This window comes from Amblyraja radiata, chromosome 32, assembly GCF_010909765.2.
Source record: "Amblyraja radiata isolate CabotCenter1 chromosome 32, sAmbRad1.1.pri, whole genome shotgun sequence".
NCBI classification, from domain to species: domain Eukaryota; kingdom Metazoa; phylum Chordata; class Chondrichthyes; order Rajiformes; family Rajidae; genus Amblyraja; species Amblyraja radiata.
The window spans coordinates 8,945,955-9,005,637 of NC_045987.1; the positions used below are offsets into that span (position 1 = coordinate 8,945,955).

The 59,683-nt window shown below is 41.8% G+C and overlaps 1 protein-coding gene across 1 annotated transcript; it reads right to left on the reverse strand.

The window, feature by feature from the left end:
* Nucleotides 1-3,251: 3,251 nt before the first annotated feature.
* fibcd1 (fibrinogen C domain containing 1) lies at nucleotides 3,252-37,791 on the reverse strand. The gene is made up of 7 exons (XM_033048877.1): nucleotides 37,580-37,791; nucleotides 26,654-27,118; nucleotides 24,458-24,614; nucleotides 17,466-17,602; nucleotides 10,337-10,433; nucleotides 4,657-4,836; nucleotides 3,252-3,940 (listed from the first exon to the last, which is right to left on the reverse strand). The coding sequence occupies exons 1-7, from the start codon at nucleotides 37,643-37,645 to the stop codon at nucleotides 3,681-3,683; spliced, it is 1,362 nt and encodes a 453-aa protein (XP_032904768.1). The 5' UTR covers nucleotides 37,646-37,791; the 3' UTR covers nucleotides 3,252-3,680.
* Nucleotides 37,792-59,683: the final 21,892 nt, after the last annotated feature.

A 59,683-nucleotide genomic window follows, 5' to 3' on the forward strand; every position in this document is an offset into this window, starting at 1 on the left:
ATGATGCGGCTTTTAGCGGCAGAGAGAGCAAATCTACATTGGAAAATGCAGCTTGAAGGCTTTCAGAATGGCTCTGAGATATCAAGGATCAATCGAATGTTAACTGCCAAGTACTTTGATTCTAAGTAGCATTCTATTTTGTTTACAAAACAAATCTGAAAATAATCCATAAGCACTGAAGTAACTATTGGCAGCTGATATTTATTCTCACACTTAAATACATAGGGATTCTGAACCATTAAAAAGCATTAGCTTTATCATAAATTCTCCCCATGCAATTCCATGGATGAGAAGGATCCAGTTGTAAGAAACCCAGAGGAGATTTCTCATTTTTTTGAAAGAAATTTCCCCTTTGGCATCTGTTCCCCCAAAAACTATTTGTATGAATAACTTTATAAGTTTAATCCTAAATGACTTTGGCCAGTTCACGTGGAAATCTTGTGGCTCCTTCATTGATTGACTAATTTAATGTAATGCAGCCATTCCTTTGAATTACTCAACCTTGCTGACATCACTCGCACTGTTCATGGAGAATTAAAGGCTATTAAACCATCTTAAAGGAACAGATATATATTTCAAAGAGATGGTATGTGACCTCAGGAACTGGAAGGTGAGGACATCCTCATGCATTTGGATCCCTCATCCTCTGGATGCGATGGGTCATGGGTTTTAAAGGTTCTATTGAAAAAGGCTTGTGTTATCAACTGTTGTGGAAAGGTAGTTGGCAATTTGCAAAATACAAAGAGGTCATAAGCAGATTCCTTCGATCAACCTTCACTTAAAAGCAAATATTACCTGTCGATCATTGTTAGCGTTACTCTGAAACTTCATATTGATATTGAACTTCAATGGGTCTTTTAAAAAACCACAATGCAATAATCAATAAATACAAAATGTCAGAATAAAAGTGCTCAAAATCATATAAATATTGAGCTGAATGCTTTAATGGAAACTGTGCAATTGTCCCATTTTTTAATGATTTGTAATTGCGAGCTGAGTAAATAGTCTCTGCTTGAAGTCAATATGAAAACCTGTGTGTTTTCTGTTGTATTCAAGCCCAGTTAGAATTATACTCTAGAAAAATACTCTATTTCATCAGCATCTCCTGAAGAATGCCATAGAGTGTGGCCCTTTTTGTGGTTTAGATGGATATGAAGGCTTGGGGCTCTTCTAGTTTGCTCAATTGATAATGTTATCTGTGCATCTGGTAACTGATTACATCTCACTCCTTTTATATGCACCAGTTACTGCCATTTTCTTTTTGTTGTTGTTGCATTACATTCAGGAGCATTTGAGATAGTAGCAGATCATTTGACCTATCAAACCTTCTGTGTATTTGATTAGTTTACAGTGCTCAGTGCCTCGACAATTTATCTACCTTTAATTCATGTCTCTCTTTTCTCTCACCCATTAATACTGATGGTTTCACTTGACCTCTGTCATCCTATGGCTTCATAATTTAGATATCTTTAAGCCTTCTGTGAGAGTTGCTTCATGGTTTCTTCCCAAATGTCCTTGCTGTGTCTCCTCATACTTGACTTGACTTTGAATTGACTTACATAAAATAATTTCCCTGTATCCAGCCCATCAATTCTTACAGCATTGATCAGACCAACCCTCTTTTTTTGCACTATGCCTAACACGATAAAATAAATGTAATGGAAGAAATGGAAGAACGCCAAGCTATTTTGTCCATTGAACTTGCTGCACTAAATGATTATGGTTTATCTCCTACTTCAGTTGCACTTTCTTTCCCTGATTCCCATCTCCTGATGTTTTTTGTTGTTGTTGCATTGAATAATCTATCTATCACAGTTTTACACATTATCTGACTTAGTATCCACCATCTACTGGGATAAATAATTACAAAAAATCATAACCATCTGAGTAGAGTAATTTTAATCAAGAATACTGACCCTTTATCATGAGACCATATCAGGTTCCTCATTAACCACATATGATTCTTAAACATTTTCATGGAATCAGAGCATTCAACATGGAAGTAGGCCCTTCAGCCTATCAAGTCCATACTGACCATCAAGCACCCATTTACACTAATCTCACACTAGCCATTTAATTGTTCCCACATTTCCATGAACTCTCCCTGCAGGAGATACAATTTACAGTGCCCAAAATAAGGGGGTGTGGAAGGAAAACAATTAATTCACAGAAAGAACATGCAAATTCCTTTAAGGGAGCATCAGAGGTCAGTGTTGAACCCAGAGCAATGCGCATTTCTACCAGCTTCCAAACTTTATAGAATGGTCAGTCTCACATTGTGATGCAACATTACAAAACTTACCCTCAATTTAACTTTCAAAGCCCCAGTGTCATCCTGATTTACTTTGTCGCACATGAGACGATATATTTCACAAAATACTTTGCAATGACCTAACAGTAAATGCAATTCAGATTCCATATGATTCATGAAAAGGCGGGATGTGAAGGTGAGGCAGTTCAATCATTTTAAAGAGCAAAATAAAAAGGATGAAAACTAATTGATCCTTTTCAGTGACCAATTTAACATTGGAGAAAACTTGAATGCAAATCTCCGGACCCAGTGAAAAAGATTCACCAAATGAAACCTGGGATGTCATAGAGCAAGTCATAGATACATTGCCTAAAAAACCCTCAGAGTTTTTCTCTACTTTCCAAGATCTCTGTTTACCTGTTGGTCCACTTGGTCTTCTCCATCCCTTTCAGTTCTCCATTCTAGGTCAAACCGAGAGCTTCTGTTACTAAACTTCAATTTTGGATAAGTTACTTTAAAAGGAACCAGGCCATTTTGAAGGATGAATCTGAAGTTCAACACCCCCACCATAGCACGTTATTTTACAAAATTGTATATCAAAGGAATGAAACAGAAAGTGGTGGAAATAATCAGTAGGTCAGCTACCATCCGTAGAGAAAAACAAAGAATAAATATGAAATGTCAGATTGGGAGTCAGCCATTCAGCCCCCTGATCGTATTATATCATTGGCAGATCATGACTAACATATATCCTAACTCCATTTCAGTTTCAAATCTTTTATACCCACTGCTATTAATCTTAACTATGAAATCATTATTAAGTCAGCATTTCTTTACTGTGAAAGAAATGTCTCTGTTTAAAACTCTTTGAGTGATGTATTTTTAACTTCTCTTGTAATGATCTTGTTCAAACTTAACCAATAATTTGCAACAAGCAGAAAAAAAAATTCTCCTCCATCGACCTGAATAAGTTATTTCAAAATTCGAAATATTTGTCAAATCATCCTTAACCTTTTTTTAATTCAAGGAAATACAAGCCTAGTTTACGCAGTCTGCTCTCAAAATACAATTCTTTGAGCCTGATACATTGTGTGAATGTCTATTCCAGGTGCCGTCCCCAAACTTTTACACAATCCTCCAGATGTAGTGTAACCAGGGCATTCATTACACATTAGCTTCATAATAACATATACATGTACATACATATAGAAACACATCCACATTTAATGTACACATGTATGTATTCTTTGCAAATGTATATGGCATTTAATAATGCATATGCATATTTGTACTGGACATGTGATTGTATGACATATATAGGGTCCATATGTGCATAATGCTTTACTAAAATTATGCATGAAGCTGTTTCATGAACTCAATGCTTGTTAGCAATCAAGGATTGAGTCACATTGCTAAACCTCTTTTTTTTTTATTGTCCTCCATTTTTTGGCCTGATCTTCAACTCTACAAATTTGAGTGAATATTGCCAGCCGGTCCAGGATGACCACTCGATTCCATTTGCATAAGAGGTGTGGTGGCCCTTCAGATATCGGCCATTGAGGTTAGAAGTATGGCAATTATGGTACCACCAGGCGCCATGGTAGAACATAGCGCAATTATTCATGGAGAGATCATTGTCCCGATCCTTGGTTGTGAATCTCATGCCGCTGTGCTTCAGGAGGGAGTCCCCTGTAGGAAGAAGCTAATGGTTACTGCACTGCTTTTGAACAGCCCTGCCTTGAGCTTATCACGCACGCCACCCCTGCCTTCATGACAGATCATGCTCATTACCATCTCCTGTTTGAAACTGTGGTTCAGTGCTTTTGTCCTTTCCAATGGGTCAGTAGATTGTGGCTTTAAATTCCACTGTAGAGAGTACATAATCCAAGCCGACACTCAGTGTACCACACTGGAAGTGTTGCATTGATGGAAGTGACATATTTTGGTTAAGATATTAATATGAGCGCTCTTCTGCCCTTTGAGGTATATACAAAAATATACCATTGTTGTTGTTTTAAAGAAGAGCAATGGATTAACTATTTACTATTATATTACTGTTAAATGGGATACTCCTTTGTTCAATTTGGCAGCCTTATGCCCTATCTTTTATTGGAGCCTTTATTTCAAAAGCAGTTCATTGGCTGAAAGCATTATTGGATGGCCTCTTCATTATATCTCCAGATAATCTCCTCTTTCCATTTCCCCCCATTTGTAAATTCTCTCCTGTACGATTTGTTAATCTGATTGCGCTGCCCAATAATTGCTTTTTTTCCTCTTTTGCTGAAAATCTTTTACTGCGAGCCTGTTAACTTCTTCCTGACATCTTGTTAAATTTCCCTGCTTACCTCAGCATAACCCTGCAAGCTATTCCCTTGGTTAGTTAAAAAAAAAAATGAAATTGAGACCTGCAGTTCCGGTGTACTCTGCCACAGTCAGTGGATAGCTGTCCCTTTCTGGATCAACAGAGAACAGTCCAATCCCAAATGTCCCATACTGAGCATAGGCTGTGCTGTTCTCAAAGTCTTCCATCTCCACACGGAGTTCGTAGTGTGATTGAATGGTGAGAGCGTGAATCCTCTTCAAACCTAAAAAATTGAAAAAAGTTTCACATAGAGTCATCAGGACAGGGTACAAAGTTGACAGCATTAACTATCCATACAAATAGGCATCAAATTGACTGTTTACCATAATAGGTCAATAAGATTCAAGTTTAATCTACTGGAGCAGAATACCAGACTGGTAATAAATGTTGAGATGCAATATGAACCATTTTGATAATATGGCATTATTGCTGGACTATAACAGCATGATACTAATGTATATTTCTGACATTACAATAGTGACAACATTTCAAAAGTATTTACTTGGCAGAGTTTTAGCTGCAAATCACATTAAATTGTTTTGTCTGTAAGGATTTTTGGAACGAGCAGACTGAAAGAAATATGAAGTGGCTCCATATACAGTATGACTGTAAAATAGGTGGTCTCATAGACAGTGAAGATGGTTATAAAAAATTACAGCAGGATCTTGATCAACTGGGCAAGTGGGCCAAAGAATAACGAATGGCATTAATACAAATAAGTGTGAGGTGTTGCATTTTGGAAAGTCAAACCAGGCAGGACCTTCACAGTGAATGGTGGAGCCCTGGGGTGTGTTGTAGAGTAGAGGGATCGAGGAGTACAGTACACATTTCTCTGAATGTGACATCGAAGGTAGAAAGGGTGGTGAAGGTGGCTTTTAGTTTTGGTCCTCATCAGTCAGGGAACTTGGGATGTTACATTATGTTGTACAGGATGTTGGTGAGACCACACGGAGTATTGTGTTCAGTTTTGGTCACCCTTCTCTGGGAGATATGCCATTAAGAGGGAATGAGTGCAGAGAAGATCAACAAGGATGTTGCCAGGACAGGAGGGTCTAAAGGGCATGTCCCACTTACTCGACTTTTCAGCAACTGCCTTTGAGCTTCAAGCTCGAGGGCGCTCGCCTGAAACAACTCGAGCTGGATCGACCGTCAGCGATGAAACCGCGAGCTGGATCGACCGTCAACACACACACACACAAACACATCGCAAAGGCGGGGGCCAGGGAAAGCAGGGGAGCACTGTCTGAAATTCACACCCGCGATGGACAGGAAGGTAAAAGACGGCTGGCACAGTGTACGGTAAGTCCTTTAGAGAGCCGGGGGGGGGGGGGGGGGAGACCCCACTACCACTGCACTACGAGTTCAAAAGAACCATGACGACCAATTTTTACTCACGGAATTTTTACTCATGTCTAGCATGCTGAAAAATTTTCCTCGACCAAATTGAGGCCGCAAGTATGCGGGAACTTCTCTCGAGCATGAAGGAGAGTTCCAGTGACCTCCTAGGACCACATGACGATCATGCTGCGAGTTTGTGGCGAGCGCAAACTCTTCTAAACTCGCAAATTAGGTCGCCATAGCGGGACAGGCCCTTAAGTTATAGTCAGAGGTTGGACTAACTAGGACTTTATTCCTTAGAATGCAAAAGGCTGAAGGGGAAAATCCATAATGGATCAGCGAGGCCTAACGTAAACTGGGCAATCGTTTCGCTAAACACATTCACTCAGTCCGCCTAGACCTACCTGATCTCCCGGTTGCTAAAGACTTTAATTCTACTTCCCATTCCCACACTGACCTTTCTGTCCTCGGTCTCCTCCATTGTCAGCGTGAGGCTAAACACAAATTGGAGGAACAGCATCTCATATTTTGCTTGGGCAGCTTACAGCCCAGTGGTACGAATTTTGATTTCTCTAACTTCAAGTAACTCCGTCATTCGCTCTCTCTCCATCCCTCCCCCAGCCAAATCGCACCAACTTCTCGTTTTCACCCAACAAACAGCTAACAATGGCCTATTTCCTTTATCATCTTTATTTTTTTGCATATCTTTAATTTGTTGTTCTTTATCTCTCTACATATACATCTATATCTCTCATTTCCCTTTCCCCTGACTAGTCTGGTCTCAACCCAAAACGTCACCCATTCCTTCTCTCCTGTTCCGTTGAGTTACTACAGGTTTTTGTGTCTATCTTCGGTTTTAACCAGTATCTGAAGTTCCTTCCTACACAGTCCTTAAGGGAGCAATTCACTTGCACTTCTTCCAATTTAGTGTATTGCATTTTGTGCTCACGATGTGGTGTCCTCTGCAATGGAGAAACTAAAGATTAGGTGACTGCATTGTTGAGCACCTCTGTGCAGTCCATAGGGTAAACTCTGGCTTCCAATTGCTGATGCCTTTAATTCTCCATCCCACTCCCACTCTCACATATCTGTCTAGCTTCTGGCATTGTTCAATAAGCTCTTCTGTCACTATTAAATTGTGGAGTCACAGGTACTAGCCCAACTAGCTATGTCAGATGGAAAATATAGACTTTGATTCTCAATATTAAATTCAAAAATTTCAGATTATTTGCATTCTCAGTTGGGATCAAAACTAGCCATTTTTTTGCCAGGTTATCTATTTGTCACATGAAGTCATTTTTTCTCTCTCCATTGACACTGATCTGCTGGACACCTCCAACATTCTCCTTTTACAATACAATACAATACAATTTATTTGTTATCATTTGAACCTCTTGAGGTTCAAACAAAATTTGGTTACTGCAGTCATACACACAAGAAAAAAGAACCAAGACACAACACAATTTACACAAACATCCATCACAGTGAATCTCCTCCTCACTGTGATGGAAGGCAAAGTCTTATCTCTCCCCTGCACTCCTCCCGATGTCAGAGTCAAAGCCCCCGGCGGGCGATGGTAAGTGTCCCGTGGCCATTAAAGCCGCGCCGGGCGATGCAAGGCCGCGCTCCGGGTCTTGGTGTTGGAGCCCCCGGCGGGCGATGGTAAGTGTCCCACAGCCGTTAAAGCCGCGCAGGGCGATGCAAGGCCGCGCTCCGGGTCTTGGTGTTGGAGCCCCCGGCGGGCGATGGTAAGTGTCCCACGGCCGTTAAAGCCGCGCAGGGCGATGTAAGGCCCTGCTCCAGGTACTCCTCAACCCCGGAACTCGGGCGGGAAAAGTCGCCGTTGCGGAAGCCCCGAAAAGCGGTCTACCACCAGGGACCCGCGAGCTCCCGGTGTCACTGTCCACCAGACCTGCAGTTGGAGCCTCCAAATCTCCAGGGTCGGGCCGCGGCAGCGCGCCACCACCGCTCCGAACTCGGCCAGCTCCACGATGGTAATTAGGTCCGCAGCTCCGCGACTGGAGCCCCAGGTCGTTCCGGTTGGAGGCCACTCCACGGTGCTAGGTCCCAACGACAACGGAGACCCGACAGAGAAAAGGTCGGGTTCTCCGTGCAAGGGAAAGATTTAAAAGTTTCCCCCACCCCCCGCCCCCCACACACATACTCAGTTTAAAAAAAACCACTATAACTACATTTAAACAAGACAAAAAAAAAATAAGACAGACGGACTGCAGATTTGCTTTCATGATCAGCCCCTTGTACGTAATGCAGCGAGTGCAGCTGCTACTTTGCATCTACAGTGACCTGGCTTTAATACAGAGAGGATAGGTTCTATCCGTTCTCCCCCACCCTCTCTACATCTTGAAACTTGCTTGTTTTCTCACTTTCCAATTCTGTTGATGGGTCTTGGACCTGAACATTAACTCTATTTTCCTTTGCTGATGGTCCCTGATTTGCTGCATACTTTCTACTTTGATTACAGATTTACAGCACCTGTAGTTTAAAAAAAAAATTTGTTTGCTGTGCACAACAAGATCCAAGATAAATCCATGATCCAAGCCTATACCCACTATGACAACTGATGTACTTTTGTATTGTTGTCGGCGCTGTATTTCAGGCGAGATGTTGAATGAAGACTTTTATAGACTTCTATTTGAAGAAGAAAATTGCATTCTATCCAGTGTCTTGTGCCAATATTTGCTGATTGAGTTTGAATAGAACAAGAAAATTGTTTAGTTAGATGCTGCATGGGGAAGGTTGCTTATCACAATTTAGCCGGCATGTAAATGCCGATACTTAAAATAACTACCTTAATTGGATGTAAAATACTTGCATTGCCCTGTTATTATGAAAAGCTTCAAGCCTTTCTTCACATGAAAGATCAATACAAAATTAACTTCTGAATTAATTTTCGTTGTTCATTTTCTTGGGCAAGATTTGAGAGCCAAAGAAAAACTATGCAGATGCTGAAAATCTAAATGTATTTCATGTAGTTATGAAAATTGACATGCTATTAATTGATCTTACTCCAAGTTGTATTAACTGCTTTATTTTAAGCAAAAAGGAAGGAATATTTTGTCAGGATAAATTATTTGGTAAGTAATTCAGGCCAGCTGGCCAGCATGGGAAGCATTAATTATCAATGTCTACTCTAACAGAATATAGTACTCTGAATCAGCTGAGCCATGTAAGGTGATCTTAAGTCTGATGGCCAGAAGAAGCCCCTGTGGTGTAGGCCATGTGCTTTTTGCATAATGATTACCCACCTGCTCTGTGCTTTCCTTGTAGCATCATGACCCTATGAATCTGATCAATTGGAACTTGTTCATCTAAGCTGATAGGAACATTTCATGCCTTCCATTTAAAAAACATCTGAAATCTCCCACCAGTAACATCACCCCCAGCTTTCCATATCAGTATTTTTTAATGACCAGTGCCCAAGTCTCGAATCTCTTCCCGAACACCTTTCTCGAGGTCACTATTCTTTCTCCAAATCCAAATATCATTGCTGCCCCCAATCCACCATTCATTCCCCACCCAACTCGCCAAATCTCAATGATGTCTTTAATCATGGCTTCTGTCTTGATCTTGCCTCCTAAGTTTCTCTGATCTCCCACTTCCCCTCTCCAGAAATCCCTTCTGGACACTTTCTTGACGATCTCAATTATCTTTAATGGTGTGGCCTTATGTTCAGTCGGCTTTGCCAAGAGTTGTCAAAGGCCAACTTTTGGTGTACCCAATCTCAGTTTATATTCCTGTACGGTTCTGAAGGAATCCTGCATTGCTGGAGGCACATCATAAAACTCAGACATAAAACTGAGGCTCCAATGGACATTAGAGCCCTTGGGATCTTTCACCTGAGAGAGCAGACACAAGATAGAAGAACAACTTCTCATTTTATGGCAAATAATCTTCAATCTGAGCCAGACTACAGGTCGCCTCTCACCATATCATATGTTTAATGTCGGCAAAGATTCAAAAGCAGGAAGATGTTCCATGCCGAATACTTCTAATGAGTTACAGTATTATCGTCTTTAAAAAAGAGCACCACGGGTGCAATCATACAGGGGAACACTTCCTAAAATAAAACAAGAAATCAATGGCGGATCTCTCCCCTTTATATTGGAAAGAAAAGAAGTCATCACATGCAGAGTCTATTTCACACTCTCCTCAACCAAGACAACAGTGCCCAACAAAAATCTCTGGATACCAGTGAAGCTTTCAAGACTTGAGACCAATTAGTTTTTGTTGGCTATCAAAAAAAATGAACAAGGGCTGAGAAATTGAATGGCAATGGCGGTCAGCCATGTTATTACAGAATGACTAAGCAGGCTTAAGAGATTGTGCATCGTCCCCTGTCACAAATAAGATATTTGTCTCTTTACCTAACCAGTGCTCTCCTGTTATCCTCCCAAATCCATCTTTGTAGGCATCCCATCCTTTGAAAAAATCCACTGATCCATCTTTCCGCCGCTGAAATACCTGCAAAAGCGCAAAAAGATGCAAGGAGACTTGTGAAAATTGAACAGTCTAGGAGTGACGGAAGAGATAAATATGATGCATCTCCTTCCCCATCCCAGCAAAAATTGTGGACATATGGTTATGACCAGCATAATAAACGGGCAAGAGGAAGGAAGAATGGGAGAACAAAGTGGTACTTTGGTTTAATGTCTTATCTAAAAGGTAGCATCTCTGACAGTGCAGCAGTCCCTCTGGCCCACTGGGAGTGTCAGTCTGGATTACGTCTTGAAGTGAAATGAATACTTAGAACTGAGTCCTTTAGACTTGGTACATGAGAGTGTGAGCCATGGTAAAATTATTCTGGATATTAAGGGTTGGGGATTACAAAGAGTATGGTTTATTCTAAGTCTTAATTTCAGTTCAAAAACATAAACTGGAAGGGGAACATTCAGTTCAGGACTGATATCAACAAAGAAGGGTCTCGACCCGAAACTTCACCCATTCCTTCACTCCAGAGATGCTGTCTGTCCTTCTGAGTTACTCCAGCATTTTGTGTCTATCCCCACTGCTTAATACTGTGACAAGGTTTGGATCAGGATACAGAGGCAAAAATCTATCCATTGTTTCAAAAACTACTGAGACTGCAGTTAGATGGGAGGGAATTGCTGGTTTCCAAAGACTGAGCTGAAGAATCATGCATCTATCCGTAACTTCAAATGCAGCAAAGATATCAAACCCTCTTACAGCTAAGAACAAATGTACAGAAGTCACTGTGTGTAAAAGAAGATAATTCCCCATGGATTTTCCTTCACACTTCCACCACAAATTTGATAAACTAATCTTTTAGTCTGCCTTAAACCAGCTGTTGCTTTGAAGTGGAAGGAAAGTGTGGAAGTGCTGGATTTGCTCAGTCAATGAATGATGTCCTGTAAAGCCATGGCTACAACTTGAGGCTTAGGCTTGATCCTGCAATGTGATAATTATAAAATGTTAAAGGCTGTGGGCTGAACTACATGTGATGAAAGCAAAAGCAAAATAAATGGATTTCACCAAAATTGCTTTCCATTTTGCGTCCTATGAAGCAGGGAAGTGTTGGAGAATGGAAAATCCTTTTATTCCCTTGTATGATTTATTTGAGGGGAGAATCAAACCTATTGGTGCCAATACCCTTTAAGCTATCCTTTGAGCCTACTACCCTGAAAATGTAGGAGGCATTCAGTTCCCTGAGCATATTACACAGCTCATAATTCTACACAAGGGAAAGAAATTGTTATTCCGCACCCTTATGTGTTACCACAGTACCCATGAACTCCCAACATTGGTTGCCAGACTTATCACTCCATTAACGACACTAACTGGCCCTATTAATGAAGAGTGAATGACTTAATTTATTCAGATATTTATATATTTTTTTCTATTCTATAATTAAAAAAGCCATTGCATTAAAGTGGTTAGTAAACACATATTGGTTTTAATGGCAGTGGAGCTGGAAATTTGATTTTTTTTTCTCTCTACGTATGGTTTTCTAATTTCAAACTAGCAGGATATTTCCCAAATTGACTGCAATATAACCTTTTAGGGAAGACCAGGAGCTAGTGGGATCATATATTTATAAATGGGAACACTGGAGGATCGCCGTCGGCAACTGTTGAACTGTAATTTTACTTTGTGCAGCAATTTAGCTACCAAAGTTGATATTTGGCGGTATTGTGAGCTTTCGTCGGTGAGAGTTATAGAAAGTTATATTAGTTGAATACTAATATATTAAATCATATACTCAAAATCATATCGTTTTTTTGAACTAGTTTTCCAGGAAAAAAACTGCATTAATCAAAGTCCGAAAGGGTAGGAAGGGGCTGAAGCCCAGTGTTTAGACGTTGGAATGTTTTTTTATCATTCTAATGGAATGATTTTCCAACTCCAGTGGTAATTAAACTTTTTTTTTTTCACTCCTAGTTTTCTTTACATATATATTTTTAGGATGTTCAAAAAGTTAAATAAAACAAACGCTTAAGAAATGAGTTCATGTTTTTTGCTCATGTGACAAAATAAATGATGTATAAAATGATACACAAGGGAGAATAAGACGAAAATAACCAAAAAACATAAGAAAATTTAGTCGAGGGTGAATGAAATTTTGTGACAAAGACGCAAGGGTGAATGACACTGAAATAGTTTAAGAAGCTCTGCTCCAGAGTATAGGATCTGGACATCAATTGGAGGACAATGAAATTCAGATAATGCACAAAACAAATGCAGTGGTGTAGAGTTTCACTGTGGCTCACACTTGTGTGTGTGTGTGTGTATGTGTGTGTTTTAAGGGATTGCTGGATAAACCAAGAACAGGCTCACAGGAGAATCTGTACATGAATGACTGCTTTCAACTGAACGCTGCAAATAGCATTTTTAATGAAGCAGCCTGAGCTCATGTAATGTGATGGGTAAACCTGGGGAATTCAAACTACTTTAGAACTTTAAGTGCTTTACTCAAAAAAATCTATCAAAATAAAAATAGTCTGCTCAGAACAATTTGGGTTCATATGGTGAAGCGAGGGTTGATTAACAAAATTGTACCTTTGATTCATGACAACAATTGAAAATATCCCTAGTGCATACACAGGAATTTAAATATGATTGTTTTTGAAAGAACATATTACAATGGTAATCATTATACACACACATGCACGCACGCACACACCCACCCATCCTCTCCTGCACACTCGCACCCACTCTCTCTTGATTTTATAGGGCTTTTCCCCTTGACAATCTGTGCATATTGCTGCTCCCAAAAATATATACCTGTAAGTCATAGAAATCAAAAGAAGGCAAGTTTTCCCGGAAGCATTGGCTGCATGTGAAAGTTGGATTTTAGAGAACAGGTAAAGGAAAGGAATCCACTGGGTTACATTTTGGTGCTGAGGAAGATTGCTCAAAGTCCCACTGATAACAAATAAAACCACTCTTCCACCAATAAAACTGACTTCCTTTGAAATTCAAGCAAATAATAGAACAAAGAAGTCTTTCATATCTAATAAAGTGAAAGAGAAAAGCCACAAATGAGATGGAAGAATGGGATCAAAGTCACAACAGACATATCACTAGAGCCTAAGATAGACACAAAATGCTGAAGTAACCCAGCGGGACCGGCAGCATTTCTGGGGAGAAGGAAAGTGCAACGTTTCGGGTCGAGACCCTTCTTCAGACTCTACAGCCTCTTCAGTTACTACAATCGCTTCAGTATTTTGATAGCAATAGGTTAGAGAATGTTAATCCATGAAGTCAAAAGAAATGACACCAACTCAACGCTGTCTGATAGTTGCAACAGGTAATATAGCTCTACATCATGACACCCCAAGCATTATGTATGGAGCAGACAGTGAGATGTTTCGGAACATGGAAGATCTGGCAGGCCTAATTGCATTTACTTTAATGCAAGAAGCCTTACAGATAAATCAGATGGGCTTATAGTAAGGATTATAGCTACAATCACAGCTGGCTCCTTTGCACAGTACTTGGAATGATACAAAAAGTGGTAGTGATGCAAGTAGCGAGGAATGCTGTCTCAGGCTGCAACAAATTATAGATCAGGTGGAAAGTTGGGTATTGTGTTGGCAGATGGAATTTAATCCTGACAAATGTGCGGTGATTGATTTTGATTTTGACGTTAAATAGGGGTATGCCATGTGCAGTAAATGTTAGGACACAAAGAATGCTGACAAACAGAGGGGTTCAAATCCCTGAAAGTGGCAACACAAGTAGATAGGATGAAGAAGTCACTTGACATACTTGTCTTCATAGTTGGGGCATAGAATATGAAAGTTGGGAGGTTATGTTGCAACTTTACAAAACATTGATGAGACAGGGTAATGTGTGCAGTACTGGTTGGCGTATTATAGTAAGAATATGGTTGTATTGGGCAGTGCCGATGATATACACTGGGATGTTGCTTGAAACATAGGACTTTATTTATAGAGAGAGATTGGATAGGCTGGGCTTTTTCTCTCTCTCTCTCTCTCTCTCTCTCTCTCTCTTGTGAACAAGGGTGAGGAGTGATCTGATGAAGATAGATAAAATTATAAGAGACATAGATAAGGTAGACAATCGGCATCCTTTTCCCACAAGGGATTTGAGGGGAAAGTTTATTTTACACAGAGAATGGTTGATACCTGGAACTCACTCCAAAGTAGGTGGTGGAGTCAGACACAATCATGTTTAAGAGACATTTGGACAGGGTAAGGCATGGAAAGATACGGATCTAATGCAGGCTAGTGGGATAGTGTAAGGAAAAAGATTGGCATGGACATGGTGGGCTGAAAGGCACATCAATAGTCAATGGTCAATTTTATGTGCTGTATGACTCTACAACTCAAATTTTAAATCATGTGTCTATTACTATGCAGGCATCAAATAATATTAAAACAAGCAGGAAGGGATTTTCAAGGGATGGTCTTTAAAGTTAGGAAACTTTTAGATTGGTAAGGCCAACATTAATTGGACACCTGAAAGAAATGACTTAGAGCAGTGAAGAATCACATAACTTAGAGTTTTAAGTTACATCCAGGCCAGATTGTGTAAAGGTATACATTTCCAAGTCGGTAGATTTGCTTCCTGAAAGGAATCAGAAGAATTCAAAACAATATTCTGGTGGCATTAGGCTACAGGCACAAGCTTTTTTATTCCAAATTCATCAAATTAAAATGTGGTATGATTTGAACATCAGCAGTCCATGCTTCTTGATTATTGGTATAATAACAACCAATATTGTGATTTATTCCTTTTGATGAGTAGAAGTAACGAAGATGTTCTTTGGCGGAGGCCAAAGATAAAGGCCACCAAAATTAATTTATCAATACTATATATTTATTTGAAGGTCAGGATGGAAACTGTCTATCAGAAGCAGTGGCTAAAGGGAACACTATGAATCTATTTAATAATAGACTTCACAAGTGCATGAAGGAGAAAGTTATGGAGGACATTTTGAGAAGTATGATGCTTGAAAGAGGATCATTTGAAGAATTAGCACCAGCAAAGACCATTTGACCTGTTTATTGGTTGCGAATCCTCTATGATACTAGACTAAGTGGGACCCGTTGGGTCCCATGTTCACATAGGAGGGCTGGTCCCCCAACGCATTATTCCACCTCTCCACCGATTCCAATGTTGGTGGCCATGGGAAGGGGGGGGGGGGCCTTCTGGAGAGCTGGTATGGGTGTTGTTGGCTGCAGGGACTACTGGTCTCCAGAGGGCTAGTATGGACATTGTGGGCCAAATGGATTCTTGGGGTGGCAACTCAGTCCCTCAAGCCTGATGTGCTGGCAGCTCACACACAGCTGGTGGGATGGCAGTTGACTCACGGCTATTCCTTCAAATTCCATTTCAAGCAGAGTGCAAGGCCACCAAATTCAATTCCATTTTCCTACCATTTCAAGCAGGGTGCAAGACTACCAAATTCAAGTGCAGTTTCATACCACTTCAAGCAGGGTGCAAGACTACCAAATTCAAGTGCAGTTTCATACCACTTCAAGCAGGGTGCAGTTTCATACCATTCAAGGAGGGTGCAAGGCCACCAAATTCAAATGCAGTTTCATACCATTTCATGCAGGGTGCAAGGCCACCATATTCAAATGCAGTTTCACACCATTTCAAGCAAGGTGAAACCATCATAAAACCACACAAAACACCACACACAGTTCAGTAGACATTCAGTGTGTTCAGTTGATTCACAGCTCAGAGTTGTGACCTCTCCCTCCCCGATCAGACAGAGACTGAGCCACACCCACACTTCTGGGTTTTATAATCCCTCCCCCTTCCACCAGAAAAGGTGTGGCCTTCATGGTGTGATTGACAGGAGAGAGATTCTCAACATTTTTTAAACACTAACAACCATTAGCAGTGCGTTTTTACTTCATTAGCAGTGCGTTTTTACTTAATTAGCAGTGCGTTTCACTTCATTAGCAGTGCATTTTTACTTCATTAGCAGTGCATTTTTACTTCAAACCAACCATATTTTCATTTTCAAACCACATTAAGGGCACTCACAGTTGAGTAGACATGTGTTCAGTGTTATTCAGAGCTCAGAGAGACGTGACGGCTTCGTCCATCTTGCAGAGACTGAGTGAGGCACACCACTTCCTGGTTTTATAGTCCCTCCCCCTCCCTCCAGCAGGGGCAGCAGAGAGAATGGCAAGTTATTTAAAAACATTAATATCTCTCTAATTTTTCATCGATGGGAAAAATCCTCCAGTCCTGGAAGGCGGAGGGGGGGGGGCTCTGAGCGAGGTGGCCAAAAATGATGGCCGTAGGTGGCGGCGTTCTCTCGGAAATCGCAGCACAGTTAGCCAAAAGCGGTCAAGATCAGACTTTTAGTAATATAGATTTCAAGCAGCTGTTTCCAACAGATTTCATTGCTCTCAATCAAACCAGATCCAGGCCAACAAAGACGGGACAAAACTAGAGAATAACAATCAGTATAACAATCAAAATAGAACCAAGTTGTTTGGACTTTGTGAATCAGTTGCTGAAATTCAATGGATAGATTTAGATGACAGGATCATAGAGCCTAAAATAATGTGGAAAATAACCTGCACAAGGATGAGAACATTTTAAAAAGTGATTATCTAATTTTGTTCTGTGAGCATATAATCAGATTTAGAATGGGAAAATAAAATGGAAGGCAATGAAGATGGAGAACTGAATAAAATATAGCGAATGAATGGAGTGAGAAGTAGAGAACGGAATGCAATTTTGGAGACAGAATGAAATAGATCAGGAAATATAATTGAGTGGATTGATAGTTAGTATGGACGAGATTAGGATTTAAAATGGAATGGATTATCGGTACGATTAAATGGATAGGGAGTCAGACACAATCATATTTAAGAGGCATTTGGACAGGGTAAGGCATGGAAAGATACGGATCTAAAGCAGGCAAGTGGGATGATGTAAGGCAAATGAAATAAGATTACAACATAAAATTGAGTTGGATTTGGGCTTTGGGAGATAAAATGGAATTTCACGAAGAAAGCATTTTTCAGGTGGAGATTGACTACTTACTGTCCAGCCTCCTCCAGCCACAGTCATGTCACATGAGACCTGAAATCCTCCAGGATAATGGGTAGGAAAAACAGAATAGATTCCATCCTCTTTGTAACCCCTCAAGAAGATGTCATAGCAGTCTTTGGGGCGAGAGTCTGCAAGGGATTTCCAAAAGAGAAAGAGAGTGTATTACTGTTAATCTACTTAACAACTGCAGTCATACAGCACAGAACCAGATCCTTCTGCCCGTAGTGTTCGTGCCCACTATTAAGTACCAACCTGCGCTAATCCCATTTACCAACACTTGATTTGTAACTTTCCATCCTTGCCAATTCAAGTGGTCATCGAGATACTTAATGAATATTGTGAGAGTCCTTCCCTACTTGACCCATTACGCAGAGTGGTCTAATTACAGTCACCTCAGATCCCTTCCAAACTCTTACTCCTTACCCTAAACGTATGCCTTCTATTTTTAGATATCTCTGAAATGGGGAATATTTCCTATTATCTATCTACCCTGTCTGCTTCCCTCATAATTCTGTATACATCTGACAGGTCCCACATCAGCCTTCTTTATTCCAAGGAAAATAAACCTAGCCAATCTAGTTTCTTCTCTTATCTGAAATGCCCCATACCCGCAACATCCTGGTAAATCTCCTCTGCATCCTCATGTCCTTCCTATAACATGGCCACCAGATCTGTACACGGAACTCCATTTGTGGCCTAACCAGTGATGTATAAACCAGCACCATAACCTCCCTGCAGTTAGATTCTATGGTCCAGCCAATGAAGACAAGTATCCCTTATGCTTTCTTCACCCTCTTATCTATGCATGCTGCACCTTCAGGGATCCTTGGAATTACACACTGAGGTCCCTCCATTTCTCAATGATCCCTAGGGACCTACTATTTATAAAATGTATAAAAGTGAAGAACTGAAAGAAGGAACATTGATTTATGAAGCATTTTTCACAACATTAGGATATCCAGAAGATATTACTATTATAATGTAAGAAACATGGCAGACATTCTGCAGCACAAACAGCAATCGGAATAATCCATTTCAATAATGGAGTTTATAGAATATTACAAAATATTAAAAGCATAGAAACTGCCATTGTAAGCATTTATGCTTCACTCAAGCTTCCTCCTACCCCTCTTTATCTAATCCCGTCAATATAATCTATATTTTCTCCTTGTGCTTATTTAGCTTCCCTTTAATTGAATCTGCAGTACTTACATAAAGTAGTCCTTATGTTACAGGTACCAAGTTCTACATTCACCCCATTCGGTAGAGAAAATTCCTTGTGAATTCCCCATTGTATTATTTAGCATCTTATGGACTCTAGTCAGGTACACCTTGCAACTAAACATTCTCTTTATATCTATCTTGTTAAACCTGTTCATAATCTTAAATTCCCAACAGTCTTTTATCCAGAGAAAAGTGAACCAGCTATATTTTTTAATAAGCGCGTTATTTCAGTTCTGATATAATTCTCCTATTTTTAATCTGTCTCCAGTGCCCTCTTATTATTTTTATAATATGGATACCAGAACTGTTCACCATATACCAAGTATAGCCTCATCAAGGTTCTAAATAACTTCTCTAATTTTCAAATATGTTTCTCTTGAAGTAAATTGCAATTTGTTTTTTTTAAGTGGCCACATTAACCAACTTTTAGTGATCACTATGTATCCCCATGTCATTCTGTACTTTAATCCATGTCAATGTTAATTTTCAAACAAGACATGGCTTCCAGAATGCTTCACTACACCTTGAGTTATATTAAAGTTATTTTCTCAATTAAACTTCTGTTCTGCACATTTATCATCTTCATGTGTTTGTCTCTGTTCTCCTCTGTATTAACTACACCTCTCTAAATTTCTGGAAATTGGCAACATCCTGAATCATAATTAATTTTAAATAGTGACCAACAAAGATCCCAGCAACAAATCTCTCAATAGACCACTTTCACCATCTGAGTTACTACCTAATTCTACATGCCTGAACTTACTCAGGTTAAGGTATAAGTGTTTTGCAGCATATATATTCTACTGCAATTTTTTGAAAAAAGGAGGAAGGGCTTTTTAGATCCCTTCAACACAACAGAAGGGTTTTTCTATCAGTGCTCACAGGAACCTTGACACTGCAACATTCCTCCTGTAATGTTTTGGGAGTTTCAGCCTAGATTTGTGCATTCGGGTCTCTGAATGGGACTCAACCCATTACTCACTGACAGACGAAATCAACTTTACACCCTACCAGCCACCTCCTCACCCCTCTTAAGCCATCCAGAAGTCGTCGATTTAAGCAGCATGGAAACAGTCCCTTTGGCCCAACCCAGAATGTCTAAGCAGGTCCCATTTGGTTGAAATTGGTCCATATCCCCATAATCCTATACAAAGTGTGATAGCCTTTTAAACACTGTATTTGTACACACCATTACCACTTCCTCTGGCAGCTTGTTTATTGTCCTCTGTGTGAAAAACTTGCCCTTCAAAGCCTCTTTACCTTTTTTTCCATCTCATCTTAAATATATGATCTCTAATTTTTGACTCCCCTACTCTGGGGAAAAAACTGTGACCATTCACCTTATCTATGCCCTTCATGATTTTATGTGTGTCTTTCAGCTCAATCCCTCAAATTCCATTGCTCCAGGGAAAAAAGGCCCACCCTATCCATTGATAGGATTGAGGTACAGAGGGATCTTGGGGTCCAAGTCCACAACTCTCTGAAAGTGGCAACACAAGAAGATAAAGCAGAAAAGAAGGCATATGGTTGTGAATCTTTCCAGCTTAATGACATCTTTCCTGTACCTCAGCGACTACAACGGCACACAATACTCCAAGTGCGACAACATTTACCAATTTCTACGAAATGCACCATGAAAAGCATCCTATCCAGATGCATCAGAACTTGGTATGACAATTGTTCTGCCCAAGACAGCAAGAAATTGCAGAGTTCTGAATGCAGCTCAGTCCATCATGCAAACCAGCCTCCCTCCTGATCGACTGCATCCACATTCCATCTGCCTGGGGACAACAGCCAACATAATCAAGGACCACTTACACTCAGATCATTCTCTCTTTTCTTCTCTCCCATCAGGCTGAAGATACGGAAGATTGAAAGCGCATATCACCTTCCTGAGGCAGGAAGAAGGATGAATTCCCAATCTTCCAATCTACCTGGTTGTGGCCCTTTTTTATCTGCACTTTATCTGTAGCTTTAACATTGTGCATTCTGTTAATTTTCTCTTTTGCGCCACCTGATATATTCATGAATGGTATGATTTGCCTGGATAGCACACAAAACAGTTTCACATGGTATCTTGATGTCCTTGATGCATACAATAAACCTATGCCAATACCAGTGATGTGTTCAGTTGTAGTATAACTTCTCAACTCTTGTACTCAATGCCCTGACCAAAGAAGACAAGCATGCCAAAGCCCTCATCACCTGTCTACCTGTGTGCATTAAATAACTTTGAGTGGATTGAATCTGTCTCGATTAATATCAAAGCAGTTCATAATCTTAATGAACTGCTTTGTAATAGATGGAGACAGATGGTAAGATGGCACCAGATTTTGGCTTTATATCCAGATTCATAGACACTTTTTGCTTAAAATATATTTCTGCAATTATCACCTTTAAATGGGGAATACACCTGCTTCTCACAAATCAAACACCCACGTTGCACTGCATAAATATATAATGTCTATACTGTAAATGCTTTATGGTGATTTAAAATCCTGTGGGCCATCAAAGAACTAACGAAAATATTCCTAATCCGACTTTTTTTTACCTCATGCTTAACTACTTTGCCTTGTGTATAACATAAAGGGACTATACAGTTCTTCAAGTCTATACTGGCTCCCAGGGGAGCAATCCCATTAGTCCCATTCTCCCTCTCCTTATTTCTCTTTATTCATGAAATTGAAATTCTCTCACACATGCTCATCATCAGATTTTTTTTTCACATAGATCAAACGAGAGTTACTGGAGCTGTGAAGCAGCATTGACTACTACGCTGTCATGTCCTCTATTGTAATGCTTTCTTGATCAGCTTCTTATTTATAATCCTCTCCAGACTTAAACTCATCCAAATCTCTGCTTTCCTAACTCACACCATTTCATCTTCTCTCATCAACTCTGAGTATGTTGACTTATATTGGCTCCTTGTCGAGAAATGCTGTGAATTTAAATTTGTCCTCAAACCACTTCTTAGATTCATCTCTGTCTATCTCTGTAACCTCTTCTTCCCACCCTACAATTTGCTGAGATCTCTGTGGTCCTGCAATCCTGACCATTCTGGCTCTTCATTCTTACCTTCGTTTTCAGATGGCCAGATCCTAAGCTCTGAAATGTCCTCCCTGAGTCTATGTCTTCCTGAATAACTACCTTTTTAACCCAAAAATTGGATCATGTGTCTTAAATGACTCATGAGTCACCGTGTCAACTTTGTTTCATTTTGTTCATTTGAGACATTTTTACCATACTCAGTGTGGTCAATATATATTCAAATATTGTTATTACTTATCTCGGGTTGATGGACATAGAGTGAGTTTGACATGGATGGACATTATGTGAGTATGAGATCAAAAAATTCCAGTGAATTTGTCACACAATTTCTCTTTTGTGCATCCACACAGTCTCTGTCAGTCCACTTATCATTTTCCAAGCACTCTGTTACCACTTCCTTAATAATAGATTACAACATATTCCCTGCTTTTGATGTTAGATTAACAAATCAAAAGATCATTTTTCTCTCACTGTTCTTAAATTTTATATATTCCTGTTTGTTTGGAAAGATTCCACATGTTTATTAAACAATATTGGAGTTTGTGGCATTTGGATGTTTTATGCTGGCAAGGATTGAGGATTGGTTAATCGAGAGAAATCAAAACATATAAATAAACAGGTCATTTTTTGTTTGTGAAGCTGTATCCAACAGAGTGCTGCAGGGATCAGTGTTGGAGCACCGTCGGTTCACAATCTTTATCATTGATATGGATAAGAGTATCAAGTTTACTGAACCCAAGTTTGGTGATGATATAAAACTAGTTAACAGTATGCTCTGTGAGGATGCAAAGAGACTTCAGTGAATATCAACAGACTAAGTGAATGGGCAAGAACACAGCAGGTGGAAAATAACATGAAACGTAACGTTACCCACTTTGGTAGAAAAGGTTATTTTTTAAATGTTGAGGGAATGACAGGTTCAGAGGGCAGGTGATCTTGTGCGTGAATCTCTGGGTCAGATTGATTGCTTGAATGATGGGTTTGTTATACGAGGAGATAAAAATCTAACTGAGCCAATGCTCTTTGGAGTTCAAACGAATGAGCGATGAACTCGCTGAAATGTTCAGAATTCTTTAATGGTTTGTTGAAGGAGTGTGGAATTGATGCTTCTCCTTCCCGAGGTGCCTAGATACAGGGCCCACAGTTTCAAAATAAGAAATTAACTGTTCGGGAACGATGAAAATAATTTTTATTCATTAAAAGGAGTTAAATTTTTGGAATTCGCAAACCATACGGAATGTGGAAACTCATCACTAACTATATTCAAGATGTAGATCAAATGTTTTTGGACATTAAGGGAATCAAGGAATGTTGGGATCATCTAGGAATGATGTAAAAGATCTTGTATAATTTTATTGAATGGTGAAGCAAGAATGCGGGGGCGGAATGGCCCACTACTTTTTTCATGTCATAGGCTGATACTTGTTGTGACACTATTGATACTGGGGAAAAGATGTACTCTCTTGTATACACAAATATTCAACAGATAACATGTCACTTTTCAGTTGGATTTAAAAGACCCTATGGCAGTATTTTAATGACTAGCTCTTCTCAAACTCATTATTGATATTTTTTGCTCAATCAATTTTATTAAAATACTTCACAAACACCTGCACTCTGTCAATCAAGGCCAACTAGCGTTCCTGGTTGCTAACTACTTTAATTCCCCCTCTCTTTCCCATACTGACCTATCTGTCCCTGGCCTCCTTCAATACAAGAGTGAGTCTACATGCAAACTGGAAGAACCATGCCTCATATACTAATTGCATGAACATTCTTCCCCCTCCCCCCCTCCCCCCCCCACACACACACACGTGCACTCTCCTCATCTACCCAGCTTCCCAACCAACATTGCACATCATTTTCTTTCCACTTCCCCCACCTCCATCACCCAGATCCTTTTCCCTCCTCCATCCACTCATCACCCACCCCTCATACTCCAGTGTCCCACTCGCTCCCATTCCCCTCCCTCTCGCTGATACTAAATTTTACTGCCCCACCTTCCATACCAGATTCCACCATTTGCACCATTTTGTCCTCCACTGGAGGAAATTAATGGGTCAGGCACCATCCGAGGAAATGGACAGATGATGTTTCAAGTTGGGACCCTTCTTCAGACTGATGGAGTATGGTGGAGGCACCTGTGAGGGGAAGGGGTTGTCCCAGCGCCTTGATTATCATCTCTACCCTTCTCTGACTCATTTGTCAATCACCTCTCCTTACTTGGATCCACCTATTGCCACCTCCTTTCTCCTCACCTGTTTATGGCAACTATCTCCCCACTATTCCATCACTGAAGAAGAAAGAGTCCCGACCTGAAAGATCATCGGTCCATTTCCCTCTACTGATGCCGCCTGGCCAGGTAATTTCCATCCGCAGTTTGTCTTTTATCTCATTAAAACAGTTATTTGGTTATCAGCACATCGTTGTTTGGGATTCCCTGCTGGGTATAATTTGCATGCTACAAAGTTTCTACACGCAATAATGACGACAATGGTTCAGGAGTAAAGTGCTTTGGGATATCTTTAGGTTAATAAAGACTCAATGTAAACACAATTATTATCTTCATTTCTTAATCCCTTTCTCTCCTTCAGAATTGGAGAAACATGGGTAGGATGAGTTGCACGAAAGTGCGGCAGAATGATTGCCAGACGGGGCTGGATGAGCAAGGTGTTAGGGAAAGCAATGATGTGAGTGCCAGTCACACTTACCATTTGGGCAATGCTTGGGGCGATGTCTAGTTGGTCCTTTCACCAGATTTGCCTTCACATGGGGCTTTAAGGCTCCTTGTTCTCTCTGGAGAGAATCCAGTGCATCTGTCATCGAACCGATGACGTTAACCAAGTTTATTTGACTCTCTGAGAGCAGCTATGGGGAAGAGAAACGGTATAAATAGGAAGATTTAGGTGTTGTCAACTCTTGTTGGCCTTATTCCTAGAGGAGTCATATACCTTGCCTGTAATATCACACCTCACTCTCTGAACATAAAATGTCCAACATGCCCTATTTTCTAACACTAATCAGAGAACCCAGCAGACCTTTCATTACTCTCTCCATCCTCCCTGATCTGTATTTTTTTGTTTAATTAATAGCTTTTGCAATGCAGGATCTGGTAGAAATTGTTTAAAATCCATAAGTACTCATAGCTACCTGAGGTCCCAGGATATTAGTACCGTTATTCCCCTAAAGCCGACTGCCCATTGCTGCATTGTTAATGATAATGTTAAATTATATTTTACCTCCTTAGAAGATAAATAAGCCCACTATGGATAGCCCAAGGGGACCACTAAAGGGAAGTGTAGCTGGAACAATCATAGAAATCATAAGGTTATAAGAGCAGGTTGGGTGCTAGGTATCCTGCTTTATGTCACTCATGAATTGCCAATGCATTTCTATCAGCTAAAGACAGGTATCAAGAATGTGATGTACCAATGTCTACTTGCCAGGGTGACTGCAGCAGCCATAACACTCATGAAGCTCTAAGCTATTCAGGACAGAGCAGCCCTCTTGATCAGTCCCTAAAGATTAGCTCTTGTCACTATCAGCATACCATGTGTATGCACCACACTCCAGCCAAAAATGCAATCTGGAAAATCACCACTTTTCTTTACAATAAATCTTACGTACCTATGAACTTCATCACTCGGAAGCACGAGGGTAGCAATCAGATGGAAGTGCCATCCTCTCCAAGTGTCCCTTCAAGTCTCACCATTATAATGTGGAATTTTAGTGCCATTTATTTACAATAATTGGATCAAAATCTTGCATATCCAAATCAAACAGCTCTGAAGGACCTACATCATAAGGACTGCTGAAGCTCACCATCACCTACTCGAAGGCAGTCATTATAATTGCTGGCCTTGCATGATGATCCCCATCATTTGAGAGTGAATTTAAGAAGTAACAATTTTGAACAATTCATTTCCATTAAGATTTCAAAGTATATTTGAAAAAATAGTCAGGTTGTTTGCTATATTTCAGGTTGTCTGTTATATAGATTAATATTTTTTAAATAATGTGCAGAATTGCAGGGAAACATGCTCTACTTGTCCAAACAATGTTGGTGAGTTTACTGAGGGCAGGTGTGGCCTTGGTTTACCTTCTCATCCAAAAGATAGAATCTCCAAAAGTGTAAAGCTCTTTCGGTACTGCAGAGGGAATGACAGCCGGAATTTATGCTCAAGTCTCTGCAGTGTGCCTTCTGAGTCAAAGGTAAGAGAGCTAATCCACTGGGACATACTGTAATTGGCTTCAACAGACCGTAAAATAGGCCACTAATTCTCCTATGCCAAAACCACGATTCAAGTACGATCCTTCAACTCATGAGCCAATATTCCAGCAATGAAACTGCTTGCTATCATCACCAATTATTTGGTCACGTTAATCTGATCCTGCTTTGTGAATTTGGCCCCCTGTTACTGTGGCAATATGACATTACGTCAATACAGAAGCCACAGTGGAGAATAATATAAATTACTGGAGAGCTATATGAGACAGAAAGTAGTTGATCAGACTGGCAGCCTGCATTCCTCTCTCCCTTATCCATTTCCACTGCATCCCCACATTTCATTTCCCTTCAGAGAGAGCTTTCCGGGTCTGTGTTGGCTCCAACTATTGCGACAGTGAGAAAAGTTTCCATTTTACTCTGTCAAACCCTTCTTGATTTTAAGTCACCCTTACAACTTCTCAGTTGAAATGATCACAACCCCAGATTTTCAAGCCTCTTCACATTTAAGTTATACAAACGACTTAAGGGATATCCTATACTCTGATGTTGCAAAGAACAGCTGCCAATGGACATTGTCAGTGAGTTAAAACCTTGCCTGACCTGACAGGCTTTAGAAGAACTGTGAATTGAGCTTCCGAGTGCTTCAATCCAGGAATGGGGTTTGATTTCATTGCCTTACCTCAATTAACCTGCCTTGCTCTGACTGGAGTGAATTCAGTTCCTGTCTCAAGCTGCCTTGGCCCTGTTTCAAGGCCTCATAATCCTGCCTCAGTTGGGCCGAAAGCTTGGACACTTTATCTGTCCCTGTGACCTGCATCGCCATATCCTGCCCTTCAGTTGCCCCCATCTCCTCCCCATGGCTGGACACGGCAGTGAGAACCGATGAGTGGAGTCCTTCCAAGCGGTCCAAGTCTGTCTTGTAATCCGGGCAGTTGGGGTCCACAAAGATGCTAATCCTTGAGCTGTCAGCCTGGTCTATGGTAACCAGAGCCTGTGTCTTGTCCTGGTTGGTGCTGATGAGAGGTGGTGCTTCCGTGCCATGGTGATAGTGGTTGAGGAAGAGGAGGGTTCCTGTTACTGCCACAGCCAGTAACACTGCCAGGAAGAGCAGGACCATACATAGCACGTAGCCACAGCTCAGCTTCTGCAACAAGGAAAGGTTTTGGTTAATTAGGATTCTCGTGTTGCTGGGTCTTTTATAGAAATCAGAAGCAACATTGAGCCTGAGGGAAGAGACCATTCACTCCTCAAACATGTTCCACCGTTCATTTAGACCATGGTTGATCTGTGTCTCCATTCCATCATCTGCTTCACTTTCATAAACCCTTTATGTCTGCATCCAATAAAAGTTTTGGAGACTGACGGAACCGTAGATCCAGGAATCTTAAGCAAAACATAAAGTGTAGGAGTAACTCAGTGGGTCAGGCAGCATCTATGGAGGAAATAGATAGGTGACGTTTCGGGTCAGGACCCTTCTAGAGTCTGAAGATATGTCCCGACCCGAAACGTCGTCTGTCCATTCCCTCCACAGATGGATGCCTGACCTGCTGAGTTACTCCTACACTTTATGTTTTGCTTAAGATTCCTGGATCTACGGTTCCGTCAGTCTTATGTACTAATAAAAGTCTTGTTATTTAGTCATTTACAATTGACTGCCCAGCCTCAACAACTTCACATGGAGATATTTCTCATATTTCTAATACTCTTTGTGTGAAATGCTTTTTGATATTACCCCTGCATACTCCAGCTCTAATTTTACATTTACACGCGCTTGTTCTGAATTTACTCATCTGAGCTAAGGCTTCACTCTACCCCATTGTTAATCCTCTCAATCTCCTTAATTAGAACATCTTCTGTACTTGAGAGCATGCAGACTGTTTTCCTAATTCTATTTTGGCATATCCTTAAGTATTGCAAGGCACGAAGCAAATATGACTTTTTCCCTTTTCTTTATGCTCTCAAGAGCGTGTGGATGCAGCTCCTATGCTAATAACGAGTATGACTGTCTACTCCATAACATGACACATATTTTGCAACAGCAAGAACCCAATGTGATAATTACCAGAAGGTCTGATACAAATTGCTTTGGCCCAGCAGGTGCAACTCTATGAAATTGTGTCTGTTGACCAACAAAAACTAGAATCTAGAAAGGAACGACCAGACATAGAATTAACATACCATCTAAAAAAATATCTTCAGCAGTGCAACATTGCCTCAACACTGCAAAGGAAGTGTAAGCCTGGATTATGTGCTGAGAATGTGTTGAGTGGAACATGAAATCATGTTTCTTTGGCTCAGAAAACCATATAATTAACCCAATAAGATTGATGCGGTAAGGAGTAAAGTGGCACAGGAGAGGTCGTGGCAGGAATGACAGGAAGTGAGAGAAGATAAATAAGCAGGTTTAGAATTATGTAAGAGGGGAGTGAGATGAAAAGCCAAGGAATTCAGATATGAATTGATGATGTTGAAACTAAGAAGCTCAAATTGAAGAATCAAAGCCTGTTCTTAAAAACCAAAGTGGATTGAATGAAATAATCCATATTTAATATAAACTTCACGACTTGATTGAAGGCACTTAGAAGCACTTAAAGACTTTAAAATTTACACCGTGCTGCTTTATAAAAATGTATTCTGTTGATTTTATTCTGTTTTGATCTTGGTTTACAGCTGAATTTAATGAGACAGGACCCTGGCAGATTATTCAGAAACATGTCCAAAGGACCTGTGCCTTGTTGCAAACATCTGTTCTTTAGAAATAAAGTGGTGTTCCTTCCTAGAACTAATGCATATCACACATAGTTAATGAACAGCTTGAGTTCATACGCTACATTTCACACCTTCAGCATGTCCCACTGTACTTTACAGCTAATGGTGTACATTTAAAGCGGAGTTACTATTGTAAACGCAGCAAACAATTTAGGGACAGCAAGTTTCCACAAAGGGTAATGTGAGAATGAAAAGATAGCAATTTCTGATGATGCTAGTCGAAAGAGTTACCTTATCCAGGAAATCATGCAGAATTCCCCTCGACTTCGACGTGATCACAACTGAGTTACTCCAGCATTTTGTAACAATCTTTGGTATAAACCAGCATCTGCAGTTCCTTTTTATTACATTCTATACGTTTTAAGATTGTTTTGAAACTGGGCCTTGCGGAAAGGTGCTAATTGGAGTAAAGCAAACTGCAATGTTATTTGGCAGGAGCGTGGGGGTGGGGGGGGGGGGAACCATTTCAATTATGGGAGCCTTGACGACACTTGATCTGCCACTGTGACCTGCTTCGCCATATAGGTTAGCAACAGAAATGGGTGATGGAAAGGCAGATGGAGTTTATTCCAAGCAAGTGTAAGGTGTTGCACTTTGTGGGGGTTAAATGTAAGCGAAAAATATACAATTAACGGCATGACCCTGAACAGCATTAATGTATTGAGGAATCTTGCGGTCCAAGTCCATAACTCCCTAAAAGTAGCAACACAAGTAGATAGAGTGGTAAAAAAAAGGCATATGGCATGCTTGCATTCATAGGTCTGGGCATTGAATATGTCAGGAAGTCACGATGCACCTTTATAAGAATTTGATTGGGTTGCATTTGAAGTGTTGTGTGCAGTTCCGGTTGTCCCATTAAGGAAGGATATGAAGGCTTTGGAAAAGGTACAGAGGGGGGTTACCTGAATTTGGGGGATATACAGTGTATCACAAAAAGCAGTGTGCCACAACACAGATCCTTACAGAACACTGGTGCCTGGATAAGGGAGTATCAGCTACAGGGAGGTTAAACAGACGGATTGTTTTCTCTGGAATGCCGTAGGTTGCGGAAAGACCTGGTAGAAGTATATAAAATTATGAGAAGCACGGATAGGATAGGCGATAAGAATTTTTTTTCCCAAGATAAGAAATTCAAATACTAGAGGGCAGAGCTTTAATGTGAGAAGTAAGTTTAAAGTTTAAAGGAAATGTGCGGAGCAGGTTTTTTACAGAAAGGGTGATTAGTGTCTGCAATGTGCTGCCGGGGCAGTGGTTGAAGCAGGCATGTGGTGGTTAAAAGACTTTTGGACAGGCATATGGTATGCAGAGGATGCAGGGATATGGGCCATGTGCAGGTGGATGTGATGGTCTTGGCATCACGTTCAGCGCAGACACTGTGGATCTAAGGGCCAGTTCTGTTCTATTTTCTGTACTGCTCTATATTTGTTCTATGTTCTTTGAAAGTTTAGTTACGGGATACTCTATGAGAGGCGGGATGTGACCTGGGTTAAGTGTTTTACCTGAAAGATTGCAATTCTGGTTGTGTTGCATCTCTTCGTACTTGTTTGGAAGTGTCAACCAGGCATTATGGAAAGGGTTGAAGTTTGAATCCACAACCTCTTGATTCAGATGACATCATGTTCATAGATAGATCACAGAAATATCTGAATTCTCCCAATTTTGTTAGCCCTTGCTGTCTCCTCCCCTTCCTATTTCTCCCTCAGCCCTCGGGCTCCTCCTCCTCCTTTTTCCTTTCTTCTCCCCGCCCCCCCCCCCCCCCCCCCCCCACCACCCCCATCAGTCTGAAGAAGGGTTTCGGCCCGAAACGTTGCCCATTTCCTTCGCTCCATAGATGCTGCTGCACCCGCTGAGTTTCTCCAGCATTTTTGTGTACCTTCAATTTTCCAGCATCCGCAGTTCCTTCTTAAACAAATATCTTTAAAATAACGCTGGGTAAGTATATTAGAAAGAAAAGACGAGAGGATATTCTTCCGATCCTGTAATGAGATGGGATGGGAGAAAGCCTGTGTGTAATTTCCATCAAAAATGCAAATTCTGGGAAGTTTACTGAAGATTGCACAATGTTCAGTTTCTTTTGCAACACCTCCACAAATAAAGCAGTCCGTGTCTACATATGGCAGGACCCAGGCAACATTCAGACAGGCTGACATGTGGCAAATAACATTTGTGCCACCAATGTTCCAAGGCAATGAACATTCCCAATTAGAGAGAATTTAACCACCCACCTGACATTCAATACCATTACTATCATCAAGCCCCTCAATATCCACATCCTTTACCATTGATCAAACACTTATCTGGACCTGTCACATAAATACCATGACTACAAGAGCATATCAGAGACTGTGTACCCTACAATGAATTACTCACCTCCAGACACCTAAAGCCTTTCCACTTTCCACAAGACACAGTCAGGAGTGTCATTGAATACTCTTCACTTGAATGGATGAATGTAGCTCCAAGCTCCAAGAAGCTCGGCAGGATAGAACAGCCTCCTTAAATGGCATCCCATTAACCACTTAAAATATAATTTCTTCTATCACTGGTACAACACCGGCTGCAAAGTGTACCTTCTACAAAATTCATTGTATTTACTCATCTGGGCTACTCTGACAACACCTCGAAATCTCATAACATCTACCGCCAAGAAGGACCAGGGTAGCAGACACATGGGAACACCACCACCTACAGATTATCTTCCAGGTACCATCCCTACCTATCATCCTGATTTGGAAAAAGCTTGCTGTTCTTTCATTGTCACTGGGTCCAAATCCTGGAATCCACGAACCAACAGCACAGAGGGAGTATCTCCTTTAGAAGGAGTTTTCCCTTTTTCCCTTTTTCCTTCCGCCCACAATATTTAATGTGTAAAAGAGTATGTGATTCTGTTCCATTCTGTTTGTAGTTTGTTTGTTTGTTTGTTTGTCTTTTTGCACAAAGTCCGCGAGCATCGCCACTTTTCATTTCACTGCACATCTCGTATGTGTATGTGACGAATAAACTTGACTTGACTTGACTTGAGTATGGTAGTTCAAGAAGAAATTTCACCATTACCGGCCGTACAGTTAGGAATGGACTTGAAACTGATATTAAAAAATATATAGAACCAGCGCAGGAAATATACGCGCAGAAAAGCCTCTTTTAAATTGAGATGTGTTGTGAGGATTAAGTCTTCCTGGTACAGTAAAATCATTGGGCTAGAAATTTGTTCTCGAATCTCCAACAAAATAAATGTCCTGGAGTTGAAAATTGATTAAAGGGAGCAGGACAACTTAGCTGAGTAACTTTCAACTTTCTGAGTGTATCAGCATACCTTGAGATACTCACCTGATTTTTCAAGGGAATTTTCATTCTCTCTGGCAATTAGTTTCTAATATAAAACAACACCAATGATATCAACTGCAGAGCAACACACAAAATGTTACCACAGTGAAATTTTTATGCTCACTAATCTGAAGTGGCAATTTTTATTTATGCTATGAACGTCAGGTTTTACATATCCCATTTTGCATGAAAATGTGCTCATCACACTTTGCTCTTCGACTTCACTGACCGATAATCTCCAACACACTCACATTTATCTTGTCTGCTCGGCCTACAGAGCACAGAAGCATGATCACTCAAGGCTCTGCTGCTTCAAGTCCGTTCAAGACCATTACCGCTGGTCCCTATCACAGTGGGATGCCCACGGTTGGATGAGATGGGTCACTGAAACTGCATGCTCAAAGAGAGAGACTTCATCTACTTTTTCTTCAGGATCAACATTTTCAACAAAATGTTATTTTTACAGCTCGATTATAGCTAAATATTTTCTAGCTTTGTCAACTGCAGCTGGATATTCATGGAGGTCCCATCACCTCATTTTCAGAGTGCCAACCAACCCACCTGTTGTCTTTTCTCTTTATTTCTAATCGTTTTATAACTAATGCTTTAAAAAAAACCAGACAAAAACATACTTTTAAGTTCCTCTTACATTTTTGTTCGGTGCGGTGACTTGTAGTTTATTCTTTAATTCCTGGGGGCTTCAGAACAACTCTGTTCGACTCTGCTGCAGCATCTGTCTGTTGCAGATTATACATATCATTTAAAAAAGCGGGAATAACCTATGCAATGCTGCGTCAGCTTGGGCCTTATTTTCTTTGCTGTTATATGGCATGCATTACAAGTAAATCGCTGTGTTCTTGCCACAATATTAATTCCATGCTGGCCTGATCCTGAAGTTCTGTTTGTGTGTTTAAGGGTTTGACTGGTGGAACTTCACATCCATACATTCTGTTGTTAAAATCCCGACTGAATTCAAAGATGGAAAATGTTATTGATTGATTTTGTAGGCAGCGAGAACAAAGCATTTAAAAATTGCAGGCGAGGCGAATATTTTTGGCTGTTGAAGCAGGATAGTTGTTGTGAACAAGCAACAAACATAGAACGATCCTAGTCCTCCTGTATCACTCGAACCAACTGTAAATCACAGGGGAAATGATGAAAAAGGGGAGTTGTGACGAATGTAGAGTTGAAATAAGAGGACCTGTTACTTCGGCAAATCTTAAAATGCCAGTTTGAGAGATTAAGTGTTGATTTAATTATGGTGTTTATGGTGATTAAAGGGATTTGATGGGTTAGATAGGAAACCTCTTGTGAGTGAGGTTTAGAATAGAAGGGCATAACCTTAAAATTAGAACAAAGCCTTTCATTCATTGAGGTTGTGAGCAGATTTTCACACAATATGTGCTGGGGTCAATTGATAGAACTTTGTTAGGCCAGGATTTTATAGGTAAATAAACGAAATCAGGCAGAGCTGTTAAGGACAGACCATTGAATGGTGGAATAGATTCAGGGACCAGAATGGAATATAAAGATTTGGGTAATCTTGTGAATAGAGGGAAATATATTGTTGAACAGTATGCATAGGTAGGTGAGGAATGACTTTGTGAGTCCAGCATTAACAAATGTAACAAATTGCGGACAGCTAAAAAACAATATTAAATAGGGATGAATAGCATGGATTGCTGTATAATAATACCGGATATGATAGTGGTGTGTATTGTAGGATCATGTGAAACAGTGAGAAAGTTGAAAAGTTTTGAAATTCAATGGGATTGTGATAATTTGTTTTCAGTAGCGTAAAGTAGTGGTGTTGAATGAAGAATGGGGGGGTCGGGGGGGGGGTCGGTATTAATGTGAAGAGCGTAAATTAGTTTGCATTGATGTTGCCACAAGTAGATGCTTGTTTACAAAAAAAAGACACAATAAAAAGTGCTGGAGCAACTCAGCGGGTCAGGCAGCATCTCTGGAGAACATGGAGAAGTGACGTTTCGGTTGGGACCCTTGATGCCGAAGGTAGACACAAAAAGCTGGAGTAACTCAGCAGGACAGAAAGAATGGGGGAAGTTTCAGGTCGAGACCCTTCTTCAGACTGGTTGGTGATAAGGGAAACGAGAGATATATACGGTGATGTGCGAGATAAAGAACAATGAATGAAAGATATGCAAAAAAGTAACGATGGAAACAGGACATTGTAGGGTGAAAATGAGAAGCTGGTGCGACTTGGGTGGGGAGGGATTGAGAGAGGGAATGCTGGGAGTGAGAGAAATCAATATTCATACCACTGGGCTGTAAACCAAAGATCCTATAGCGGAGCAAGATAGATCACTCCTGCTAAATGCAATGGGCTGACGTGTAGTACGCAACAGAACGTAACGTGGGCCTTTTTTCATCCATTTCCGTAACCCGACCCGACCCGACTCGCAGTGTAATCAACGTTGCGGGGGAACAGTTTGTGTTAATAAATTAAAATTCTGAAAATGAGGAGAAGATTTTTACCAAATAACTTTTATTTTTACGAGGATGTTTCCGTAACCGGCTTCCGTCTCCGCGCTAGTTATCGTTGCTCGGTTATGGGATCTTTGGTGCGGAGACGGAAGCCGGTTACGGAAATGGGGCCTAAAATTACCCACGAATCTGCCCATGACCGTACTACGTCTTTTTCTTCGAGTGATCTATCTTGCTCGCTATAGGATCTTTGCTGTAAACTGCCCAAGCAAAATATGAGATGCTGTTCCTCCAATTTGTGTTTAGCCTCACTCTGACCGAGGACAGACAAGTCTGTGTAGGAATGGGAAGGAGAATTAAAGTTGGTTCACGCAGGCTGAGCGAAGAAGGTGTTCCGCAAAACGATCGCCCAGTCTTCGTTTGGTCTCACCAAAGATTCCACATCTTGAACAACGGATACAGTGGATGAGGTTGGAGGCGGTGCAAGTGAACCTCTACCTGATCTGAAAGGACTGTCGGGGTCCCTGGACAGAGTCGAGGGAGGATGTATAGCGACAGGTGTTGCATCTTCTGTGGTTGCAGGGGAAGATACCTGGGGAAATCTCGACTACACTTCTTCCCATCCTGCTTCCTGCAAAGACTCCATCCCCTACTCCCAATTCTTCCGTACACACTGCATCTGCACCCAAGATGAGGTGTTCCATACAAGAACATGCAGATGTCCTCATTCTTCAGGGAACGAGGTTCCCATCTCTGATCACAGATGAGGCCCTCACTCGTGTCTCCTCGGTACCCCACAGCTCTGCCCTTGCTCCCCCTCCCCCTAGTCGCAACAGAGACGGAGTCCCCCTAGTCCTTACTTTCCACCCCAACAGCCGTCGCATACAACACATAATCCTCTGAAGTTTCTGCCACTTCCAACGGGATCCCACCACTAGCCATATTTTCCCATCTTAACACCTTTCCGCCTTCCATAGAGACCGTTCCCCCCGCAACTCCCTGGTTAACGCATCCCTTCCCACCCAAACCACCCCCTGCAACCGCAGAAGATGCAACACCTGACGCTATACCTCCTCCCTCGACTCTGGAGGTTCACTTGCACCTCCTCCAACCTCATCTGGTGTACCCGTTGTTCAAGATGTGAACTCATACAGCAGCGAGACCAAACGCAGACTGGTGTTTCTCGGAACATCTTCTTCGCTCAGCCCGCGTGAACCAACCTGATCTCCCGGTTGCTGGACACTTTAATTCTCCTTCCCATTCCTACACTGCCCTTTCTGTCCTCGGTCTCCTCCATTGTCAGAGTGAGGCTAAACGCAAATTGGAGGAACAGCATCTCAGATTCAGATTCAGATCAGATTCAGATTCAGATTCAACTTTAATTGCCATTGTCCGTGTACAGTACAGAGACTCATATTCTCATCTCATATTCCGCTTGGGCAACTTACAGCCCAGTGGTATGAATATTGATTTATCTCACTTCAGGTAGCCCCGGCATTCCCTCTCTCTCTATCCCTCCCCCACCCAAGTCGCACTAGCTTCTCATTTTCACCCAACAAAAAGCCTGTTTCCTTCATCATCGTTACTTTTTTTTGCATATTTTTCATTCATTGTTCTTTATCTCTCCTCATCACCGTCTATATATCTCGTTTCCCTTATGTCTGAAGAAGGATCCTGACCCGAAACATCTGACCCCAACCTTCTCTCCAGAGATGCTGATTGTCCCGCTGAGTTGCACCAGCTTTTTGTGTCTATCTTCGGTTTAAACCAGCATCTGCAGTTCCTTCTTACGCCCTTGAAGCCGAATGGCTGCTATTGCTTAATATTAGTGTTGAACAATATTACAATGATAATCTTTAAATTACATAAACCCTCCCCCGCCCAAGTCGCACGAGCTTCTCATTTTCATCGAAAGGTCTGAATGACAAATAAAGGATCTAATCTAACAACAGTAGTAATGTTAAGAATCAGTCTTGCTGCAAAAATAAATTGTAGAAATACACACGTAACCGTATGAATAATACAAACACTTGTAACCAGGAAACATTTAAAGAATTTGGTGGAATTTAAAGTACATTTGCGGGCGCATGTACTGTGGGGCGAAATATATCTTCCAGTGTTTAAGAAGGAACTGCAGATGCTGGAAAATCGAAGGTACAAAAAAGCTGGAGAAACTCAGCGGGTGCAGCAGCATCTATGGAGCTTCGCTCCATAGATGCTGCTGCACCCGCTGAGTTTCTCCAGCTTTTTTGTATATCTTCCAGTGTTAGATCCCGCCACACAGCCAACAACTGGCGAGCTGCCTTAAACCGAAGCGCCAAGTGTTTACAATCATCGACATTCAGTGTTTACAGCCTCAACGTTAACTTTCCTTCTCAAGGCTGTTGTTTATTCCTAGCATTCTATTTTTGACAGGGTTTTATGTCATCTTTCCTCCGCCTCTGGTGCAACAAATACCCCTTTCACCAGGGAGTTCTGTCAGGTCTTTAATAAATAAGTCGAGCAGACCTCGATAATCCGCAGCCCCCCTTCATCGCCTCATGCCCAGGTTACAGTTAGATGTTGGAATATAAGGTGTAGCACTGAGTACAGCAGAGATAAAGTCAGACTAAAGCGAAGGGAGAAATGTATTACAGCCGAGAGAGGAGAGGCACAAACAAGACATGCGGAACACCAGCAATGTTTCACGAAAAAGGTGCAAAGGGAAGCCGTTATTACATAGCCACTGCTCTCACCGTAACACGACATGGTATAAGGCAGGGATGCGATCAACAAAGGGTGATTATTCACAACGGACAAGCCACCATAATAACATTTCCCACCTCTCGTGCATTTGAGCAATGTGAATTCTGTCCACTTTCGACGACGCGAGAGTATTGTCATTTATTGTGACTAAACATTGTGGGGAAAATTCCTCCCGTTTCTTTATGTTCCCTCACAGATAACAAAACCCGATGTCTCCAGAAAACAAAACACCAATTCAATTCACTCTTAATACAGGCTTTGGGGAAGAATTGTTTTTAACCTACGCCGTGCTTGTGGGGGGTAAAAAAAAAAACCATATTACCTGGGTGTTTTGCTCCGGGCTGTCCTGCTGCCCTCCATCCGTACTTTTCCACCTGTCGTTCACCATGCCGGAGTCATCCGGGGCTGCGTTTAATTCTTCAGGAATCTTGTGTTGGTTTCCATTCCTGACTCGGCACCGGTTCTACTGCTCAGAATAAAAGATCGAGATAGCAAGGGGGGGTGGAGAGAGAGAGAGAGAGTTGGTAGTGTGTGTGTGTGGGGGGGGGGGGGGGGGGGGGGGGGGGGGGGGGGGGGGAGCTGGAGGAGGGATAATTGTTTGGGGAAAGAGGGTTAGAGATACAAGTAAACGTGGAGAGGCAGGGATATACAGAGAGAGAGATAGAGTGGGTGAAAGGCAGATCGCGAGAAGGATTATAAAGAGGGATTTTAAAGATGATTTAAACTCTCAGAGATAACGGTCTGTGTGTATTCTGAGTGGAGAGACAGTTTTTTAGTTTGTGAGGATGTCTTCCAGAGGTCAGAAGCCCAAATATAAAATGTCCACTTTCTTGCTTTTCCAAGTAGTTTGATCTGATGGAAGGTTTCGGAGCCTCGGTCTTCCTCTCAGCGGCTCATTTCATCTGCATCGGTATTAAGAGGGGTTTGTTGTGTGTATGGGTGGGCGGATGTGGGAGCTGACACAGGGCGCGATCAGCAGCTGCCCGCTGACAGATACAACCTCCAGTGTGAATTTGGCAGCGAAGGTATCGGGGAGAAGGGATTGTTGGAACGGATCCCAGTCGCGTCATCTGTCACTGGTCCCATTTTATGCTTCACGTCTGCAGGCACCTCGCTCGCTGCTGCTGCCTCTGTGTCTGTGCACACTCAGTCCCAAACAACCCCCCAGGGCAGCAGATGTGACCGAGACCACAACCTCGTCTCCTCGTTAATGCACTGCTAGTTAGGGATGTTTAACTCAGGTACAATCCTCAAACAGTCTCATTTGCTTCGCGTGAACTGTGTGTCAGAAACGGAGTTGAACACGTCTGCCACACAGTCACACCGTTCTGCAAGGGTCTACAAGGTGCACACCGCTCCCAGGAACCGTGGTGCAGGGTTAATTATTAAACCGGGCTGTTCGTTGTTCATTAATTCACAGCACGCAATTGTTTAAAATCTCGGATGAGGAATTTCTGACAAGACCAGCATTTATTGACCTTTCTGTTTTTGCCTCGAAAAGCGAGCCGTGTGTGTGTGTGTGTGTGTTGGGGGTGGGGAAGAGTGTGTAGTTTGCGAGGCGGGATGTGGATTTCAGATCATTTGTGCATTTGCCAAGCAGAGACTTCAGGGGAGCAGCTCAGAGTCACACACGTTGAAATTACGCCTCGGGAATATCATTTCTTTTTTTTTCTTCAGTATTATTTGTGATTTTTTAAATCACAAATTTTCCGCAGCTTGTACTCCACCGGCCAATGTAAAAGTTTTGGGGAATGGACATTTGGTGACTTGTTCACTGCGGGTGCTGGCACATAGGAAGTGGGAATGCCATCGTTGTGCTCCATGTTCAGTGCTGGTGACCGAGGTTCAATTTCTACCCTTCCCTTTCGGTGGGCTGGTGACTTAAAATTTGTCATTTTTAAAGACACAATGAACTGCAGATGCTGGTTTACAACAAAAAAAAGGACACAAATTGCTGGAGTAACTCGGTGGGCCGGGTGCAGCATGTGTCATTATTCCCCCCTCCCATTCCCAATCCGACCTCTCTGTCCTGGGTTTCCTCCATTGCCAGAGTGAACAACACCGGAAATTGGAGGAACAGCACCTCATATTCCGCCTGGGTTGTTTGTGTCCCGATGGCATGAACGTTGAATTCTCCCAGTTTTGCTAGCCCTTGCTGTCTCCTCCCCTTCCTTAACCCTCGAGCTGTCTCCTCCCACCCCCCCCCCCCCCCCCCCCCCCCCCCCCCCCCCCCCGCCCTCGGGCTCCTCCTCCTCCCATTTTTCCTTCCTTATCCCCCACCCCCCCACCCCCTATCAGTCTGAAGAAGGGTTTCGGCCCAAAACGTCGCCTATTTCCTTCGCTCCATAGATGCTGCTGCACCCGCTGAGTTTCTCCAGCATTTTTGTGTACCTTGTGTCATTATTAAAGCCATTGTGAACCACTTAATGACTGGAGTTCTCGGTTAGTCAACTTTTCAAAAGTTGATGGAAATACCTTTTTCTTCGGCAGCCTCTGGGGGTAGGGGATTGATTTACTTCCACTCTGGGTATTGAGGCGGCGAATGAGGTGAGAACTGCAGACCCACAATGGGCAGAGGGTGCTTGGCATGGCAACCTGGTGGGAAATTTGTGGGATGATCGTTCCTTTCACCTCACACAAAGTGCTCCCAATGAGAGGCCTCGAGGTTCTCAATATTGACTCAATATTGGCCCTTTGGCTCCCACTTTGAGTGTTCATGGGTCAAACATTTCCAGGAATGAGTCGAAACGTTACATCGCTACAGTGAGACTTGAGAACATCTTTGGATTATTTTGTGTAGGAAGGAACAGCAGATGCTGGTTTACACCAAAGATAGACACAGAATGCTGGAGTAATTCAATGCTTGGACCTGGCAGGCAGCATCTCTGGAGAGGAGGAATGGGTGACATTTCGGGTCGAGACCCTTCTTCAGATTGTGAGTGAGGGGGAGAGGGAAATATAGAGATATGGTAGCGTCATTTGTGAAAACACTGATGAAAGGGGAGGATGATCAGAGAGGCGGAGCAGGGAGATTAGATTGGGTGTTGCAGAATTCTTGTCAGAAAGAGGAGACCATCTTCAAAGTAGGCATACCTCGAGGGGATTTCACATAATTTATGCCAGTGATATTGGCCTTATGGGGTAGGGGGAGAGGATACTGTTTCTACCAGTGAATTTGGAGAATTTCATGGAGACAAGTGTTGTTAATTTTCCAACATTAACATCAGGATGAAAATAACCCCAGAAATAAATTGCAATTATGTTCTACCTTTTAAGCCACAAGGAAGCAATAATAATGAGGAGTTGTGCCATGGCAGCAATGGCCTTCACATTTTCTGCTATTATTTCCATAGCAACACAATTTTGCACAGTTCCCCCATTATTATCAAACAAATGGTTGGAGCAGACCCTTTGGGAGACTTGGAATATATTCAGATGATCTCATGGGAAATGAAACCCCACTCCAGTCAATGTCTCTGCCTTGCACGTCTCTTCATCCCATGCTTTCTGCATTTCATTTTGGTCCTTTCCCCCTTATGTTGATCTGGTTTCCCTTTAAATGCATCAAAGGGATTACATGGTTTATGTATATGTGACTGCACAGAGTACAGTCTTTGGAAATGATCCGAATGCTTTCAGAATATAGAATGCTTTTTTTTCTCAGAGGAACGATTTGCAGATTTAATTCAGAGGACAGGGCAGTGTTGATTAATGTCAGAATTATACATATAAAAGCAGAGAAGATAGTCAAATGTTCATTTGCCTGTCACATTTATTACACCCAGAGGGTTTGCAGCATGCAGTGTTAGGACTCTGCAAAAGTCTTAAAATGGAAAGTCAATGTCTTTGTGCTCTTACCTGCAGAGATTGGACCAGTAAGTATATTTTCAGGCTTACTGTTTCAGCTGTAGGTTTATTTATCATTCTGTACCAGTAAAGATAATGGTTGAATGTATTTAAATCTACCCAGCTACACGGTGCGTATCTAGACAATATCCTTCATTCCTTTAAAAACCCTCCTCAAAAGTCCTAACTTCTGATGTTTTTGGTTACACCTCCCTTGACTGATGTCTTGTGATGTTTGTTTGAAGCATCTTCGGGTGGTTTTCCACGTTGAAAAGTGAAAAGGAAATAAAGGAACGCAGCACAAGAGTGGAGCACAACTATCCACTTAAGCTTCTGAGGGAGCCATTGAATCCTCAGCTTTCTAATCCAATAATTAGAGAACTACCTACCAAGTCACAATGTAGAGGCCATATATAACACAAGATTCTTGAGACATTGTTGAAGCATTGATTAAGAAATTCACATGATAAAATGGAAAATACTACACATTGAATTTAGTAGTTTGCTTCCTTCCACTCACAGTTTGTATGGGACTGAAGCTCATTAAAATTCAAGTCAACAGCTGTCTTTTGTAAATTTCATCCCAGACCAATTCAAACATTTCTCAAACAAAAAATGATGGGAAATACACTCAGCATCATAAAATATTTATCAAACATCTGCTATCATACAACAGCATACCTGGTTGATAATTAGATATGACCTTGAGACGTGATTGTAACTCTGATAGGTAAACATGTTGGATCATATTGACTGGTTTCAAGATCACACCTGTATGATGTAACTGGCACTCTAAAGGCCGTGAGCTATTGACAGAGAGTTGCGTTCTGCGGAGATTTTTCATCTTTATAGAACATACGTTATAGAACGTATATGTTTCATTCCTGAAGTGGAAACATTCCATCACAAGATAACTAACTCATGCAAGACACTGTGGCTATTCTTAATTGGAGATCTATCTTTTCATAATAGTCAACGCTACAATTGCCGCTGTTCAAATATTACACCTCAAGCTCCTCTCCCTAAACACCACAGCCAAAATGTCATTGTCCAAATGTTATTCTCCACATGCTGCATTCCAAATATGCAACGCCAGATCTTCAGGTGTATGTAAAGTAAGTAGAAAAAGTAGGTGGCTCAGTGGGGTAGCACACTTACCTGTATCTGAAGGCTAAAGCCCTACTTCAGAGACTTGACCACATATCTATATAATTAAAAGTCTAAACTTGGCCACTTCCTGTTTGCACTGTATATTGATTTTAGAAAAAACGCAACCACTTACGGCTGTGATTTTTGGCCACCTTACTCAGAATCCCCCTCCAGCTGTCAGGGCCAGAGAATTTTTCCCATCTATGAAAAATAAAAGACTTATTAATGTTTCAAAAATGTTGAGATTCTCTCTCCTGTCAATCATGCCACAAAGGCCACGCCCCTTCTGGCGGGAGGGGGAGGAGCTATAAAACCCGGAAGTGTGGGCTTGGCTCAGTCTGTGCAAGATTGGGGAGGGAGAGGGTCACGACTCTCAGTCTGAGTTGAAATCTACAGAACACTGAGAATACTGACCTGTGAGTGCCCTTTATGTGTTTTTAAACTGTGTCTTTTGCAACTGTGTGGCTATTGAAATGTGTGCCTTTTGCAACTGTGTACCTTTTGCAACTGTAAAAAAAGATGAAAATGTCTAACATTGATTGTCCACCATCTCCCTCTCTCACAGTCTCTCACCTGTTTTTGGCAGAATTTCTGGCAGTTTCTGAGCTGCAAGCCTGCCAGGCTTGAGTTACTGAGCTGCCAGGCCTGAGTGACTGAACTGCCAGCCCGAATCCATTCGGCCCACAATGTCCATACTAGCCCTCTGGAAACCAGTCCCTTCGGCCCACAGCACCCATGCTAGCATTCCAGAAAGCCCCCCTCACTGGCCAGCAATCTTGGAATTGGTGGAGAGGTGGAATATTGTGTTGGGGGACCAGCCCTCCCATGTGAAGCTGGGACCCAACGGGTCCCACTTAGTCTAGGTTGCATGTAAAGTATTGTGTTCAGTTCTGGGCGCCATGTTATAGGAAAGATGTTGTCAAGCTGGAAAGGGTACAGAGATGATTTACAAGGATGTTGCCAGAGCTAGAGAATCTGAGCTCTAGGCAGAGGTTGAGTGGGCAGGGACTCTATCTTATTGAGGTGAATAAAATCATGAGAGAAATAGATCGGGTAGATGCAGAGTCTCTTGCCCAGAGTAGGTGAATCGAGGACCAGAGGACATAGGTTTATGGTGAAGGGGAAAAGATTTAATAGGAGTCTGAGGGGTAACTTTTTCACATAAAGGATGGAGGATGTATGGAACAAACTGCCAGAGGAGGTAGGGACTATCCCTACATTTAAGAAGCAGTTGGACACGTACATGGATAGGACAGGTTTGGAGGGATATGGACCAAATGTGAGCAAGTGCGACTAGTGTAGCTGGGACATGTTGGCTAGTGTGGGCAAGTTGGGCCGGAGGGCCTGTTTCCACACTGTGTCACTTTATGTCTCTGATTTCACTTGGACTATCTCTGACACCTCTCTCCCCTTTCTTGATCTCACTGTCTCCATCGCAGGTGACAGACTATCGACTGACATCTACTACAAACCCACCAACTCCCACAGTTAACTGGATTAACTCCACCCTGCCTCTTGCAAAGACACATTCCTACTCTCAATTTCTCTGTCTCAACCACACCTGCTCCCAAAATGAGTCTTTCCATTCTGGGACATCTGAGATGGTCCTCGTCTTTCACCCCACCAGCTTCTACATATAAACACATCATTCTTCAATATTTCCTTCACCACCAGTGACATCTTCACATCCTCCACAACTCCTTGGTTCACTAATCCCTTCCCACCCATCCCCTCCCCGGGTACTTCCCCCTGCAATGGCAGAGCCAGGAGATGTTATATCTGTCCCTATACCTCCTCCCTCACCTTCATCCAGAGACCCCAGCACTCCTTTCAGGTGAGTCAGATGTTCACATGCACCTCCTCTTTCCTCATCTACTGGATTCGGTGTTCCCGAAGAGCCCTGCTGTACATCGGCCCGACCAATCGAGGATTCAGTGATTGTTTTGCTGAACACTTGTGCTCGGTCTGCTAAGGCCTGCTGGTCTACGGGTTGGCAACCATGCTTCCCATTCCCATAGTGTCCTTTATGTCCTGGGCCTCCTCCATGGCTAGAGGGAGTCCACACAAACTGGAGGAGCAGCACCTTATATTCCAGGTTGGTGGCTTACGACCCAACCATATGAACATTACATTCTCCAATATTAGGAAGTACAAAACCCTCCTGCCCTTCTTCCACCCTGCCCCTTTCTTCCCCCCATCCTCTCTCCCTTGTGCCCCACCTTAACACACACATATTTTCCCCCTTTCTCTCCCATTCGACCTGCATTCCTTCCTCGAGCCTCACAATTTCCAACTCTTCAATCTTTTTGTTTCACACCTTCTGTCTTTTCACCCCTGGCCTTTGTCTAACCATCTGCCTATTAAAAAAAATGCCTCACCTGTATCTACATATTACTTGCCAGACTTTGTCCTGCCCCTCCTCTCTTCCAGCTTTCTCCCCAAATCCACCCCCACAGTCAGTCTGAAGAAGGGTGCTGACCTGAAACATCACCTATCCGCTGAGATACTCCATAAATTAGTGTCAACCCGTTTTTGGAAACCCGCTTCCCGTCCTTGTTTCTACACAAATTAGCTATTGTATATTTTTATAATACATTTTTAAAGTAATTAATTCCCCATAAAGTAATATGAGGAGCCCTGTTGTTGTGTAAATGATAGGGGAAATGTTGGCATCTATAATAAAGGATATAAAAACAAAACAGCATGAGAAGAGTGATAGGTATGAGCAGAGTCAACATGGATTTATGAAGAGAAAGTCATGTTTAATCTACTGGAGTTCTTTGAGGATGTGATTAGCCGGCAGGATAAGAGGCAATCAGTGGATAGGCTGTATTTGTCTTTTCAGCGGGTGTTCAATAAGGTTCCACACAGGATCAACAAGATCAGAACACATGGAATTTGGGCATAACATTTTGATATGGACTGAAATTGATTATTGCACAGAAACCAATGAATGGAAATAAACAAATCATTCTCAGCTGGCTCTCCGTATCACAGGGATCGGTGCTTCGAACCAAGCTACTCAAAATATAAATCAACAAAAAGGCTAAGGAGACCAAATGTCATATTTGCAAATTTGCTGACAATATTAAACCAGATGTGATTGTGAGTACAGTGGCGATTTTATAGAGGCTCCAGGGTCGAGCTGAATGAGAACATTGCAAAGGGAATATAATGTGGAAAAAATGTGAGGTTGTGCATAGAACTGAAGATCAAATTATTAAATGTTGAGAGAGTAGGTAGTGTTGAGGATAAGGAACCTGTTTGTGCTGGTATAGAACTCATTAAAGGATAACACGCAGATGAAGCAAATTATTAAGGGGATAGATGTTATGTTAGTTTTCTTGCAAGAGGATTTCAATGTATAATTGAATAAAGGAATCTTACTGGGATTGTACAGGGCCTTGGTGAGAACACAGCTGGAGTATTGTGCACAGTTTAGAGTCTCTATACTCAAGGCAGGATATATTTGAGAATATACTTGCAATAGAGATAATGAAATATAGATTCACCAGAATGGTTCCAAAGGTGCTGGATTGAGTTGACAGCAATTGTCTTCTTCAGAGTTTTAAGTGAACTGCGAACAGTGTGAACAGTGAATAGTGTGAAACAAGTGAACAGTGTGAACTGCGAAGAGGATGCTAGGAGGTTGCAGGGTGACTTGGACCGGTTGAGTGAGTGGGCAGATGCATGGCAGATGCAGTATAATGTAGATAAATGTGAGGTTATCCACTTTGGCGGCAAGAACAAGGAGGCAGATTAGTATATCAATGGTGTCAGATTAGGAAAAAGGGAAGTGCAATGAGACCTGGGTGCCCTTATACACCAGTCACTGAAAGTAAACATGCAGGTACAGCAGGCAGTGAAGAAAGCTATGTTGGCCTGCATAACGAGAGGATTTGAGTATAGGAGGAAAGAGATCCTTCTGCAGGGCCCTGGTGAGATCACATCCGAAGTATTGTGTGCAGTTTTGGTCTCCTAGTTTGAGGAAGGACATCCTTGCTATTGAGGCAGTGCAGCGTAGGTTCATGAGGTTAATCCCGGGATGGCGGGACTGTCACATGAGGAAAGATTGGAAAAAACTGGTCTTGTATTCACTGGAATTTAGAAGCATGAGAGGGCATCTTATAGATACATATAAAATTATAAAAGGACTGAACAAGCTAGATGCAGGAAAAATGTTCCCAATGTTGGGGGAGTCCAGAACCACGGGCCACAATCTAAGAATGAAGGGGAGACCATTTAAAACTGAGATGAGAAAAAACCTTTCCACCCAGAGAGTTGTGAATTTGTGGAATTCTCTGCCACAAAAGGCTGTAGAGGCCAATTCACTGGATGAATTTAAAAGAGAGGTAGATAGAGCTCGGGGCTAGCAGAATCAAGGGATATGGGGAGAAGGCAGGCACAGGTTTCTGATTGTGGATGATCAGCCATGATCACAATGAATGGCAGTGCTGGCTTGAAGGGTCAAATGGCCTCCTCCTGCACCTATTTTTCTAAAGAATTGAGAAGAGATCTCATCAAGGCTTTCAAAATTGTTAATGTTTTGACAGGCTAACTGCAGGGAAGATATTTCACATGACCAGCAGATGTACTATGTAGTTTGAAAATAAGGGCTAGGTCATTAAAGACTGAGGTGAGGAGAATCATTTTCACTCAGGTAACAATGAATCTTTGGTATCCTTTATCACAGAGGACAGTGGCGTTCATTCAAAACGCAGACTGATAGAGGAATTAAAGAGATCTGGAGATAGTAATATGTACATATGTGTTAGTGAAAGGCAAAGCAGACTCAACGGGCTGGATGGTCAGCTGGCTCTGTTCCTCTTACTATATTTTCATGAAAGATGCCATGGAAATATAAACCTTTCTCTTTCTTTAACATTTCCCGATCAATTGCAATTAAAAGAGAAAAAAAAGCAGTCAACAAATAAATCGTCATTTAATGCATTAAGATAGCAGAACGTACTCCACCATTTTCTGCATTACCCAAACATATTCTTCAAAGGCTTTGCAGATGAATTGGTCACAAGTCTAATTCTTAATTCTCAATTACAGCCAAATTAAATGGCAGGTGCACAGATGGGGTTTGAAGCTGCTTAATCCAATAATCAATTTAATTCATCCTAATTCTTATTCCCTTTGCTAAATTTCTGTCGTATTCCTCTTATGTAATCTAGCCACCATTATGCAGTACAGGATATTCACACAAGCAGTAATTTCCCAGGACAGTCCTTCAAGGTAGTTAATTTTTTATCACCACCTTACTGTTTTAAAGTTAGTGTGATGGTTTACGTTATTAATGCCTGACAGAATCCCTCAACTTCCATCATGAAACTCTGCAATTAACAACAAGGCAGAATTCATTAATGTAGGATAAGAATGTAAGAAGTAGGAACAGGAGTAGGAGAAGGCCATACAGCCCCTCGAGGCTATTTCTACATTTAGCAATGTTATGGCTCATCATTTACCTCAACTCCTGTTTCCCATTTTGTCCCGCAGGACTGCGTTTGCTTTTACTGTTGCAGCCTTGGTTTAATATTGCAGTTAGAACTTGGACATTTCATGAAACCTTGGCATTCTGTGCCGAAACCATATTGCTTTTCTGCCCTCAAACTCTTAACTCTCAGAGTTTCTGTTATTGTTCCTGTAAACCATCTTTGGATATTTTACACTGTGTTGGCGGTATAGAAATCCAGTTTATTTTTTTTTGTGGAGTGGATGGTTTGACATAATATGTAATGGACTCACTGATTTGGGAAGGAGCAGTGTTTTGAAACATAGAAAATATTATGTGCTGGCTCGAAGGGCCAAATGGCCTACTCCTGCACCTATTGTCTATTGTCTATTGTCTAAAATAGGTGCAGGAATAGGCCATTCAACCCGTCGAGCCGGTACCGCAATTCAATATGATCATCGAAAATGATGCCTGACAGAATCCCTCAACTTCCGTCATGAAACTCTGCAATTAACAACAAGGCAGAATTCATTAGTGTAGGATAAGAATGTAAGAAATAGGAACAGGAGTAGGAGAAGGCCATACAGCCCCTCCATACAGTTCCTGCCTTTTCCCCATATCCCTTGATTCCTTTAGCCCTCAGAGCTAAATCTAACTCTCTCTTGAAAACTGCAGCATTGTTTCATTGTGGGTATTGACCACTGAACCAAATGTTAAAACCTGTTTGCGGATGACACTGAAGCGAGGCACCATTAGTGTCAGAGAAATACAACAAGTAAATAGGCCCATTAATTCAGTGCTGACCTTTAACTGCCTGTTTACATTAATCTCAGAATGACGAGCAGTGAAATGAAATTGTGGGGAAATGATGTATGTTTTATTTGTGTTGGGATTGTTCATCCCAAATTGCCCCAGGACCATTTCAGAGGGTAATTAAGAGTCAGCCACACCAGTTTTAATCCAGATGGAGTACTTTATAGAATAGTAGAATAGTTTCTTTATTGTCATTGTAACATGAACCATGTACAACGAAATTTATAAATGTCAGCCAGTCAGTGCACCATTCAAACATTTCTAAAAGCTAACGATACATACAAGGTAAAATATTTAAAAAGATAAACAACTAAAATAAATATCATGAAAGTAGCACGCATAAACACCCAACCCTACATCCTTCTGTCGATTTCACAGTGTACCACAGTCCCTTAGTATGTGTTGCCCGTGCGTTCCTTGGCAGCTACATTTAGTGCCTTTATAGCAGTGGGGTAAAAACTGTTTTTAAGTCTGTTTGTCCTTGTCCTTGTAGATCTGTACCGTCTGCCTGACGGCAACAGTTCAAACAGGGAGTGTCCGGGGTGGGAAATGTCCTTTATAATACTCTGGGATTTTTTGATGCAGCAGGAACTGTGTAAGTCCTCCAAGGTAAGGAGAGGGCAGCTGACAATCCTCTGGGCGTTGTCAATGGCCCTCTGGAGCGCTTTCCTCTGAGCTGCTGTGCAGCTGGTGTACCATACGCATACACAGTATGTTAGGATGCTCTCAATGGAGCACCGATAAAAGGACAGCAGCAGTCTCTGATTGATGTTATTCTTCCTGAGCACCCTCAGGAAGTGCAGTCTCTGCTGGACCTTTTTCAGCAGCGCAGAGGTGTTCACGCTCCACGTCAGGTCTTCCTCAATATGGATTCCCAGGAAGCGGAAATCCGCCACCCTCTCCACACAGTCCCCTCTGATAATTAATGGTACCATGTCCGTTTTATTCTTCCTGAAGTCTATTATTATTTCCTTTGTCTTTAAGGTGTTGAGGAGCAGGTTATTCTCTCCACACCACACTGTCAGCTGCTCCGCCTCATCCCGGTAGGCGTACTCATCCCCCCCCGGAGATGAGTCCCACCACCGTAGTGTCATCCGCAAATTTGACAATGGTGTTGCTGTGGTGGGCGGGGGTGCAGTCATGTGTGTAGATGGTGTAGAGCAGGGGGCTCAGCACGCAGCCCTGTGGAGAGCCGGTACTGAGGCTGAGGGCCGTGGATGTGTGATGGCCCACTCTGACTCTCTGGCTGCGACCCGACATAATCGCACACTTACAGTGACATAGAGGCCATTCAGCCCAATTGGCTCCATGGCAACACCGTCACATAAAAGCGCTTGACAACTTGCACCCAACACTCAACATGGAATAATAAATTAGGCAATTGAGATGCTTTTATCGGAAAGTTGGGTAAACACAGGAGTGAGAAAGGATTGGGATTTATAGAGAAGGTGAGACAGAGTTGTGGTTCAATAAGTTGTGCTTAATGGACCACAGACACTACATAAATCTTTGGGGAAACCTGTTTCTCAAAGGTCTGTGGTATGTTTTACATTAACAATGCTAATTATCTGTACATTTTTTGGAAACAGATTTAAATGTTGTGGTCTGGACATTTGAAACATAGAAAATAGGTGCAGGAGTAGGCCATTCGGCCCTTCGAGCCTGCACCGCCATTCAATATGATCATGGCTGATCATCCAACTCAGTATCCTTATTATTTATGCCTTACTAACCCAGCAATATAACTATGGGAAGTTGCCTTCTAAACTTATCTGCAGCATGGGTGTACAGGTAGGCTCAGGTGTTCTTTTATTTCCCGAGGCATTTTTTTCTCTTTGGACAGATCGTGTTCCCAGGTAAACTGTTCCACTGATCAGGACCTTAATCAAACTCCATTAAAAGTACCATGCTCAGTTCATGGTATGACAAGCATGAATGGGTTAACGTTAGTGCTCGTGCCCCAGATTCATAGGAAATGCGCAATGATTTAGAAAGTGAAATGATTAGAACAAGTTGGGGCAGATGTCTGTGATGAATTTAGAAGAATTAGGTGGTGGTGATGAGTGAGGAGGCAGGGGTGGTTGAGGCAGTGCTGAATCTAATGAGTGTTAAAAATAGATTTCTATTGAGTAAGGGATAAGTAGGAAAGATGGAGTTGAAGATCAGCCATAATCTAATCCAATTGTAACGCAGAATCGATGGGCTGAATAGCCAACTCCTGTTCTTCTATTCAGTCACCAATAGAAATGCAATTTCGCTCCATTTAGACATGAGCAGATGAATTGATAAATAGTTTATGGTGAAAAATGTATGATGTTCAGAGAAACATGAAAAGGATTTTAAGGATGTTTAATGTAACTGAAATTGTGGGTCCATTAAGTGGAGAAGATTCCCTGTGAGAAAACCGCAGGGAATAGTATATAAGGAGCTTCAGGAACGCTGCTACGGACAAGGGAAGATGTTATTTCTGTTCCTGTGCAGATAAAACCTTGCAGCCTAAGCCCTCCTTGCTCTTGCCCCCACCAGTGAACTTCTATGCCACACTTTATTTTCTACCTCCAAAATCCCTTATATACCTTATTTCTTCATCCTCCTCCCCACAAGCCTCTGAGAGCCTTCTTTCTCCTTATCCTCTCGTCTCCTCCCATTTTCTTCACTTTTCCTCTCAAGAAAAGCTCTAAACCCAGAACATTGGGAAAATCTCAGAATTCAGCAAAGAGAACCAGGGTATCGGCAAGGAAAGGGAAAGTATAACATTGCAACGCCACACTAGAGAGTATGAAATAAAATTGGAGTGCATGCTATTGGGAGGTAATGTACAGATGTGGGTTGAGGATTGGTTCATGGATAGAAACATGGATAGAGGGTCATTTTGATTGGAAGGCTCTATCTGGTGTGGTACCACAGGGATTTGTGCTGGAAAGTTAGCTGTCTAGTCACTAGGCCTTGAAATGTCTTGTTTGCCTCCTTTACAAGAGATACTCTGTAAAACCTCCTTGTCATGCCTTTGGTTGTACGTATGCTTATGTATTTCCTTTTATGGTAATTTTGTCAAATTTTGTCTGATAATCATCCAATGTCATGCTTTAGGACATTTTATGATGTTTAAGGGAGCTTCACAAATGTTAGTTATTGTTGTTGAATCAGGGATGTGTCTTGTGCAACAACCAGCAAACCCCGATCCTAATGTGACATGGCATTGTAAGAGTGAAGGCACAGAGATAATTGTGAAAGTATTAACACTTCCCTTGAATGACAATCAACTGCATTTACTTCATTAAAATTTATATTCTTACTCTATCTATCTGGCAACCACACAAGAGTAAACATTTTGGAGCAGATGTAGACCATTCAGCCCCTCAAGCCTTCAGTGCCGTCTAAGTGCCGAAACGGTGCCTATTTCCTTCACTCCATAGATGCTGCTGCACCCGCTGAGTTTCTCCAGTATTTTTGTGTACCTTCGATTTTCCAGCATCTGCAGTTCCTTCTTAAACAATCAACCATCCATCTCTCTCTGGCATAAAACATTCAAATATTGTGCTTCTGCTGTCCTTTGAGGATGGGAGTTCCAAAGATCTATGACCCTCAGAGAAAATGAATACTCCTTTTCTATGTCATATACGAGTGATCCCTTTTTAAAATCATGACCCCTAATTCTAGAATTTTCCCACCAAGAGCAAAAAATCTAAAGTCACAGAGATACAGCGAGGGAAAAGCCCCTTTTCCCACAGTCTGAGCTGACTATCAAACACCAATTTTGACACTAACCTACCCTAACCCTTTTTACTCTACCAAGGTTCCTGTCATCTCTCTCCCTCACTGTCCCCCTCCCCCAATCCCAATTCTACCACTCTTTTACACACCAGGGACAATTTACATTGGTCAATTAACCTACCAACCTGCAAAGCTTTGGGATGCTGGAGCAAATCCACGTGGTCGCAGGGAGGACATGCAAACACACAGAACCAGAGATGAAGCTGGCTTGCTGGACTTGTAAGGCAACAGCTCTCCTTTCTGTGCCACTGCGTTGCCTTCTTCACATCCATTCTGCAAAGATCCCGTACAATTTTATGTTTTTTTATTGTCACCTTGCATTCTTCTAATCTCCAGCAGATACAAGCCTAGCCTGCCCAGGTTGCCTCACAGGATAGTCTGCTGCACATTGCAAGTATTGCACGATTTATAATGTACTAACATATTGCTTTTGATTTAAATAACAAACTCCTGAAACTACTGCAATTGCAGGGCTGGTGGCTGATAAAAAAACAAAAGAGGCTTTTCCAAACATGTTTAAGAAGGAACTGCAGATGCTGGAAAATCGAAGGTAGACAAAAATGCTGGAGAAACTCTGTAGGTGAGACAGCATCTATGGAGCAAAGGAAATAGGCAACGTTTCGGGTTGAAACCCTTCTTCAAACCCCTTTTCCAAATATGTGGTGCCTTTAATTAATACAAAGCTGGGACTGTTCAATTGGACTATCATTGAACAAACTGTCATCTTATGGCAGATTCTGGTCCATGATGAAACACTCATGTATCAATTGTACCTTTCGCCTCTCTTTTACTTGCTTTTCCCATCTTGTTTTCCCTCTTTATTTCATCTTCTTGGCGAAATACCATTATCAAGGATCAGAACAGCTCCCGAAATCTGCTCTCCTTTCATTTGGCTGCTTGGTTGATGTAACCTCAACTTTCATCCCTTGATATGACTTAATTCACCACAGTTTATCGAATTTCATTCTAGACAATTTTGATTCGTTTCCAAAATGCACAAACATTTGGTGAAGACAATCTTAGATTTTCATTCACTTTTATGTAAAGGAATGCTACTTGCTGAGCCAATCTCATTTTAAATTATGCTTCTTTGTTCTGGATCATCCTAGAGCAAATAGATTAACTGAAAATACTTTATTTAATTCTTTATCACTTTTAACTCTTCAATGTGATTGTCTTCAATCAATTCAACCTGTTCCTAAAACTTGTCCTCAAGATGTTATCCTTTAATTCTGCTAAAGCTGCACTGTACACCTCCAAGATCAATACATCTTTCCTGAGGAGCTTTCTTTTGCCTGAATATTCTATTCATATTAATAACAAGAAATATAATCCCCACACATCTCCTTCTCTTTATGCATGTGACAGACCATAAAGTGAATGTTACACTGATGATTAATGAAATTTGACATTTCCAGATCTTTTCAAGTGGGGAGTGCTTCAGGATAAGTGAAGTGTCTTTGTTCCTCTGAGACGTGGGTTTAAATCCAGTGCAGAATGGTGAGTTGTAAGTAGCCTGTCTCTGCAATCCCAATGGAAGCTTTTATCTCAGTTTAGGACTCCAGTACAAAATTATCCCTCAAATGCCATTAAATTTGAGAACCTCACTTAAAGAGACCATGTGTCTGTGAATGTGTGCATATAATTGTGCTTGTGTGTGTGTACGTACATGTGCATGAAAATTAATATTGCTGTTTGTGTGACGGTGTGCATGTGTATGGGAAAGCCACAGCAAGCAGGTAACACACGGGGAATGGGATGCAGCAGGCCAGGGAGCCTGGAGTGGTTGTGAAGGAATCAAGAGGAGAAGGACGAGGGGATGGCCAACAAGGAAGAACTTAAGTGAAGAGGAATGGAATTGAGAGGGGAAAGAGGACAGAGATAGGGAAACGTCGGAGGTGTTGATGTTTTTGGTAGAATGGTGAAGGACAGGGGCTGAAGAAAAGGTGAGAGTTTGTTTATGTTTGTGGTGAGCCAGTGGTCAGAGTACTGGCCTGAAGTGCGCCCAAATTGCACCGTGGACTCCATCCATGAAGAGGTACATGGAATGTGAACTTCACCGTGTGCCAACTCCAAGAAAAATGGACGGAGCAATTTAACCACGAAACATGGTCTGATGTTACATAATTCCGTGACTGACGAGAATCCTTCTCAAATTTGCTGCTATCAAAATTTGGTCTCCATTCTCATCTGCTACGTGAAGGCATGCAAGGCTGTGGTTGAACTCAGTTAGATCCAGGAGGCAGACCATATTGTTTGGATGGTACACAAAAATGCTGGAGAAACCCTAAGGGTTTCGGCCCAAAACGTTGCCTATTTCCTTCGCTCCATAGATGCTGCTGCACCCGCTGAGTTTCTCCAGCATTTTTGTGTACCTTCGATTTTCCAGCATCTGCAGTTCCTTCTTGAACATATTGTTTGGATGCTTGACACTAAATACCTAAAACAAGCACTACTTTGAGCTATAGCACGAGGTTACCAAGAGGACCAGAGGAAATTCTTCAAGGATATTCACAAAGGCACTCTTAACAAATTGTAACATTGTGACCAACATGTGACAATCTGACCTGTAAGCATTCAAAATGGAGACAGAGCATCTGGAATGGAAGCACAGTGGGAGCATCAGGAGGGCAGTACTTCCCACACATACACCCCCAATCTGCGTCCCACCTAGGCAGAGTCTGCTGATCCCACATTGACTTCACAGAAACTGCAGAACTAAACTAGAAACAAGTCATCTTTGACCCTGAAGGACTTCATTAGAGAAGCAGAAATGTCTGTGTAAATGTATATGATCTTGACTATTTCTTATTAGTGAATCACTCCAGTCTGAATGAATCTATGTAATAAGCAGTCGAACCTTAGATAGAGATCATATTTATAAACTGTCATTCAATCCCAAACCAACTCTGAAGACATTTGTCATTTAAATCATAAGACCATAAGACATATCTCTAAACTAAAAACTAAAGTCTGAAGAAGGGTTTCAGCCCGAAACGTTGCCTATTTCCTTCGCTCCATAAATGCTGCTGCACCCGCTGAGTTTCTCCAGCATTTTTGTGTACCTTCGATTTTCCAGCCTCTGCAGTTCCTTCTTAAAAACGAAAGCTGCCTGGGATGCTTTGTGTCGTCTACTGATTTCTTAAAGAAATGAGCACTGCCATGGATGGAATTCCTCACGTGAGGGAGAGCGATCTCTGGATCAGTGATAATATCCTTGCCTCTGAGTCTGGGAGTTGTGGATTTGAGATGGGACTGCAGTATTCTCTGCATTAACAGAGATACAGTTTTGCAGATGGGATATTAAACCGAGGACCCAAATGTCATTAACATTAACATAAAAGATTACCTGGGCATTATTTTGAAGAGAAGGGAAGTTCTCATGAGGGTGTTGGTCAATATTCATTATTCAGTCAATATTACTAAACAAAATACAGGCTGCATATCAATAATTGTGGGATCTTGCTGTGTTCAAATTGGTTGCCTGCTCTTCTACATTACTTCCAAAGTACTTCCAAACCACTCTCATGTTAAAGTGCAATTTGTTATCGGTGGCTGTAAAAAACAGTATCTAAATGCAAGTACATTCTTTTAAAAGCACAATCCTTGGCTTTGTATATGGGCGTCAGAGATTTAGACTGACTGCAATCAAACAGAGAGAGAGAGAGAGAGAGAGAGAGAGAGAGAGAGAGAGAGAGAGAGAGAGAGAGAGAGAGAGAGAGAGAGAGAGAGAGAGAGAGAGAGAGAGAGAACGAGAGAGATAACATACAAAATACGAAGGGTCATGAGATTTACTTAACCATGCTGCCACCTAATCTCAATTCAGTTGTCAAGAGGATTTATCACAATTTTGTCACTGCCTGCTTTACATTAGAAGTGTCATTAACTGTTAGAATAAACCAGTTGTCTCCATTTTCGAAGTAGTCCCATGTGAACTGTGAGAGATACGAGAAGCACACAGATTTAAATTGGTTGAAATGGTGTCACCAACAAATCCCATGCCACCAATCCTTAATCAAGTGCCCTCACAAAGCAGTGGTCAAGATGAGCAGCATCAGTAAAACTGGGCATCCCCACAGACAAAGACCAAATGACTGACAAATTCAATTTGAGAGGGTTTGACAGAATAGACACCACAAGCTTGCTTCCCCTTCCTGATGTATCCAGATATAGGAGGCACAATCTCCCGAAAGATCCAAAGTACCTGTTCAACTCATCTGCCATTTCCTTGTTCCCCATTATTATAAATTCACCTTTTTCAGTCTTCAAGGGTCCAACTTTGGTCTTAACTAATTTTTTCCTCTTCACATACATAAAGATGCTTTTACTATCCTGCTTTATATTCTCGGCTAGCTTACCTTCATACCTCATCTTTTCTTCCCGTATTGTCTTTTTGGTTATCTTCTGTTCTTCTTTAAACATTACCCAATCCTCTTGCTTCCCGCTCATCTTTGCTACGTTGTACTTCTTCGCTTTAATTTTAATACTGTCCCTGACGTCCCTTGTCAGCCATGGTTGTCCCTTTCTCCCCTTGGAATCTATCTTCCTCCTAGGAATGAACTGATCCTGCACCTTCTGTATTATTCCTAGAAACACCTGCCATTTTTGTTCCACTGTCATCCCTGCTAGTGTATCTTTCCAGTCAACTTTGGCCAGCTCCTCCCTCATGGCCCCATAGTCCTGCAACACTGACACCTTCGATCTACCCATCTCCCTCTCCAATTGTAGATTAAACCTGACCATGTTATGGTCACTGCCTCCTATTGGCTCATTAACCTCGAGGTCCTTTATCAAATCTGGTTCATTACATAACACTAAATCCAGAATTGCCTTCCCCCTGGTGAAGAGAGTCTCTGTCTCTGGAGTGCCCTGAATGTACTATCTCATAAACTTCTTCCTCCTACCACCTTCCTGCCATCAGACACCTAATATTATCTCACCATTAACCATTGGATATTGAATCCACATATAATTTTTTTTTTAAATGAAGCAAAAACTATTTTGGAGCATTTGCATCTACATGATTCAATAATCTGATGATTAAAAAATGATTTAAGCAGGGAATTATCTAATTGCATATTCCATTTAATTATTACAAGGGATGTGGGGGAGACAGCCAAAAGCAGCAATTATTGCTTAACTGTCTGGCCTCGAATTGAATGAAATCATGAAAAGCTGGAATCATTCAGTCTGCTGTTTCTGAGGAAGGAAAAACAGTTAAAGTTTCACCTCCAAGACCCTTCATCAGATGCTGACTGACCCACTGATTTTCTGTATTTATTTCAGATTTCCAGCATCCGCAGATATTTTATTTTCTTGAATTGTATGGATTGCTCAGCCATTCCAGAGCCAACCACATTGCTGCATGTTTGTGATACCACATAGGGCAGATCGGGTAAGGATAGCAGAAGAAATCGGTGAACATGGTGGATTTTAAAATAACAGTCCAGTAGTTTCATGGTCTGCACTACTGATCCTAATGTTCTCTGTCATTTTAATTTAATCAATTGCATTTAAATTCTCTTGTCGCTATGATGAGATGTAAATACATGTCTAGATCATCTTGACGGCACTGGGCCTCTACTCCCTGGAGTTTAGAAGGATGAGGGGTCCCTTCATTGAAACTTTCCGAATAGTGAATGGCTTAGATAGAGTGGATGTGGAGAGGATGTTTCCATTTTTGGGAGAATCTAGGACTAGCCTCAGAATTAAAGGACATTCCTTTAAGAGGGAGTTGATGGGGAATTTCTTTGGCCAGAGGGTGGTGAATCTGTGGAATTCTTTGCCACAGAAGGCTGTGGAGGCTGAAGAAGGGTCTCGACCAGAAACGTTACCCATTCCTTCTCTCCCGGGATGCTGCCTGTCCAGCTGAGTTACTCCAGCTTTTTGTGTCTATCCAAGTCAATGGATATTTTGAAGGCAGAGATAGATGGATTCTTGATTATTCCGGGTGTCAGGAGTTATGGGGAGAAGGCAGGAAAATGGGTTTAGGAAGGAGAGATAGATCAGCCATGATTGAATGGCGGAGTAGACTTAATGGGCCGAATGGCCTAATTCTGCTCCTATCGTTTATGACATGATCATTTTGGGATTATGGATTATTGGTCTGGGAATTTAGCTCTGCTATCATTGGAGGATTACAAAGGCTGATTTCAGAAGCTCATTTTTGTCTTGATGGATTCAGTTTCCTTCTTGTTTTCCCTTTTCCACCTGGTTTTGCTGACTCCCCCATGTGTTACACTGCTGTTGCCATCGACATCCTCCCTTTAATGCCTCTTTTAAGATTCATGCTAATCGTGGGCAATATCTGGTCTTGTTTGCCTCTCAAAGAAGATTCTACCCTTTGAACCCTGGCATGATGAAAGGAAGAAAGAACTTGCAATTCCTCGCTCACTCACTCTCTTAGGCAGTCACTCAGAGTTAGCATGACTTGCTTCCATCTGTCTTCAGTGGTTTCTGAGGTGACTGATGAAGCCAATGCCACATTTGGGGTGCCTGGTCCTTGATATGGTGGGCTGGTGGGTGGTTTAGGAGTTGGTGCACTCCTGCTGCTTACGCTCAACTTCTGAGTACATCGGATGAATCGGTTTCAGGTTGTCAAGCCACCCCTAATGCTCCTCTTGTAGTTTGGGCAATCGTAGACCAAGGATTCCAGGATTTGGGGATACCACAAATTTTGAGCAGCCGTAAATCTTTTCCATTGTTCACCTGGTAAATTCTTGCCATGATGGAGTTCAGTTCAGCCTGAGTGACCAAAGCCTGATTTAGGGACATCCCTATGAGTGAGCTCCCATAGCATTATTAAGTTCAAAAGTCCATCATACGTACATGCGTTCATTCCAATGAATGGCAAAATTTGTTTCCTCATTCTCTTCACTTTCTGCTTCGTCTTCGGTGCTTTTGATACCATTCACTGCAACACTGTGGAGACACGGTTACTGAATCGACTGATATTTGACTATGTGCTGACTACTGGACAAAATTGACATGGACATCTGTATAAATGGGGCCCGTTCGTGACCTGGGGAATAGCTTGTATTGTATTTGTTTATGCAGCATGGTATCGGGCTCATGACCAATATACAATACAATACAATCAGTTTTATTCGTCACATTGCACATAAAGTGCAAGTGAAATGAATTTGTCAGCAGCGGTACAATGAGAAAGGACACACAATACACGATAAAAATTTAGCACAAACATCCACCACAGCATTCATCACTGTGGTGGAAGGCACAAAAATTGGCCAGTCCTCCTCCATTTTCCCTCGTGGTCGGGACCTCAAACTTCCGCAGCCGTTGCTGCGGGCGTCCAGATGGTAAAAGAGACTCACCAGAGACCACCAGTGAACATGTGCCGACCATGTGCCGATCATGAGGCGAGCG

Excerpts from the sequence above, each read along its gene's own strand:
- fibcd1 (XM_033048877.1), bottom strand. The coding sequence starts at position 37,645 with ATGGTGAACGACAGGTGGAAAAGTACGGATGGAGGGCAGCAGGACAGC. Across the intron at positions 27,119-37,579 it reads GCCCGGAGCAAAACACCCAG|AAGCTGAGCTGTGGCTACGT; the intron begins GTAATATGGTTT and ends TCCTTGTTGCAG. Across the intron at positions 17,603-24,457 it reads CCCCAAGCATTGCCCAAATG|ACTCTCGCCCCAAAGACTGC; the intron begins GTAAGTGTGACT and ends AATCCCTTGCAG.